General features: G+C 43.4%; 1 protein-coding gene across 1 annotated transcript; it reads left to right on the top strand.

The window, feature by feature from the left end:
* Nucleotides 1–1,564: 1,564 nt before the first annotated feature.
* On the top strand, nt 1,565–24,507 carry PSKH2 (protein serine kinase H2). The gene is given in 10 exon segments (XM_055432721.2): nt 1,565–1,629; nt 5,247–5,281; nt 5,284–5,391; nt 5,394–5,599; nt 5,601–5,799; nt 5,802–5,908; nt 14,474–14,631; nt 14,633–14,779; nt 19,426–19,549; nt 24,283–24,507. Coding segments are annotated over 10 exon segments (1,374 nt in total).
* Nucleotides 24,508–60,948: the final 36,441 nt, after the last annotated feature.

The following is a 60,948-nucleotide window of genomic DNA, read 5'->3' as shown; positions in this document are numbered from 1 at the left end:
GCCAGGACCCCAAGGTCTTCTGATAAAAGGCCCCTGACCTCCCTAAATCTCGGCCCCTTTGAGGTGTAAATGTTCTACAACCCAGGAATGTCTTTCTCCAGGACTTGGGCCATCCTTTCTTTTGAAATACAATCATCAAGAAAGACAGCGTTGAAGCGTGTGTATTATCATATGTGAAGCGGATCGAAGGAAGTTTCAATGCATGAGACAGGACACTCAAAGCCGGTGCACTGGGAAGACCCGGAGGGATGGGATGGGGAGGGAGGTGGGAGGGGGTTCAGGATGGGGGACACATGTGCACCCGTGGCAGATCCATGTCAATGTATGGCAAAAACCACCACAATATTGTAAAGTAATTAGCCTCCAATTAAAATAAATAAATAAAAAGTAGATCCTGGAAACAACAACAAAAAAAGAAAGATCCTGGCCTTATCAACCAGTCTTTATGGGAGTCGGGAATCTAACTCCCGGTTACCCTCCCCCGTGGCCTCTACTACTGATAATTTCCCACAAGCTCGCTCCAGCCTTACACTCTCCCGCCATGTGTTTCTGCAGTTGAATTCAGCCGTTCTTTCCCAGCACAGTAATTTTGACCCCTAGTCCATGGGGTCGCTAAGAGTCGGACATGACTGAACGACTTCACTTTCACTTTTCACTTTCATGCATTGGAGAAGGAAATGGTAACCCACTCCAGTGTTCTTGCCTGGAGAATCCCAGGGACGGGGGAGCCTGGTGGGTTGCCATCTATGGGGTCGCACAGAGTTGGACACGACTGAAGCGACTTAGCAGCAGCAGCAGCAGTAGTCTGGAGTAAAATTTTCTTTGCTCTTTCAGCCAGTGTCTCTTTGAAAAGAGTGGGGAGGGCGGAGGATAGGGAACGTTCTAGACTTAAAGGAAGGAGGAGCCACAAGGAGGAAAGGGAGACAATCCCTGATCACAGAGTCCAGGGGCAGGAGGCCGGTCTCCCGCCCACAGAGCGCCGGGTGGGGTGGGGCGTAGGGGGCTTTGATGGAGGGGGTGTTGTTGTTCAGTGGCACAGCCGTGTCCCACTCTTTGCGACCCCATGGACTGCAGCATGCCAGGCTTCCCTGTCCTTCACCATTGCCTGGAGCTTACCAAAACTCATGTCTGTTGAGTTGAGTCAGTGATGCCATCCAACCATCTCATCCTCTGTCGTCCCCTTCTCCTCCTGCCTTCAGTCTTTCCCAGCATCAGGGTCTTTTCAAATGAGTCAGGTGGTCAAAGTATTGGAGCTTCAGTGTTAATGAATGAATAGTCCTTCCAATGAATATTCAGGATTGATTTCCTTTAGGATTGATTGGTTTGATCTCCTTACAGTCCAAGGGACTCTCAAGAGTCTTCTCCAGTACCACAGTTCAAAAGCATCAATTGTTTAACGCTCAGCCTTCTTTATGGTCCAACTCTCACATCCATACATGACCACTGGAAAAACCATAGCTTTGACTAGATGGACCTTTGTTGGCTAAGTAATGTCTCTGCTTTTTAATATGCTGTCTAGGTTGGTCATAGCTTTTCTCCCAAGGAGCAAGAGTCTTTTAATTTCATGGGTGCACTCAGCATCTGCAGTGGCAGTGAGGAGGACCTCGCTTTGGATACGCTGGGGCTGAGGTGTGTGAAGGATCTTCTGTTATATTCTGTTAGTGTAATAGAAACAGGGCTTTGACTCAACCAGGCTTGAGAGCCACTCCTGTCTTTTCTGTTGTGTCTTCGGAATGTTCCTCAGCCTTTCTCCTTGTTCAGTTTCCACTCTGTGAAATGGGAATAATAACAAATACCTGCCTCATAAGAATGGACTGTAAAAAAGGCAGAACACCAAAGTATTGTTTCCTTTGAACTGTGGTGGTAGGGAAGACTCCTGAGAGTCCCTTGAACAGCAAAGACATCAAACCAGTCAATCTTAATGGAAATCAACTCTGAATACTTGTTGGAAGGACTGATTCTAAAGCTGAAGCTCCAGTGTTTTGGTCATCTGATGTGAACAGCCGACTCTTTGGAGAAGTCCCTGATGCTGGGAAAGATTGAGAGCAGAAGAAGGGGACGTCAGAGGATGAGATGGATGGATGGCATCACCGATGCAACGGACATGAACTTGGGCAAACTCGGGGAGATGGTGAGGGACAGGGAGGCCTGGTGTGCTGCCGTCCATGGGGTTGCAAAGAGTCAGACACGACTGGGTGACTGAACAACGACAGCATAAGAATGTTGTGAGGTCAATTAAGTGATATATGTAAATGACGGTGCACATCCTCGTGTAATATTATTGTCTTCTTAAGGTAAAGGAAATCAGCCCTGGGTGTTCATTGGAAGGAATGATGCTGAGGCTGAAACTCCAATACTTTGGCCACCTGATGTGAAGAGCTGACTCATTGGAAAAGACCCTGATGCTGGGAGGGACTGGGGGCAGGAGGAGAAGGGGACCGCAGAGGATGAGATAGTTGGATGGCATCCCCAACTCAATGGACATGAGTTTGAGTGAACTCCGGGAGTTGGTGATGGACAGGGAGGCCTGGCGTGCTGCGATTCATGGGGTCGCAGAGTTGGACACGACTGAGCGACTGAACTGAACTGAACTGATATTCACTTTCTTCTTGGGAATTCATTACAATTGTTTCTGTCAGATAGGTATTATTGTCTTTTCCTTTTTTTTTTTTAAATCATGTTCAGAAAATTCCCAGTTGTGGCAGCTGAGGTCAAAGTAATAATTTGTTTCCTATAATACCTGAGATGATGACCTACAAGATTGCCTTTGGGGCTGCTTCGTGGGAGGCTGGGGGTGGAGGAGGTGGACTGGCCCTGTAGATGTATTCTCCCACGCCTGACTCCATTCTTAATGTTTTCAAAATACAAGTGACAATTGGAAACAATAAGCATTCAGTGACTGGGTCTCTTATTCAACATTAATGCTGTCCCCTCTGTGCCAGGCACTGCACAAGAAATAGCCACCCAAGTCATAAAGATAGTCACCATCCTCATAAAAAGAGTCACCATCCATGGCTATCAGCGGCTCACAAGCAAGGCCACAGCTTCCAACGTGTTATGGGACGTTTGTTTTTGAAAACCATTTATTTCCACTACTCTAAATTTTGGCTTAAAGCTTGCTATTTCTTTCAATGCCAAATTGCTAATTTTTTTTTTTCCCTCAAATTGTTGGTATGTAAAAGTCTGTAACAGTGTTGAATAAAGCTTCCTTTATTTGAGTAAGAGTGTGGTTCCTCAGAAATGGTAATTTCTGATAGCTGATGATTAATCCCATAAGCAAATGAATTTTCCTGCAGTTTTGAGGGCAGAGTGATAAATTAGTATTTGCAAAATGCTTTCATCCACTTTAGAGGTAATGTGTGCATCTGCAAACCAACAGAATTTGAAATGCCTGTGATTATCTTCAAAATCACACTGGGAGTGCATGCGAATAAAAATAACAGAGTTGGCAAGAGAAGAAGGGGCAGAATCCATTTAAGATTGCTAAATTGCTATCTGTTTTGATAAGGTAATTGGCCAGAAAATTAAATGCACCGTATAGAACAAAGCTATTTCCTGTAAGCTGGTTACAGCCAAAGACCATTTTTATTCAGCAAGCACAGGAGTACAAGGAATAAGTAAGTGGATCAAACCAAAAAGAAATTAGAGGAAGAATAAATTCAACAAAAAGAAATAAGATTATTTAAAGTACAGGTTGATATCTGCATTTTAATCTTTGGTATTGAGTATGTGTCTAAAAAAATTATCTTTTCCCTGCACCCTCCTTGAGTACGTTTCATTTGTTGAAATCCTTACCTGGGAGAAATTTTAATAAAGTTGGAAAAGCACCGAATTATGATGCAGGTAAAGACACCTGGGTTCGAGTCCCCACCCCACAGCTTAACCAATCAGCTAATCTGATCTGCAAATGTTTTCATTGCTAAAATGAGAGATTGGATGAAATCATTCTCTAATAGTCTTTCCAGCTGTAAAATCATGATTCTAAGTCAAGTGCTTCCTCAACTTTTCTTAAATAAAGATAGAAAATTAACTTCTGATAGGATTCTTAAATTTACATAGACATCAACACAGATAATTCAAGGTGAAGAGACCTACTCTTTGAAATCCTGTTGACTTCCTGGTCTTTCTGAGAGATGATTACTTTACACCTTACTGACACACAAAATTCTGTTGGCTCCTTAAATTTTGCAAGTGCAGGGGTGTCAGGGAAACGATGACAGCTGCAGGCTGCAGGGAGGTCCTGTTACGACCCCCACCCCTCTTCTGAAAGCTGCCCTTTCAATAGCACAGTGCGTTGACTTTCTCAGTCGTCATCGACTAAGGAGCGTCTCTGGGCGAGAACTTGAGCGAGATACGAGACGTTCAAGCAACCTGAGGAAGGCTACTGTTTGTTCCCTGCCTCCTGATATGGTTTCCTCCCTCTTTGCTGCTGCTGCTGCTGCTAAGTCACTTCAGTCGTGTCCGGCTCTGTGTGATCTCATACACGGCCTCCTACCAGGCTCCTCTGTCCCTGGGATTCTCCAGGCAAGAACACTGGAGTGGGTTGCCATTTCCTTCTCCAATGCATGAAAGTGAAATGTGAAAGTGAAGTCACTCAGTCGTGTCCGACTCTTAGCGACCTCGTGGACTGCAGCCTACCAGGTTCCTCCCTCCGTCCATGGGATTTTCCAGGCAAGAGTACTGGAGTGGGGTGCCATTGCCTTCTCCTCCTCCCTCTTTGGAAAAGTTATAAATGGGACTAAGTTTCTTTTTTATTTTCTCCACCTGGTTTGCTGATTGCTGGTGCAGAATGATAAAAATGAGAGTTGGAGGGAGGAGAGAAAATGGTAGATGGAGGTCCCAAAATTCTTCAAGGAAAATTTGGAGCAATACATTTGAAAGAATTAGATTTAAATTCCATTTATTGCAACTGTATAGCCTTGGGTAATCACTTAACTTTTTAATATCACCCAGCGGGAATTTTATTGGATAAAATTTAGAAAAAGATCCTAGCACATAATAAATGCGTAATAAATGGTAGTTATTGTTATTAAGATTGTTTGTCTTTCTATCAACTAATTACTTTTTATCCCTTGCCTCCGTTTCAAAAGAGGATTTGGGGGGATTTTTAAAAATAATGAACACAAGTAAGGAAACTGGATGTAGGAATGCAAAGCTAGAAAAATTGATGTAAAACATCGAACTAAATCATTTTGAAAATAATCACTTGAGAGGATAGCAGATTTATTTGCCTTTTCTTCCGACAGATATGATATCACGACTCTCATTGGGACCGGCAGTTTCAGGAGGTGGTCAGGGTGGAGCTGAAGACCAAGAAACCTTTTGCAGCACAAGTGATGGAAACCAGAATGAGAGAAGGCAGAGGGGTGTGAGTCTCAGCCGTCCGTCCTGTTGGGGGGTTAGCCTCCGTTCCATCATCCGGCTCCTGGAGATCCTTGGGGCCCGAGATAGAGTTTACGTGGTGATGGGGTTGGCTCCAGAAAGGGAGTTCTTTGATCGACTCGTCTCTCACGGATCCTTTACAGAGCAGGATGCTGTCAGAATCCCCCACGTGGTTGCTGATGGCATGAGGTATGTGCTTGCATTGAGAATAACTCAGCAGGGACCTAAAGCCTGAAAATCTCTTATGTGATCACCCAGGAGTAGACTCAAACATTTTAACCACAGACTTTGATTTGGCACACTCTAGGGACAAAGGGGGTGACTGGACAGTGAGGACGCTCTGTGGGGCCCCGGAGTACATAGCTCCCGAAGTTTTGCTGAGAAAATCCTATACCAGCACAGTTGACACGTGGGCTTTTGCCTAATCGAGTATGTGTTACTCGGCAGATCCCTGTCTTTTGACGATGAAAGCCATGTGAGGCTTTACAGGAAGATTCCGAAAGGCAAAGATAGTTATATAGGAGAGGTAAGAGCTCAGTTTCTCTCCAGTGACTTGGTCTTGAATAGAGAAGTTAGTGTGTTTTATTTGGGTTGTACGGGGTCCTTGCTGCTGCATGCGGGCGTTCTCTGCGTGCCGCGCGCAGGCTCCTTGCTGAGGCGGCCGCTCGCGTTGCAGAGCACAGGCTGTAGGTGCGTGGGTTTCAGGGGCTGCAGTGCGCGGGCTCAGTCGTGTGGCTTGTGGGCTCCAGAGCTCGGGCTCAGTAGCTGTGGTGCGGGGGCTTCGCTACGTCGCGGCCTGTGGGATCTTCCAGAGCCAGGGTTTGAACCGGTGTCCCCTGCACTGGTAGACAGTTGAGCAGAGTTCCTCAATTTCAACTCTATTGGTATTTGCAGCAGGATGATTCTTTACTGGAGCGGGGTGGGGAGAGGTGTGGGGTATGGCTGTCCTGTGTGCAGTAGGATGCCAAGCCTACCAACTAGGTACCGGGAGACACACCACTAGCAGGCTCTGGTAGATACTGGCATCTAGCAGCTACACTAGATACACACCTTCCCCCAAGTTGTGACGGTTAAAATTGTCCTCAGACATTTTTAAATGGCCCCTATGGGGCAACAATCCCCCCTGATTGAGAGCCATGTCTCACGGCAGCAAAGCGCCTCAGTGACTAGGCTGGCTGTGGCCAGCGCGCAGCGTTGACAGTCCAGCAGGCGAGTGAGTTTGCCCCGTCTTCAGCCTTCACGCAGAGCCGGAGCCCCTGTGCAGACTGATGTGTGCCCAGAGGCTCAGGGTGAGTCTTGGAGTTTGGTGAGGCACTTTCCGCCTTGATTCTAGAGGATCCAAGCCGTCTGTGAGATGTAGTGTTTTCTCACTCGAATGTTTAACCTTATAGTTTGTGTAAAATATTTATCTATTGTTTAAACTCTGAACTCCCAGTGCTTATAAGTGTGTTAACGTTTCGTTGTTTTGTTTAGGGAAGGAAAGCTGCCAATGCCTCCGTGTGGGAAGCCTGACAAAACAGGAGATTTACTTCTTATTGTGCAAGTGACCAAATTTGTTTTATGTTTAATGATGAAAGGGCTTTTTTTTTTCTCATACGGAAAAGTATTGATAGCTTGATCATACTTAAAGTGTAACATCTCTATGTATAACATCTTAAGCAAATTAAAAGTTAAATAGCAAATTGAAAAATAATATTTTCTATCCTCTTCCAGATCTAATGTCTTATTGTACATGTATTTGAATACAAATTGGTAATTGAGAACTGAGATTTACACAGGGAGGCAGGAAAGGATGGAAAGAATTCACAGACAACACAAATCATGAGAAGGTTTGAGAAAAGTCTAGCTTCACTAATGCCCAAAGAAATGCAAATGAAGACAACCATATCTTTTCTTTTTCTTTCAAATTGATAAAAAATTTTTTAAAAAGGTCAATTTTACTCATTGCTGCTAAGAGTACTAAGAGATTAGCCCTCTTATCCACTGTTGGTAGGGGAAGAAATGTTACGGATTTCTTGAAAAGTAGTTTGAAAGCTACATCTAGAACAGAGACTGCAGCCATGAAATTAAAAGACACTTGCTCCTTAGAAAGAAAGCTATGACAAACCTAGACATAGTATTATAAATCAGAGACATCATTTTGCTGACAAAGGTCCATCTAGTCAAAGCTATGGTTTTTCCAGTAGTCATGTATGGATGTGAGAGTTGGACCATAAAGAAGGCTGAGCGCCAAGGAACTGATGCTTTTGAATTGTGATACTGAAGAAGACTCTTGAGAGTCCCTTGGATTAATTTGCAAATGTTGAAGAATCCTTGCATTCTTGGGGTAAATTCCACTTGATCATGTTGTGTGACCCTTTAAATATGTTCTTGTATTTTGTTTGCTAGTATCTTGGTGAGGATTTCTGTGTTTATGTTCATCAGCGATACTGGCCTGTAATTTTCATTTTTTGTGCCATCTTTGTCTGGATTTGGTATCAGGGTGATGGCTGCCTCATAGAAAAAATTTCAGAGTGTTCTTCCTTCTGCAGTTTTTGGAAGAGTTTGAGCATGATAGGTACTCTCTCTTCTGTAAACGTTTGATAGAATTCACCTGTGGTCCTGGACTTTTTGTTGGAAGATTTTAAATGACAGTTTCAGTTTCAGTGCTTGTGATCTGTCTGTATTTTCTAATTCTCTCTGGCTCAGTCTTAGAAGGCTGTCCATTTCCAAGAATTTGTCCGTTTCTTTCAGTTTGTCAACTTTATTGGCATATCATTGTTTGTAGTAGTCGCTTATGAGCCTTTGTATTTCCATGGTGTCAGCTATGATTTCTCCTTTTTCATTCCTAATTTTATTGAGTTCTCTCTCTTTTTTCTTGAAGAGTCTGGCTAAAGGTTTATCAGTTTTATCATCTCAAAACACTAACTTTTACTTTTACTGATCTTTGATATAGCTTTCTTCATTTCTATTTCATTTATTTTTGCTCTGACCTTTATGATTTCTTTCTTTCTACTGCCTTTCTTTGTTCTTCTTTCTCTGGTTGCATTAGGTATAAGGTTGGATTGTTTACTTGAGATTTTTCTTGTTTATTGAGGTGACAGTGAATTGATCTAAACTTCCCTCTTAGAACGGCTTTTGCACCCCATAGGTTTTGGGTCATCGTGTTTTCACTGGCATTTGTTTCTATGTAATTTTGTATTTCTTTAGTTCTTTAATTTCTGCAGTAATCACTTGGTTATTTAGCTATAAACTGTCTAGTCTCCATGTATTTGTGTTTTTTTAAAGATTGCTTTACTGTAATTGATTTCTAATTGCATAGCATTGTGGTCAGAAAAGACGCTTGATACAATTTCAATTTTCTTCAATTTTCCAAGGCTTGATTTGTGACCCAAAATGTGGACTATCCTGAAGAAATGAGAAGAAAGTTTATTCTGCTGCTTTTGGGTGAAATGTCTTATAAATATCAATTAAATCTCTCTGGTCTAATGTGCTATTTAAAGCTTGTGTTTCCTTGTTTATTTTCTGTCTAGATGATCTGTCTATTGGTGTAAGCGGGCTATTAAAGCCCCACACTACCACTGTGTTACTGTCAATTTCTTCTTTTATGTTTGATAGCATTTGCCTTATGTATGGAGAAGGAAATGGCAACCCACTCCAGTGTTCTTGCCTGGAGAATCCCAGGGACGGCGGAGCCTGGTCGGCGGAGCCTGGTTGGCTGCCGTCTATGGGGTTGCACAGAGTCGGACACGACTGAAGCGACTTAGCAGCAGCAGCAGCAGCAGCCTTATGGATACAGGGGTTCCTATGTTGGGTACATAAATGTGTCTAACTGTTATATCTTCTTGGATTTATCCCTGTTCAAAAATAATTTGATTTTTACATTTATTTCTGGTTGTGCTGAGTCTCTGCTGCTGCACAGGTTTTTCTCTACTTGCAGCGCATGGGCGCCTCACTTCAGCAGCTTCTCTTGTTGCAGAGCACAGGCTTCGGGGCACTTGGGTCTCTGGAGCTGCAGTGTGGGAGTTCAGTAGCTGCAGCTCCTGGGCTCTAGAGTGCAGGATTAGCGGTTGTGACCTGCAGGCCTAGTTGCTCCACGGCAAGTGAGCTCTTCCCAGATTTGGGATCTGCGTCTTCTGCACGGGCAGGCAGATCCTTTACCACCGAGCCATCAAGGAAGCCCTGCCAAACCCTTCTAGCTTCAGTGCTTTCTTTATAAGTGAAGAACTGAAAGCGTTCTTCCTCTCATGCCAAGAGCCTCTTAAACTTAGAAAAATATCCTCTCTATGAGCTCCATGTAGGATCAATTGGCTCTTTACTTTTTAATTAGATGTCACCTACAATTAGCTTCTGAATGTCTATTTGCTCTTTCTAGGGTTTACAAGTGTCCCAGCAGATAGAACATTCTGACTTAGTCAAAGCTTGACTTTGAGTAGTTTCAGTTTTGGCAAATGTAAGACGCAATTTGAAGTCTTCTTCGAATATTGGCAAGAGACAAACCTCAAATATCTATGATATAAAGATGATGTACAAAATCTCTTGCTTTTTGAAATGAGGAAGAACAAGTTTGCACAGTCTACTATTAACAATGTTATGGAGAGTTGGTCAGTACTTTGGGACACATTTACATAAAATTTAACTGCAAAGCTCAAGTGAAATCCTACCAAAACTGCAGGCTAATGTTCAAAGAAGGAAGGGAAATGCTGGTCAGAGGGTTATCATCAGTAGAAATTTTAATAAAAACTACTGTTTTTGAGGAAATTAACGCTACTTTGAGTGCTCCTAGTCCACGGATATGAATGACAGCTTAACCATCTACTTAAAAAAAATGAATGTCTGTAGTTTTATGAAAACTTATAGTTAAATCCACCAATAATTGCCCTATACTTCTATAAGCTCTTCTATTTATCGAGTTTCAACATCAATTATAATCCTTACATTTTTTTCTTCTTGTTTTATCAAGGTCTCATTGACATACAGCACTGTATGGGTTTAAGAAATCCAGCATAATTATCTGACTTACATGTATCATGAAATGATTATCACAATAAGTTTAGTGAACAGCCATCATCTCATATAGATACAAAGTAAAAATTTTTTCCTTGTGCTGAGGATTCTTAGGATTTACTCTTTTAAACAACTTTCACATGTAACATGCAGCAGTATTACTTATTTAATCTTGTTGTACATCCCCAGTACTTACTGATCTTGTAACTAGAATGTTCTGCCTTTTGACCACCTTCATCCAATTCCTCTTCTGCCCTCCCACCTGCCTCTGGTTTCCAGAAATCTCCTCTCTTTCTCTATGAGTTTGTTTCTAAAGTATAATTGTCCTACAACAGTGTGTTAGCTCCTAATGCACAATGTAGCAATTTGAGATTTCTGTGCATCATAAAATGATCACCCCTACAATCTTCTAAAGGAGATCAGTCCTGGGTGTTCATTGGAAGGACTGATGCTAAAGCTGAAACTCCAATACTTTGGCCACCTCATGCGAAGAGCTGACTCACTGGAAAAGACTCTGATGCTGGGAAGGATTGGGGACAGGAGGAGAAGGGGATGACAGAGAATGAGATGGCTGGATGGCATCACCGACTCGATGGACATGGGTTTGGGTGGACTCCGGGAGTTGGTGATGGATAGGGAGGCCTGGCGTGCTGTGATTCATGGGGTCGCAAGGAGTCAGACACGACTGAACCACTGAACTTACTGACTGACTGACAATCTTTAAAAGTTAAGATGCTTCGTCTAGAATTTTAGGTACTGTATCTATATCATATCCATGTATGCTTGTAATGTCTGGGTTTTTAATTATGATTTAAAATAATAATTCTCTGTGAGAATGCCTCAGAGGAACCAAACAATATGAAGGTTTTGACTAGTCATGGGACTATTATTCGTTTTATAAACTAGTTACTTAGTGTTTGGAAAGCAGCTATACTAACCACTGTGTGACCAATGCTTCAGTCAGATGTTGTGTATTTTTTAAGCTGCCGAGGTGGCTCAGTGCTAAAGAATCTGCCTGCCAGTGCTGGAGCCGCAGGAGATATGAGTTCGATGCCTGGGTCAGGAAGATCCCCTGGAGAAGGGAATGGCAACCCACTCCAGTACTCTTGCCTGGAGAATCCCATGGACGGAGGAGCCTGGAGGGCTACAATCCATGGGATCGCAACGAGTTGGACACGACTGAACGGTTGAGCATGCTCACCATCTTCTGCACAAGCGACTACTTCGGCTTTATTGACCGGTGTTCATTAAAAGGAGAGAAGGAATGTGGGAATCTGGAATGTCGAACTCTGTTGTCTCTCGCAGGGGAGGCTGGGAATCCCCATGGAGACTCCTGGGGCTCCAAGTCTGGGAGAACGAAAGAGACTGCAGGATACAAAGCTGTGGGTAAACCCTAGATGAGAGAACCTTGTACAAAGGATTTAATTTGGGAGCTGATGCAGAAAATCAGAGATGAAAGTAGGGCCTGTTTGTCAGAACAAGGAAGGAGGGCAGTAAAGGATGGGGTGGAGGACAGAGCACGCAGAGGGGGCAAGAGGGGAAGCTGGCCGACTCTGCAGGACAGCAAGCCTGCGAGGCGCTCTGCAGGGCAGGCTCCATGAGAGCCTGAATCACTCTGAAAGAGAATGATTCATCGGCAAATTGGAAAGCAGAAAACTACAGTCATTCTCTACCTCTCTGTTTAGAGGCAAAAGAGGAAAGACATGAATGGAATATGTGCCATTGCTCTTGTTCAGTCGCTCAGTCGTGTCCGACTCCATGAGACCGCATGGGCTGCAGCTCGCCAGGCCTCCCTGTCCTTCACTCTCTCCTGGAGCTCGCTCAGACTCCTGTCCATCGAGGCGGTGATGCCATCCAACCATCTCACCCTCTGTCGTCCCCTTCTTCTCATGCCCCCAGTCTTTCCCAGGAATCTTTCCCATTGCTCTCAACTTCTTTTTTTTCTCCAAAGCTAATAGTGCAATTTCTAAAAATTTCTCAAACCGAGTTTCAATTTTTTGCCTTCTTTGTTGTTGTTTTGTACAGTTTAGCTAGTTTCTCTTACAGAGGACAGAGAAATAGGCAAAGATAAGGAAAGGGACAAGAAAGGAGAAAAAGGCCCAGATTGTTCATGAATATTGCAATGTACTTATAACTAACTGGATGAGCTGGGATAAAAGCAAAGGCTGTCTTTGTCTTTACATGCTTCATTACCTCTTCACACAGAACACTGTGTTTATTTTTAGTTTTGAGGGCACATGTTTGTCACAGTAATAGTAAGTGGAGTAGGTCTGAGAACTTTTGGACTATTTTCATCTTCTAGTCCTCTAAACGTTGTTAGTGAAATGTATCTATAAAAGAGTCACATGGTGATTTAATAGTAACTAGAACAAGAGCAACAGCAATGTAGGTAATATTTTATACTTAGAAAATCAGTTTTCACATCCTTTATTAGTTTGGTCCTAACAGCAAATCTTTTATTTTTTTATGCATTTTTTTCTTATGTATTTGCCTGCCCTGGGTCTCAGTCGTGGCATGCGAGATCTCCCCTGCATCACGTGAGATCTTTTTGCAGCGCACAGACTCTCTCCTGGGGGCACCCGGGCTCCAGAGCGCTCGGCTCAGTAGTTGCGGGCGTGGGCTTAGTTGCTCTGCAGCAGGTGGGATCTTAGTTCCCAGACCAGGGATCGAACCTGCATTTCCTGTGTTGTAAGGCAGATTCTTAACCACTGGACCCCCAGGGAAGTCCCCTAAAGGCAATCTTATGAAAGAGAGTTGGTGATCCCGCTTTTCTGGTGCAGAACCCGAGACCTTGCGGTTCAGAGTTCAGTGTGGCCGCTCAGCCTCTCCGATCCAGACCCACTGGCCTCAGTCCCCAGCTCTCTCCGCGTTACGGTGGGTGGCAGGCCCGTTGATGGCACTGTCTTCCCGAGGCTGAGGAGAAACGCCAGATGGAATTTTCAGTCCGAAGAGTGGACCTGGCCAAATTTCAGAAGAGAAACGATGCAGACAGCCTCCGTGGCTGCCACGTGGGTGTGAAAGCTCCTCATGGGACTGAGTGACCTCGCCAGGTACAGTGCTCCAGAGGAGGAATCCGATTAAACCTGTGGTCCCACGAACTGTTTTGTGTCACACTACACTATTCAAGAAGTTTGAGCATGCATGCTATTTTTATGCATTTCTAAATATATACATGTATGTATATTAATCTGTTTTGTACTTTATGAAACATAGGCAAAAATAAAATTTAGATTAAGAAGATAAAATACAGTAAACATTCCGACATTTTTTTTCGTTGTACTTGTTTTCTAATATGCAACATTAAATTGTCTTCTATATACTCTCCAGCTGCTCTTTATGGCTCAGGGATTCTGTAATTTATAACCCGTGTTTGAATAATGAGCTTTGTCTGAAGAATTTTTGTCCAGGACACCAGTTATCTTCTTTTCTGCATTTTCAATGTATATTCATTTGTTCATCTTAATGAGCTCTCCGTAAGTCTCACTGCACTTATTTTGTATTCTTTCCAGTTTTCAGTGGCTTGTCTCATTATAATGTTCCACTGAAGACAAATGATTTAACTTTAGGTGGCCTTGAACCCAAATAAATATGTGTGGATCCAGGACCAAATAAACGTCTAGTCAGAATCAGAGGATGTGGCCTCGTGAGTCAGCCACTGACAGGTTTGGTCTAGACTTGCAAGGTTTATGTTTGATTTTCCCTGTGTTTGAGTATTTGGCAAACACATTCATTTATTTCAAGAATTTTATTTTGGGGAAAAATATTTCTCACAGGTCATCTATCTACTGAGGGTGGGGAAAAATAATCCCTTTACTGGTTTCTTTGATCCAAATTTTCAGAATGCTAAGAGATTGGAGGATGTAATGTTTATGTATGGAATTTGATTCTTTTTCCCCCAAAAGAACAAAGACAATAGTTTGTAGGGATTCCCTTATTTATCTTGAGATTTACAATTAAAAAAAAATGCACATCAACTAGAAATTGTTGTTTGAGATGTAGCAAATATATCTCTATATATATAGCAAATATTCTGTATATGTGTTTGTGAATATATGTGTTTGTTTTATTATTTTATTCTATTTTAATTGCTTACTTTTCTTCTCAGCCTTGGCCAGTTTTTTAACACTGGGTGAAGAACTTTATAGGCAAACTACTGATTTGGGGAGCTAATCATCACTTGTCAGCTGGGCAGGCCTGGAACCATTCCTGGGTCATCATCATGGCTGTAGGGTCTTCCATGAAGACTCTTCAAGGGTCATTTCCTGGAATCTCATCAGAGTGCATCTCCCCCCTCCCCCCCACAGAGTCCTGGATCTGCACAGTCTTTGAAGGCATATTCTTATCACAAATCAAGACATCCGTGGAGCAAGAGAAGCTGAAAGGTAGAAGAATCACCACTATCTGTATTTTAGTGAGTAGATGACCTTTAACTCACTTTATCCAATTTTAAGCCAGATGCATTGACTTCATAAGTAGCATTAGATCAATAGGGACCATTTCATCATGGTTAGGCACCCTAAGGTTCCAAAGATCTGAGAGCACGTGGTTATTATTGGATAATGGTGACCTTCATTTTTAACATTTTCATCTGCAATTGTTCCATATAAAAATATATAATTCTCCAAAATATACTACTGTAAAAGATGACTCATATACCTTCATATAATAGGAAATAGTAGATAAATCTGTTAATAATTGATGGATTAAGTAAAATATGAGATTATAGGCAAAAGGAATAAATATGTGAGGGAATGCTGAATCAGAGATGTAGCAGGCATGGTTAGATAAGAGGAATAAATGCACTTGTTCTGAAATTATTGATTTATAGTTAAGACCAGTATATGGGTAACACTCAGGATAGTCACAAGTGTCCATTAATTTCATATTTAGCTTGCAAGTATTCATTGAAGTTGTTAATTATGGTGAATATAAAGAAACTTAGCAGGCAATAGAATAAAAATAAACAGTGGTGTTACTTCAAACTAAAAAGCTTCTGCACAGCAAACTACAAAACAAAAGATAACCCACAAAATAGGAGAGAGTATTTGCAAGCCATATTTCTGATAAAAGGTTCATCTCTAATATAAAAGAGACTTCTGTAGGTCAATATTAAAAAACAAACAAAATAAAAAAACTAGCACAGTTTTAAAAATGGGCTAAGGACTTGAATAGACATCTCTCTGAGATGACATACAGATGGCTATTAAGCACATAGAAAGGTGCTCAACATCACCAATCATCAGTGAAATGCAAATCAAAACCACAACATCACCTCACACCTGCCACTAACGAAGCAAAAGATAAGTGTCTGTGAGGGTGTGGAGAAAAGGGAATTCTTGTTCAGTGTTGGTGGAAATGTACATGGGTGCAGCTACTGTGGCAAACAGTGTGGTGGCTTTCGGGTTTAGGAGAGGTAGGGTTGGCTGGGAAGATGGGCTGAGTCCCAGAGAAGAACAACAGAAGGGAGCATGGAATCCAGGGAGGCGGTCTGGGGCAGTGGGGACCAGACCAGAAGGATCGGGCACCCAGGCGGAGGGAGGCAATAAGGGCTCAGTGCCCAAGGGAGGAGCTTGACACCAGGCCCACGGTTTCCCAGGGGCAGAGCATTTGCTTCCACGGTGACTGCGGACCATTAGGTGAGAGAACCCACAGAACAGAAGGACCTAGAGGGATTGTGGCTCGTGCGATTCACGTCTCCTACACTTTTCTGAAGAGCAGGGACCAGACCTTATTTGCTTTGGAAACCCTAGAGCCTGGTAGTCTGCACTTAGCAGGCACGCGCTGTTTGAAAGTGAAGCTGGATTGGCCTCCCCCTGCCCTTGTCCCAAGGGTTTCCCTACTGAAAAAACAAAGTCCCCACTGACCTAAATCTCTTAATCATCTGTAGACACTGGGTGGATGAGACGGGAAGGGCTCGAGCTGTCTAGCAGGTTGGACACCAGGGGTTTTCATGAGCAGAAGAAACACCCTCCTCTCTCCTGCTGGCTACTCGTGGGCTCCCGCTCACTGTCCCTGACCCGATAAAGGATTCGAATGGAGGGCTTTGATTTGGGTAAGTCCCCTTCGTTTCAGCTTTTGTAAAGTTCCTACAGATCAACTTACTTTGTTTTCAGTTGTCTCTGAAACAGTCCATGGGGTGGCAAAGAGTCGGACACGACTGACAGACTCACGCTTTCACTGAGAAATTTATAGTTCTCAGGCTCGCTTCCTTGTTCCATTGGTTTGATGTGAGCAGGAGCTTGTGGGTCGTATTCTAAAGTCCGGGGTGTTCTTCCCACCTCCTGTCTCCTCCATGGAGAAACAGAGAAACAGATGAGCCAATCCACCAAAACCCTGGCAGGATCATCTTCCGAAATGCTAGCTTTGAATAAAACGATGTTTATTTATGGCAGCTCCGGGTCTTCCTTGCTGTGCTGGGCCAGCTTAGCTGTAATCATGGCTTGTGGGATCTTCCTGGACCAGGGATTGAACCCACGTCCCCTGCATGCCAGGCATGTTATTAATACCGCGGAACCACCAGGGAAGCCCTGAATAAAACGACTTTGGCAGTTCTACAAATCAGGGAACTTTGTTGTGAGCTCCTGAGAGAAAAATGCAAATGAGCTGTTTTTCATATGTTTCGACCCTCTCCTACCATCCTCTGGTGAAATGCGGTATTGCAAACCAGTTTCTAAATATTTGAATCTTCTTTATTTGAACGTGGTTAATATGAATTGAGTGAAAAGAACACAACTGACTTTATAAAAGATACGTTGTCTCATATTTCCTTTTATATTTCTTCTTTTATTACTTCTATGAAATCATTTTTATTTTTCTAACAGATAAAAATATTTATCTTGAATAATGATATTAATTTCCTCTTTCATCATATCAAAAAAAAAAAAAAAAGATTTCACTGGTGGCTCAGACGGTAAAAGCACCTGCCTACAAAGCGGAAGACCCAGGTTCGATCCCTGGATCAGGAAGATCCTCTGGAGAAGGAAATGGCAACCCATTCCAGTATTCTTGCCTGAAAAATCCCATGGACGGAGGAGCCTGGCAGGCTACAGTCCGTGGGGTTGCAAAGAGTCGGACACGACTAAGCAACCTCACAACCAACCAATATCCATTTACACTGTCTTGTATTATTATTTGTCCTGAGTTATTTTATATCTAAATATTTTCTCTCTTGCCCTTTCTCCTTGTATCCTGGTGGTTATGTGACTGTTTACATCTTTGTTTGCATATTTTAAAAATGTTTGTCAAAAAAGATCTACTTTCCATGATATAAGGTTGACAACTATATTTCAAGGAGTTCAATGTTTGATTGATATAATCTGAATCATAGAAATCATGCACATATGAGCTATATTTTTTCATTCTATTGCATATCATAGCATTATTTATTAAAATGCATCATATAAAAAGGTAATGGCGAATAGCCTTTAAGTGTACAAGCTTCTGGAAAGTTAAAACTTATGCTACAGTGAAAACATCTTCAACTGGATATGTGGAATAATTACTGATTTGTGTTTGAAATTTTTTTTTTAAGTGAAGAAGTTTCACTTTCAAAAAGGCACTTTAACCAACAGTTAAATTCATAGGGAAAGGTTCTGAAACCTGAAACCTGGATTGGTGTGCATTTGAATCTGGAGATGGTGCATCAGTTTCCAGGGGCTGCTGGAGCAAATGATCACAAACCGAGTGGCTCAAAATAACAGAAATGCGCTCTGGAGACCAGAGCCTGAAGTCTGGGTCCCGCGGGTTTGATTCCTCCTGGAGGTTCTCGGGGGAATCGGCTCCGCGCCGCTTTCCTGGCTCCCGGTGCTGCTGGCGACGCGGGGCGCTCCTTGGCCTGGGGCCGCCGGCTGCTGCCTCAGTCCTCACACGGCTTCTCTCTGTGTGTGTCTCTGTCTTTTATAAGGACGCCCATCGCCAGATTTACCGCCTTAATTTAGGATGATCTCATCTCTGGATCTTTACCTTGATTATATTTTAAAAGACTCTGAATCCAAACAGGATCACATTCTCAAGTTCTGCTTGGCCACGTGTTTTAGGGTCATCATTCAACCCACTATGGATGGAAATCGGCACCTGTGTCTGTGTCCCTGAGGTCACATGTGGGGTCCTCCGTTAGCTCTGCCTTCCTAAATCATCTTCCTCTTTCTGTTTGTTGCCAGTGGCCCTGGCCTTGGGGCTCCACTTCCAATCTTTCATGAAATGGTGCTCTGGGTATCATTAACTAGTGGATTTGTTTGAAGCAATGTTCTATGGAATTGTCCCAAGTCTATAAAACTGCATAATTCCATACTATTTCGTAGTATATCAATTCAGGGAAAGGGAACAGTTAAAATTTGCCTCTGAGAAATAAAGTACCAGATATTCCAATCTTTATTAATTTATCCATTTCCTGTTTCAAACGTTTTAAGGTATCTTACATAAGTAGATAAAAAATGAGGTAAAAATCAATTTGAATTAAGTAGGAGAAGAAAGCTGGAAAAAGGAAAATGGGAACAGAAGGGATAGGAAGAAGCTAAAAGGTAAGATTATTACATAAAATTTATTAGTAAAAATATTAAAAACCATAGATTGTAGAAGGTGATTTGCTAAGGATAAACTTCAAATTTGACTCTCAGCTTTCTAGGAGTCAGTTCAAAGAAGAAAACAGGTACATGCTTCAAAGTCCCCATAAAATTAAAGCAAATTAATTTTAATTAGTTGCTTGGAGGGAGCACATTCATTCCTGACTCAGGGACTCAAAATTTCTTGTGGGATCTCCCGGAGAGGATGCACGTGTAATTAGCAAGTGCAATATGATTAGCAGCATCTTTAGAGTAAACACAGTGAGAAGTTTCAACAAGTTTCTTGTTCATGATATCCCTTAATATAAACCAGTGGGTGATTTGGTGAAGATAGTCCTGGGAGCTCCAAAGCTCCAGGTACCGAGCTTAAACGTTTGTCCGGATTGCTGGAGAGACAGATTGTGAGAAAATCAGAAGGAAGGGATATTTCACATGTCTTCCAAGTGACACTGCAAATATATTGCTTCTCAGCGTGATTCTGGCTTGTGCTGTACAGCAGCGACAGCAGGCTGCTACAGAGCCTGGAGGGTGGCGTCCTGCAGGGTGGGCTGTGTGTGCTCCAGCCCGCAGTCAGAGGGGCAGGCCGACAGCCAGTCTGGCACCTGCCCCAGGGCAGGAGGGTGAGGTTACATACATCCTTAGGGGCCACACGATCTCCTCTAGAAGCCAGCGTGTGCTGCAGGGCCCAAAGGGGCTTCCCAGGTGGCTCAGTGGTAAAGCATCCGCTTGCCAATGCAGGAGACGCAGGAAGATTCCCTGGAGGAGGGCATGGCAACCCACTCCAGGATTCTGGCCTGGGGAATCCCACGGACAGAAGAGCCTAGTGGGCTACAGTCCATGGGGTTGCAAAGAGTCAGACTCCACTTAGCAACTGAGCACACACCCAGTGCCCCAAGGAAAGGGCATCCAGAACCACCGAAACTCCAAAAGCAAAACAATAGCGATGATTTTATATTTGAAAAATCTTTAGATGTCTATGGCGAAATACTTACTGCAGATGTGAAAACATTTCAGGAAAGTGTTACAGAAACTTTACTATTAAATATGTTTTGTTTTGTTTTTTCTTGGTGGAACTTCTGAATATTCATTGGAAGCACTGAAGCTGAAGCTGAAGCTCCAATACTTTGGCCACCTGATGTGAAGAGCTGACTCATTGGAAAAGGCCCTGATGCTGGGGAAGATTGAAGGCGGGAGGAGAAGGGGACGACAGAGGATGAGATAGTTGGATGGAATCACCAACTCAATGAAGATGAGTTTGAGCAAGCTCCGGGAGTTGGTGATGGACAGGGAGGCCTGGTGTGCTGCAGTCCATGGGGCTGCAAAGAGTCGGACACGACTGAGCCACTGAACTGAACTTCTGAAATAAACAAACATAATAAAACTACTTCTAGGGACTCCCCTGGTGGTCCAGTGGTTTCAGATTCGAAACCCCAGGCAGAGGTTTCAGACTCGATCCCTGGTCAGGGAAGTAAGATCCCTTACACCGTGGGGCAAGTAAACCCATGCACAGCAACTTGAGAAACCCCAAAGGGCCCCAACGACTGAGCCCTCAGACTGTAGAGCCTGTGAGCCTCAGTCAGGAGTCCAGGGGCCGCAACACAGACCCAGCAGAGTCAAAACTTAAAATATATATCTCTATCTATCGAAACAAACAAATAAAGCACGTCATTAATTCTGCCTTATGGCATTTGTTCAAGAAATATTTTAAAAAGCTATTTCTAGAGTGATAGTAAATTAACATACCGTGTAGACAAATAACTTTATGCTGGTTAAAAGCTGGGAATCATCTGACCAAAACAATGACTTTGATTCTAAAAGATCCCTAGCCTTTCTTTCCAATAGATAGCAGACAGCAGTCTCATCTGTCTATTGAAATCATACCTTCTGTAGCTCGTGGCAACAGAGCCTTCTATTCTGCATTAAAAAAAAAAAAGGCTATCTGTGGTTTTATTTTATATGGGATTCCTTACCAGTTATTAACACATTTTCTTGATAAAATAAATGATCTAGCTACAGATAGAAGGTAAACTCCTCTCAGTGGCAAGGAAAAAAATTCTTTGTTTTAGCAAAAGAGCAAGCACATTTTTGTTTTGGCCACCTCATGCCATAGCAGGACCAGAGAAAAGCCAGTTTCACTTGCTTGCCATCACTGCAAAGGTTTGAGGTGCGTGAGAAGGGTTGTCACTTTTAGGCTGGATACTTCACCACACACATCTTGTGTGTGCATGCCAAGTCACTTCAGACATGTCCAACTCTTTGCGACCCCATGGACTGTAGCCCGCCAGGCTCCTCTGTCCATGGGATTCTCCAGGCAAGAATACTTGAGTGGGTTGCCATGCCTCCTCCAGGGTATCTTCTTGACCTAGGGATCGAAACCTTGATTCTTATGTGTCCTGTGTTGGCAGGCGGGTTCTTTACCACTAGTACCATCTAGGAAGCCCACACCTCTCATCCCCTTAAACACCAGTACCTCCAGCATTTAAAAATTGGGGCAGAGAGCCTGGAGCAGGAGGGCACTGCTCAGGGTCTGTGGGGCCATCCAGGGGGTTAACTTGCGGGGTTCAGTTGGATGGTTCTCCTGTGAATCCAGAGGCAGAGTTCTGCTTGTTCTTCAGTTCAGTTCAGTTGGGTCGCTCAGTCATGTTCGGCTCTTTGTGACCCCATGGACTGCAGCACGCCAGGCCTCCCTGTCCATCACCAACTCCTGGAGCTTGCTCAAACTCACGTCCATTGAGTTGGTGATGCCATCCAACCATCTCATCCTCTGTCATCCCCTTTTCCTCATGCCTTCACAGCCTCGGAGTCTTTTCTAAGGAGTCAGTTCTTCGTATCAGGTCCATCCAAAGTTAGATTCATGCCCCTGGCAATGCTCCTGCTACTAACTCAGTATGGCTGCTCTGGCTGCAGTTTAGAGCAACTTCAGAAGAGCCCTGTGCCAGGGCTGACTTTGGATTGAAAGTAATCAGTGTCGTGCAGTCCTAGGTGCTGTGAGTTTGCAGGACTTCTGTGTTAAGGACATTTATGACACAGTAAATGCGACCTACTCACTGTGGGTTAGGGACAAGCCAGATAGTGACAAGGGGTGGGTGGTGTGGGAGACAGCATTTTATGGCCTTTTAGGAAAAATCTGTGCTCAAGACAGAAGCACAAAACCAAAGGGAAGGGAGTCAAGGACAGGTCACTTCTCCGCACACATCCCGGTGTCCTTGAGGAAACCAAAGGACTCTCTTTCCCCAGCCAGAGCGAGTCTGAAGCAAAGCTGCGCTCTGGAGTGGAGAAGGCGCCCCAGGGTGAGTGGTGAATCCTAGCTTGGGTTGAGGTTTTCATTAGTCTAGGCTCCTGCCAAGACAGGGGCCCTGGACTGGTACTCTTCCAAGGACTGGCTGGTCTCTACTGGGTCCCCGACAAAGCAGGAGACTTCGCCAGCTAGGGGAAGCGTGCTTACTGCTGCCTGGCGGGAAAGCCGGGGAGGCAGCCGCCACTGTGGAGACGTGACTGTGTGCAGAAGCCACTGTGACTTCCCTGGGCGAAGTCTTCTGAGTGGGCCCTGAGTTGCTCCTGGTGGGAACTATTCTCCATGGAAGAGCAGCATCACGGCAGCAACTGCTTTCTATGTCCAGATAAGGGTGTTTCTGAAAATGGGTCTTTCTTTAAAGTCTTAAATAAAGAAAAACAAACAAAAACCCAAAACTCTGTAGCTGCTGGATGGAAAAAGAAAAAGAGGCAAAAGTTAATCCAGAAGGATCCTCAAAATTCCTACCTAGTCAAACCTTCAAGAAGGAAAAAACCTATGAAAAAAACTTTATCAGAAGCCTTTATGTAACTGATAGATTGAAATATGTTTCAGACTTTAGAAAATCAGCCTTTGATATATTACCTCTACTGGAACGTACACATCTATGTGAGAAAACTTTCACAACTGTGATAGCCATTCAAAACAGGTAGAGGAATACATTTCATTTAGAAGCAAGTGTCTAATTACAATGTTGTAAAGTGTAGACAAGGTTGCCAGCAATAATAAAGCATAATTGACTATATGATCTTTAATACATATTTTAATAAAAGTAAAATTTATTTTTTTTAACCAATGACATTTTACTATCAGTAAATAAAACTTAGATTTCTTAAAAAATTTTATTTTATCTTTAGTCTTCCCCTTTGAAATCACTGTGCATTTACCCTAAAGTCTCTATCAATAGAATATTGGTTGGCCAAAAGTTCCTTTGAGTTTTTCTGTAATGGTATGAACTTTTTGGCCAACCCAATAGTATTTGCAAACAATTTTAAAGTATATAAAAACACAAATACATTTACTGATTAAAAACTAGATAAGAAAGTTTGGGGACCATTCATTTATGCTATCAAAAGAGTATTTCCAACGATTAGCACACTCAGATTTAACTTTTCAATATTACTGACTGTTCTAAGTTCTGCTTTGAATTCAGGAATGCAAGCTTAGAGAGTCAAATTCAGAAGAAAAGCCAATAAAATCCACAAATAATTTTGCTATTCCTGACAAATTTTCCCCTGAAAGTCTAAAAATAAATAATTGTGGTCAATAGCCTAGTCCAGAATTAATTCATCAAGAAGAAAAACGGGGGACTTCCCTGGTACTGGCAGTGCAGGGGACACAGGTTCGATCCCTGGTCCGGGAAGATCCCACGTGCCGTGGTGCAGCTACTGAGCCATGCGCCCTGGAATAAGAGAAGCCCCTGCAGAGAGAAGCTCTCAAACAGCAAGGGAGACCCAGCACAGCCATCAGTAAATGAAAGGACAGAGAAATGGTATTTCTTTGCAATGTCCAACAAGTTAATAGTTTAGACTCAGGAAGAGAATTGCTCCTTTAAAAATGGGAAAGATGACCAATGGCCACAGGATAACCTTGTCGATATTACAGTCAAAGAGGCCAGAGTGGAAGCTCAAGAGTCACGATTGCTACATAGTTTTGAAGGCAGAATATCACCTTGTTGGTTAATTAACACCATTTTTTTTCAGCCTTCTCTCTATATAAAACGTTATTTAAAAACTTTTTCTTGAAAAAGCTGGGTCATATGGCGACTCTATTTTTAGGTTTTTGGGGCACGTCCATCCTGTGCTCCACAGTGCCTGAACGAATTTGCACTGCTACCAACAATGCCGGAGGGTCCCTTTTCTCCAAACTGTCTCCAGCATGTTCTATTTGTAGACTTTTTGATAAGGACCATTATTTTTATTTTCTAAATTCTGCACTACCGTAGTAGCTTCCCCACTGGAAGCTCTGCCTGTGGTTTCTTTTCTTTCATCTTCCACATTACACACACACACACACACACACCCTGTATTTCTGAAACACAGATCTTAACTGTGGCATCAGGGTGCTGAAAATGCTTGGAAAAAGTCCTCCAATGACCCACTGAACACGTTCAAGCTCCAGGTAGAGTCTTCGTGCCATCTTTCTAAGACGCTTAAAGCCATTCTTCCGGCCCTGTTCCCTGATGGCTCTGACTGTGGTCACGAGGCGCCTCCCCGCAGGCTGCAGCTCTCCCGAGCACGCTGTGCAGCCTCGGTGCGGGCCTCCTCCTCCCCTGACTCAGTATGAACCTGGCACAGGTGCGTTGCCCCGTCTAGTCCTGCTGCGGGACATGCACATAAGTTATTATGAGAACAAAAGCTGAAGGAGTTTCATGTCGTCTCACCCCTTGGATCCTAAACAGCAATGACTCTTGGCTGGCCCCTGTACGTCTGCGGAGCTGCCCGCACACGGTCACGAGTATCTCAGGAGAACAGTGGACGCTTCTGTTTCTTCCTTCAGCTCATGACTCGATCCAACACATGATGCTTCCTCCCTTTCCTTTCTTATATGCAATTTTACTATTTATTTTCCAGATTACAATGGACACACATGCTCATTGTGCAAATCTATAAACTGCAAAGAGAGTCAAATTACTTATAGTACAATAACCAGAGATATCTACAGTTCAAATTGCCGTTTTTCATAAATACGTACACTCTGTTTTACAGTATTTTTTTCTCTATTTTTAGATTGTGAAAATTTTCTTTTTTAACATTCTTCCACACACTTTTTAAATGACTACATGGTGCTTTCAGTTCAGTTCAGTCGCTCACTCGTGTCTGACTCTTCGAGACCCCATGAATCACAGCACGCCAGGCCCCCCTGTCTATCACCAACTCCCGGAGTTCACTCAAACTCATGTCCATCGAGTCGGTGATGCCATCCAGCCATCTCATTCTCTGTCGTCCCCTTCTCCTCCCGCCCCCAATCCTTCCCAGCATCAGACTCTTTTCCAGTGAGTCAGCTCGTCGCATGAGGCGGCCAAAGTATTGGAGTTTCAGCTTTAGCATCGGTGCTTTATCATGTGGATAAGATCATAACTTATTTAGCCATTATAGACTCTACTTGTGAGTGTTTAGGTTGTTTCCAAAACTTTGTTATTATAAATAAAAGTAGAGTGAAAGTATTTGTAGCACCCTTCTTTCCACATTTGTCCTTGGGATAAATCTTCAGGATAGAATTGAGGTATCAAAGGGCGTGCACTTTTATTCTCTAGACATTCTGTACAAACCGATACCTCCCACACCCTTGCCAAAATATTGGGTACTGGCAGTTTAAAAAGAATCTACTCAAATAGGTTAAAAAAAAAAGTACCTTGGACTGCTTTTTTCCTTTTCAGCTTCAGGTGATTCCAAAGGTGAACTGGAGGCTAGAGAACAGAACTAAACATATGTGTGCAAGGATAGTGTGTTATGTTATTTGGCAAGACTTCAAAATTCAAACCCCTCCTCCCTCTCTTGCTTTACCTATCAAGAATAAGGCAAACAAACCCAGAGGAGAAATAGTCTGTAATTCATCGCCAAATTGCACGAAGCAGCTTATTTTAGTGAGATATTCTTGGTGACTCTGCTGCCCACCTCAGCGCCTAGAAAGGGCTGTCTGGCTTCCCCAGCTGGTGTGAGCCCGAGACGGCCTGCCCTGAAGGACCGCAGTCTGACCGTTTCTGACCTTCCGCTTGGGCAGAGGCAGGGATGGACTTCACTGGCTCCCCCGTTTCCGTGAGCCGACATTCGGACAACAGAGAGGACGCCACCTTTCCGCTACTGTGAGGGGCAGCTCTCAGCGGAGTCTGCGGGTCTCATCGTTCCTGTTTTCAAGGAGCCTGCAGTCAAGGGGCTTTGCTCAAACTTGGGAAGCTGTGGAGTCTCAGAGGTACTTTCTTATGCAAAAAGGGCAAAATGTAAAGACTCGTTCAGGATAGCTAATGGGCAGTGGGCGCACCGGGTGGGGATGGGCGTGGGGGTGGGGAGGGCATAATAGCTAACGGCTTCTCACAAGCAATGAAAATACCAATCGTTTGCTTTTTGATTTTACCTTATTCTTTAATTTTATTGACCGTTGTTGTGGTCATCAATATTTTCTTTTTAAAAGACAGTGTGATTATGCCACTGTATTTCCATCCTTATCCACTCAATTTGCTTAGCTTACCTTGTTCCAGGTACTATGAACAGCGTGGCAGTCGCAGAGAGGACTCGCCCTGCCCTTTGCTGCGTTCCTACCTGTCCAGGCAGGAAATGGGCATGACTGGGGGTAAAAACCACATGGATTCAGTGGGCAGTAGGTAGAGTGATTGCTAAGTCGCTCAGTCGTGTCCGACTCTTTGTGACCCCATGGACTGCAGGACGGCAGGCCTCCATCACCAACTCCTGGAGTTCACCCAAACTCATGTCCCTTGAGTTGGTGATGCCATCCAACCATCTCATCCTCTGTCATCCCCTTCTCCTCCTGCCTTCAATCTTTCCCAACACCAGGGTCTTTTCAAATGAGTCAGCTCTTTGCATCAGGTGGCCAAAGTATTGGACAGGGATGCCTAGTCCTAGAAGAGCTGCTGCTGCTAAGACACATTACAGTAATAACTCGACACTAGATGGCGCCACAAGGCACTCATATGTTAGTCTTCTGGCAGTCGAGTTCAAACTGAAGCTTGAGGTTGAAAAAATTCATTAAAGAAAAGGCACAGTTTCTAAAGCCTACATTTTTTCACGTTTATAAAAATCTTCATATCTTCTTCAAAACAAATGGATGCCAGACAAGCATTTCCTGAGATAGGTAAGGAAGGCATCTGGTGTGGATATGAGAATTTATGCTTGCTGAGCATGAAGAGCAGAGAGGCACGCTGCAGAGGGCAGCTGACACGCGGAACATCCAACTGTGATCACCGCCCTCCGTTGCTGGACTTACAACAGTGCCAAAATTTAGTGACAAGCTTGTGGGACAAGAGACAACTGAACAGACAGATAAAATAAGAGCAATACCTGTGGTATTAATAGAAATACATGATAGTACAGTGTGTGTGCACTCAGTCGTGTCCAATTCTGCGGCTTCATGGTTTGTATTAAGAAGAGGTGGCAAGAATACACAGAACTGTACAAAAAACATCTTCATGACCCAGATAACCACGATGGTGTGATCACTCACCTAGAGCCAGACATCTTGGAATGTGAAGTCAAGTGGGCCTTAAGAAGCATCACTATGAACAAAGCCAGTGGAGGGGATGGAATTCCAGTTGCGCTATTTCAAATCCTGAAAGATGATGCTGTGAAAGTGCTGCACTCAATATGCCAGCAAATCTGGAAAACTCAGCAGTGGCCACAGGGCTGGAAAAGGTCAGATTTCATTCCAATCACAAAGAAAGGCAATGCCAAAGAATGCTCAAACTACCGCACAATTGCACTCATCTCACACGCTAGTAAAGTCATGCTCAAAATTCTCCAAGCCAGGCTTCAATAGTACATGAACCATGAACTTCCAGATGTTCAAGCTGGTTTTAGAAAAGGCAGAGGAACCAGAGATCAAATTGCCAACATCTGTTGGATCATCCAGAAAAGCATCTACTTCTGCTTATATTGTCACCCTGCTTATTTAATTTATATGCAGAGTACATCATGCAAAATGCCAGTTTGGATTAAGCACAAGTTGGAATCAAGATTGCAGGGAGAAATATCAATAACCTCAGATACACAGATGACACCACCCTTATGGCAGAAAGTGAAAAAGAACTAAAGTATCTCTTGATAAAGTGAAAGAGGAGAATGAAAAAGTTGGCTTAAAAGTCAACATTCAGAAAACTAAGATCATGGCATCTGGTCCCGTCACTTCATGGCAAATAGATGGGGAAACAATGGAAACAGTGAGAGACTATTTTTTGGCCTCCAAAATCACTGCAGATGGTGACTGCAGCCATGAAATGAAAAGACGCTTGCTCCTTGCAAGAAAAGTTATGACCGACCTAGACAGCATATTAAAAAGCAGAGACATTACTTTGCCAACAAAGGTCCGTCTAGTCAAAGCTATGGTTTTTCCAGTAGTCATGTTCCGATGTGAGAGTTTGACTATAAACAAAGCTGAACGCCAAAGAATTGATGCTTTTGAACTGTGGTGCTGGAGAAGACTCTGGAGAGTCCTTGGGCTGCAAGGAGATCAAAACAGTCCATCCTAAAGGAAATCAGTCCTGATATTCATTGGAAGGACTGATGTTGAAGCTGAAACTCCGAAGAGCTGACTCATTTGAAAAGCCCTGATGCTGGGAAAGATTGAAGGCAGGAGGAGAAGGGGATGACAGAGGATGAGATGGTTGGATGGCATCACTGAATTAATGGACATGAGTTTGAGTAAACTCTGGGAGTTGGTGATGGACAGGGAGGCCTGGCATGCTGCAGTCTATGGGATCATAAAGAGTTAGACAAGATGGAGTGACTGAAGTGAATTGAACTGATGAATTGTAGCCCATCAGGCTTCTCTGTCCATGGAATCTTCCAGGCAAGAATACTGGAGTGGGTTGCCATTTCTTTCTCCAGGGGATCTTTCCAACCCAGGGACTGAAGCTGTTTATCTTTTGTCTCCTGCATTGGCACGTGTATTCTTTACCACTAGCACCACCTGCGAAGCCCATGATACTTCAAAGGATAGATTAATTCTGCCTTGGAGTGTCTGTAGGAAGGCTGTTCAGAGGAGGTGACCACAAACGAAAGATGAGTAGGGGCTTGTATCATGCTTATGTGCTGCTTAGTCACGCAGTCATATCAGACTTTTTCCCCCCCTTTGGACTGTAAGCCTCCAGGCTCCTGTGTCCATGGATTCTCCAGGCAAACGCTGGAGAGGGTTGCCATTTCCTCCTCCAGGGCATCTTCCCGACTCAGGGATGGAACTCGCATCTCCTGCAATGCAAGTGGATTCTTTACCCACCGAGCCATCAGGGAAGCTGAGTAGGGGCTTGCAACCTATCAAACAGACGGAAGGAGACTCCAGGAAGAAGAAATACATATGTAACAGCACGAAGGTATCAGAGATCAAAGCGAGCCAGGGTGGAAATGGGGAGGAGGCAGGCGGCGGGTCGTGAGGGGAGGTCGGCCAGGAGGCCCAGCTGCGGCTGGGACGTGAGGAACCATACACCATACTGAAAAATGCGTGCGGTAATTTTTGGCGTTGGCAATAGGAAAACAGTGTACTTTGTCCATTTAAAACAGCACAGCAATTAGCGACTTCTTGGGATGAACAGTTTTTGTCTGGCTTCTGGTGGAATCGGCCCTTCTGGGGGTCTCACAGCAGACGCTACCGTCAGAGAGTTCTTCAGAAGGTATGCTACTGCCCCAAATACTGTGGCAGTTAGGAGGGCTGCAAAGGCAAGAGCAGATCTCCTGACTCCTCAGTGGAGTTGTTCCAGAAGGAGACAGACAGACGGATGGTACGGCCGGTTCAGAGCAACATTTTGGCTTCAGAGTGCCTGGGTTTGCATCCTGACTGCACCATACGTAAGCTGCTGCTGCCGCTGCTGCGTCGCTTCAGTCGTGTCCGACCCTGTGCGACCCCACAGACGGCAGCCCACCAGGCTCCCCCGTCCCTGGGACTCTCCAGGCAAGAACACTGGAGCAGGTTGCCATTTCCTTCTCCAATAAGTAAGCTAGTAGTCCCTTAGAAACGCCCAGCCTCTTCATCTGTGAGACAATGTGAAAATAACGCTAGTCGCCTCACGGGGCTGTGCAGCGACTGTGACCACGCCTGTGGAGCGTTTAACTCAGTGCCCCCAGCACAGGGGAAGCTCGTGAATGTTAGCTAACGAGAGGCCCAACCATGTATTATCCAAGATGCACCTAGCGCACTCCAGAATCCAGTCCCCTGTCCGTGGAGCCCGAGTCTGTCATGGTTCCACTTGAGAGCTGCCTCAGTCGAAATTCACTGAAGTTAGAAGCGAGTTTCGCTTCCTGAGGCCTTATTAAATGTTCCTTCCCAGCTTTATACGATGGGAGCTCAGAGACGGATGAGCAACAGCTATCTGTGCATCTGCCACTCTGAGACCCTGAAGTCATTAAGACCATAAATCTGAACACAAGTGGTTTTCTCTCAATTATTTTTGTGACAATTACGATCTTTGAAACTCACAGTTTTGGTTATTGTGAAGCAGAAAGATCAGAGGAACTTTGAAGAGGCCATTACGCTTGTCATCATGAAAATGAAAGAATGAAACGAGCTAAACCATGGACATTAGTGGAGAGAAAAGTATACATCCTTACACAGCGTGGCTCAGAAGAGGCAGAGAAGTGGTTCTCAGGCAAGTGGAAGGCGGCAAGGCAAAAGGCCCCAAGAGAAGAGCTTTGGAAGAAATGACCAGTAAGAACAGCTGTTAACATCTGCTTCTCCTCTCCCAGCGGGACTGGAGGATGAGACGGTGTCTAGTTTAGCAGACCCACGACATCGACCACTTCTAGAGACCAGTCCTACACACTGAATTGAATGTTTAACAAAGGAAACACAGCAGAATATGCAGAAAAGATGTTTGTTAAAAGGGGTGAGAGGCACCTCTTCTCATTTTACCCAGAAGGGAAAGAGCTTTTTCATTGAGCTCATCTCTACTCACCGCAGAGTGACCACAGACAACAGGAGGGAGGCAATGACGTGCGGAAGCCACAGAGAATTGAGAAACTTCACGAAAAAACAATGATGCTGACTTAGAAAATCACCGCACCCCAAACGGTTGATTTGACTCTGGGGACTGGAAATGAATTCTTCTCGTATGTGACGCTTATATGGAGGGAGGACCTGGCAGGCTTGCACTTGAATTTCTTAGGTCTGCTGCGGATAGTGTCGGTACAATACTCTTTCTGTCTCTCTTTCTCTGTCTCTCTTTCGGTCCCTTTATTATTTCAGTAGTATTTCAAGGAGAACAATACAACATTGGAAACAAAACTAATGAATGACTAAATTAACACGCATATATTTCAACTTTTATCTACTAGGTTTTAAAGACCTTAAGGGCAAAAAATGTCATGGTGTTCCCACAACATCTTATAGCTGCTCCTAATGGACAGGGAGGCCTGGTGTGCTGCAGTCCATGGGGTCACAAAGAATCTATCATGTAGCCATAACTCTGCAGTACACCTTAGCTAAAATATTCTAAAACACGTCTCAGGGGCAGCGGAAGTGCTGGTGGCTCTGAGTCACACCTTAGAGTGCTGGGGGCTGTTCTTGAGGAAGCTCCCGTTTGCAGACGTCAGCTCTACTGTGGACCATGCTGGCTTGTCTATATCGCTGCATTTTCTAGCTGCTTACATACAGAAACGTGCCAAGAAAATGTACACAGACTATTTGAGAAAAGCAAAAATTTATGAAAAAAAATTGATGCTTTTCAGGTTTTTTCCGTGTGCCTGAGTGCTTTCTTTGGAAAGTAATTCTTATACTGAGTGATAGCACAGAACATCAAAGGTCTCACGATCACAATTCATCCCTCAGTCAGCATTTCTGTTGAGTTCTAAATATTGCCTGCACATTCCCAAACCATTTTTGTCTTTCTGGCATTTGCTTGAAACAGTAAGCTCCGTTGCTCATTTCAATCATCTCTCTCTTTGACGTATTATCATCCAGATCTTCCTTTACATTGAATGATGAGCAGTCCCTCCTGTGAGGAGCTGGTCAGTGCTGCTTCTGAGGTTGCAGGAAGCTGATAGCATGCAGAGATGAAGTGTGTGAGCTCTCAGCTCTGCCTCTTACTCAAAATTGCTCAGCCTCTTTAGCCTCAGTGTCACGATCAGTTAAATAGAGATCATAGCAATTGTACCTGTTCTTAGGGGTTTGGAAAAGATTATAGGTGAAGGGACACACAAAGAAAATCTAGAAAACATATTAGCTCAAATTATTTTCCCAATCACTCCTATCAGTTCAGAAGCCAGAGGACTTTCACACATGCATATGTCTTGAGAAATCTTTTTATTTTTTTAATTTAATTTTATTACTTTTGGCTGCGCTGGGTTTTTGTTGCCTTTTTTTTTTTTTTTGGAGGGGGGATACTTTTTCTAGTTGCGGGGGAGGCTGGGCCACTCTTCACTGAGGTGTGGGGCTTCCCGTTGCGGGGACTTTGTGTGCTGCGGCGCACAGGCTCTAGGCACCGGGCTCCAGCAGTCGCCCCAGGCGGATTCCGCGGTTGCGTCTCGTGGGTTCTGGAGCTCAGCACTTGTGGTGAACAGTCTTAGCTGCTCCCGGGCAGGTGGAATCTTCCCAGACGGGGGATGGAACAATTGTCCCTCGCATTGGCATGCGTGCTAAATCCCTTCAGTCGTGTCTGATTCTTTGCAACCAAATGGACTGTAGCCCCTCCCAGGCGACTCCGTCCATGTGGATTCTCCAGGCAAGAACACTGGAGTGGGTTACTGTTTCCTCCTGTAGGTGATCTTCCCAGCCCAGGCTTCAACGGGCTTCTCTGACCTCCCCTCCACTGGCAGGGGTGGGTTTTTCACCACTAGCGCCACCTGGGGGCGGACTCTTATCCACTGTGCCACTCGGGGAAGTCCTTCAGTTCACTTCAGTTCAGTCGCTCAGTCGTGTCCGACTCTCCGCGACCCCATGAATCACAGCACGCCAGGCCTCCCTGTCCATCACCAACTCCCGGAGTTCACTCAAACTCATGTCCATCGAGTCGGTGATGCCATCCAGCCATCTCATTCTCTGTCGTTCCCGTCTCCTCCTGCTCCCAATCCCTCCCAGCATCAGAGTCTTTTCCAGTGAGTCAACTCTTCGCATGATGTGGCCAAAGTATTGCAGTTTCAGCTTTAGCATCAGTCCTTCCAATGAACACCCAGGATTGATCTCCTTTAGAATGGACTGGCTGGATCTCCTTGCAGTCCAAGGGACTCTCAAGAGTCTTCTCCAGCATCACAGTTCAAAAGCATCAATTCTTTGGCGCTCAGCTTTCTTCACAGTCCAACTCTCACATCCATACATGACCACGGGAAAAACCATAGCCTTGACTAGACGGACCTTTGTTGGCAAAGTAATGTCTCTGTTTTTTAATATATTATCAAGGTTGGTCATAACTTTCCTTCCAAGGAGTAAGCGTCTTTTAATTTCAGGGCTGCAATCAGCATCTGCAGTGATTTTGGAGCCCCCCAAAATAAAGTCTGACACTGTTTCTACTGTTTTTCCATCTATTTCCCATGAAGTGATGGGACCAGATGCCATGATCTTTGTTTTCTGAATGTTGAGCTTCAAGCCAACCTTTTCACTCTCCTCTTTCACTTTCATCAAGAGGCTTTTGAGTTCCTCTTCACTTTCTGCCATAAGGGTGGTGTCATCTGCATATCTGAGGTTATTGATGTTTCTCCTGGCAATCTTGATTCCAGCTTGTGCTTCTTCCAGCCCAGCGTTCCTCATGATGTACTCTGCATATAAGTTAAATAAGCAGGGTGACAATATACATCCTTGATGTACTCCTTTTCCTCTTTGGAACCAGTCTGTTGTTCCATGTCCAGTTCTAACTCTTGCTTCCTGACCTGCATACAGGTTTCTCAAGAGGCAGGTCAGGAGGTCTGGTATTCCCGTCTCTTGAAGAATTTTCCACAGTTTATTGTGATCCACACAGTCAAAGGCTTTGGGACACCTTAAATCAGTTTTATGAATTAATGTCTAATCAGTCAGTGAAGCCTTGTGCAGCAGGACACTAGGCTGGGTGCTGAGGGTGCAGGGGTGGCTAAGCATGAACCCCGTTTGCAGGAAGCTCACAGCCCAACGGGGAAGTTGTTCTAGAGACGCGGGGCTGCACAGCGCACGTGCAATGACACGCGGGCGGGGAAGGTGTGGGGGGGCCCCGGCAGGGAGCCTGAGTGGAGGACTCCCACAGTGAGGACGCCCAGGCAGCAGGTGGCTCTCTGTGCCCTCCCTGGTCCAGAGCATCGTCAGTGCCTAGAAAGTTACCCTGGCAAAAGGTTCCTGCCGCGCCAGACCGCTGCAGACGCCCATCAACTCTGGCCTGGACGACTGCAGCGGTTCCATGTGGTCTCCAGACTTGCTGCTGCTCTGTTGGAAGGAAAAAAAAAATATTTTTGGTTGTGTGTGTGTGGGGATTTTCTGTTGGAATCTGTTGGGGAAACAAAAAACAAAAAACCACAACAGGTCCAGACTTTGTGAGGAAAGACTTTATATTCCAAAGGATGATTGAGAAGAGATGAAGGAAGAGTGTGAGATGAACTATAGCAATAGGGAGAATGTTCTGACCGTGAATTCTGCAAGGGCTTCTCTGTGTGGAGGAGTAAACAAGGCTAGAAAGAACCGGGTTGTGGGCTTGGGTGGAATGGGCGTGGCCTATTGGTCAGCAGAAAGTGTTCTCAGGAGGGGTGGCTTGCTGGTTCAGATTGATGGGGCCAAAGTTCATCTCATCCCAAATCTGAAGAACAAACCCTTTGTTCTGACTGAGCAGTGGGGACAAAGCAGTTCTTTTTATAAGCAGAAATGGAGATCTGGAGGGTCTGTATCTGGCCTTGTCAGAGGTAAACACAAGGGGTCCTCATGTCTTATCTAAGTCATATGGGCTCTTACTTCTTTGCTAAGGGCTTCCAGAACACACAAGAGATTTCTGAAGCTTTACCATTCTGCAGCCATAAAATTAATAGATGCTCCTTGGAAGGAAAGCTTTGACAAACCTAGGTAGTGTATTAAAAAGCAAAGACATCATTTTTCTGACAAAGGTCAAAAGTCAAAGCTATGGGTTTTCCAGTAGTCATGTATGGGTGTGAGAGTTGGACCATAAAGAAAGCTGAGCACTGAAGAACTGATGCTTTCGAACTGTGGTGTTGGAGAAGACTCTTGAGAGTCCCTTGGATTGCAAGGAGATCCAACCAGTCCATCCTAAAGGAGATCAGTCCTGAATATTCATTGGAAGGACTAATGCTGAAGCTGAAACTCCAATATTTTGGCCACCTGATGTGAAGAGCTGACTCACTGGAAAAGATCCTGATGCTGGGAAAGACTGAGGAAAGAGGAAAAGGGGTAGCTGAGGATAAGATGGTTAGATGGCATCACCTACTCAATGGACATGAATCTGAGCAAACTCTGGGAGATGGTGAAGCCAGGGAAGCCTGGTATGTTGCAGTCCATGGGGTTGCAAAGAGTCAGATATGACTCAGTGACTGAATAGCAATGACAAAGGGTGGGGCCCTGACTTGACAGAACTGGTGACCTTATAAGATGAAGAGGAGACAGAGAGATGTCTGTCTTTCTGTGTGTGATGAGAGGAAGGGCCATGTGACGCCATAGTGAGGAGGTGGCCAGTCACAAGTCAGGAAGAGAATTCCCACCAGAAACCAAACCCTGCCTCCTGGGCTTCACTCTGGAACTCCCAGCCTCCAGAACCATGAAAAACAAATTTCTAAGTCACCCAGTCAGTGCTAGTTTTATTATGGCAGCTTGAGAAGACTAATGCAGAAGAAAAGGGAGATGAAAGAAGGAAAAGTACACAGTTTTCTGCAGATTCAGTTCCCATATAAAGACAAAATAGAGATTAAGTGGGCTTAGTTTGATATGTGCAACTAAAAGCTTGCCTTGAAAATATCACCGCATGCACTGGAATACTCAGCAGTCAGAACAGAATTTGGGAAGGGGATGACTTTTTTTATATTACCAAACCAGGTTCATTTTGCCCCATGATCATGAAGCCAAAAGTCTGAGATGCTAACATTTGCAATACAGAGAGAGTTATTTGCAAGACATCTGAGAGAGGAAAGAACACTTCTTAGATCTGCCTCCCAAAAGGCAAGGGGCTCAGGGTATTTATGGAGTGAAGAGTAAAGAATCAGGGCAATCTGAGGAATGGGGAGCGTGGGGAAAAGTGAATGGGAAAAGGTCCAATTCTGCCCAGAGGTAACTAAGCCACAGGCCTGTGCCTGTTAAAAACTGGAGATGCTCAGCATGATCTGAAGGTGGAGTTCTTGTCCTCTGATATCAAAAGGTCACCAAGCGGACCTTTGCTCATGCGCAGTCAGAGGGTCAGTAGTCCTATCCAGTCTTCATAGCTCAGCCTGGACTAGACACCGCTGACTCCAAGTTCCTGGAAAACAGCTGGGGCAGACGTACTGCTGAGGTGCTACTTGGAGTAAGTTTGTCATCGGCAGCCTTGAGTAGTGAAGGCAGGGGCAGTGGGTGTGACTGATGCGTCCTGTTCCAGTTCTCTCATCTTTGATCCCTTCTCAGTCTTGGAGGAAGAGGGGCGATGACTTCCCTGGCCACTTCCTGCTGATAGAGGGCTCCGGAAATGAAAGGCTTTAGCACTCCTTTGAAAGTGTTCTCTGGTTCTCAGCTCTCAGTTAATGTTTTGATCCCAATAAACAAATACCACCTTTTTGTCAGTTGTTAAGGCATTTATATACTCAAGATAGATAAACCACCGACACAGATGCCCCCTGAGGGGACACACAGAAATGCCAGCTATATGGAGCAGATTTAGGCTCTTGTTTATAGGGATTCTATCTAGGCTGCAGTCAAGGCTGTGGTCAACGTCTTACTGTTTACGTATTGTAGGGTCTTCATCATTATCAGTTTGGAATAAGCAACGTTGGTGTCTGCTGCTTCTAACCCTCATGCTGCAAGACTCATCAGAAAGCTGCCACTACACGCCCAGGGGCCCTACAGTCAGGGCCACTGTGTGCTTTCTCTGAAGCCAATAACTTCACCAGAGTCTTGGGGGATGGCCTGGAAAGGATCTTGTTCTGTTATCACTTTCTCTTCTAGAGGAAGCGAAAGCTGAAATGATCTCTGAAAAGAGGTCAAGAGTAAACTGGAGAAAAGTGCCATCTTGTCAACAGAAGTAGGTCTTGTGTATCCTGGTAGAAGGCAAACTTGGTTCTTCCTAAGGGGATTTATGTGGCAAGAACCTGATTCAACTCCACAGTAATTCAATCTACAGATATTTTTGATTGCCATGTATAAAGGAATACCCTGACTGCTCATTTTAAAAGCTTCCATTAAAATCTGTCTACCTCCATTTTCTTGCTTAGATGGCAGGATAGCTTTGAAAAATTTACTATGGTTTTTAATGTACATAATTCTGGTTCTAAACTCCATGAAATATCACTTCTTCCCATACTCCAAATATTTAAAGAGCATTTTAATAAACATGCTGGCAAGAGCTGAGCTTATTTATATTCAAGATGGTTTCCAAGTATTGTCTGTGTAATAATAGACTTCATAATCACATGGAAATACAGTGGCTGACCCAATCAGCAGGACCTTTTCCTGAGACTTGCCAGCGAAGAAGAGTTTACGCTGAGTCATTCATATTCGTATATCCAGTTTCTGTTTTACACATTTTGCTAGAGACCTGGGCCAGCAGCCAGGGTGTGAGGGGTGGGGGCGCAGTGAGGGAGCGATTCCTCTTGAGAAAAGCCAAGTAATCTGAAATGGATAGAATTTCTACTTCAGTAGCTCCAGACTGTTCTCAATAGAACTATCTAGGTTGACCCTTGTCCTGCTGAACTGGCTTGTGTATGAAGAGTTACATCTGGCTCTGTTGAATGGGAAACTTGATTGGCCACAATGTACCACTTTCTAAGTCACGAGGTGATGGCTCTTCTGTTTCAATTAAATCAGACTTTCACATGCTCCTATAGTTGCCTGTTTTTACCCTCTTGTAACGTTCAGTAGTCCCATGATTACCTACTTAATATGCTTTCCACTATGAACTGTGACTTCCAAGAAAGCAAAGACTCCCACGCTTGCATCACAATCCCAGCATTCGGCACAAGCACTCAATAAAATTATATGGAATACATTTTAGTTTTTTTATAGAAATGGATGATTCAAAATGATCAATAATAACAATTTAAATACTCTGAGCTTATTCCATCATTGCATATTTATAAAAATTGGTTTAGGTCATCAAGATTTTAACTGTTACGCAGAAAATTAAGAGAAGAATTGTCTATGGAGTATCCTCAGAAACGAGCCTTTTATATAAATTCTTGATATAAAGGCAAATTATCTTTTCGATGGAGATGTGTTCTTACACAAAAAGAGATCAGTTCCGTTTTCAGAGGTGACCTGAGGACATCTCTGCTGGTGGCCTCCTGTTTTCTATTAGCACTAGCTGCAGAACACAGACTGCCTCGTGACAGCCTGTGACACTGATCACGCCCTTCAAGATGAAAAATCAAGAGTTTACGAGTCTCAAATGATTATCTTATTATTTCATATAAAGAGAAGGTAGCAAGTGATAGTTAGGCTTTCAGATTCAGATTTTCAGTGTCACACAGAGGGAAAACCATAATCCTCACTTCTGTGTTGAGTTACCTATAAACAAACCTGCATATTTACCCATTAATACATGGTCTGTAAAACATGAGAATATATGTAATATATTACTTTGGCTGCTTAATATCATTTCCAAAATGGAAATGATTTAGCAACAAAAGAGACTGTGTTCTGAAGTACATAAAAACCTTGAGGATTTTCCAGAGAACTTTTCCTAAGGCCATCGACATTACATCAGCTTTTCACTTGTGCTCATTACTTCAGCGGTGATTAAAATGAGTCAAATATGTTCCAAGAGAGTTTTAACATAACTGTATTAATGCAATTGCCGGCAAGTTAATTAAAATTCTGAATGTTATAGTCCTAGCTGCTAATGACAATATTCATTTTGATGCTGGATTGTGTACACACAGCGTTACTTAAGTTCCTCGTCCATTGGGTTTACAATCTAAACGTGACACAGGCAAGTTGCAGAGAAAGGACAGGGATCACTCAAGGGGAAGGAGATCTTCATGCATCAGAAAGCAAGAACAGTCGGCATTGTTCAGTGGACCCTGGAAATCTTACAGCGACTCAAGCTGGCTTCAAGGAAAGATGGGGTTTGAGAAGGGATTAGTATGAAGGAAGAAAAGGAGACAAGCCACTGAGCTCATTTATTTTGTTCATATGCATACAAAGAAGAAAAGAAAGTCCAGCTATGAGGAAAAATAAAGAACCTAATTTGTTGTTGTTCAGTCACTAAGTCATGTCTGTTTGCGACCCCATGGACTGCAACTTGCCAGGCTTCCCCGTCCTTCACTATCTCCTGGAGTTTGCTGAAATTCATGTCCATTGAGTCAGTGATGCGATCTAACCATCTCATCCTCTGCCGCCCCCTTCTCCTTTTGCCTTCAATCTTTCCCAGCATCAGGGTCTTTTCCAGTGAGTCGGCTCTTCACATCAGGTGGCCAAGTTTTGGAGCTTCAGCTTCAGCATCAGTCCTTCCAATAAATATTCAAGGTTAATATCCTTTAGGATTGACTGGTTTGCTCTCCTTACTGTCCAAGGGACTTTCAAGAGTCTTCTCCAACAACACAGTTCGAAAGGATCAATTCTTTGGCACTCAGCCTTCTTTATAGTCCAACTCTCACATCCATACATGACTACTGGAAAAACTATAGCTTTGACTCGATGGGCCTTTGTTGACAAAGTGATGTATGAATATGCAGTATGAAAAGGCAAAAATTGGAAAGAACCTATTAAGAAGTTACATTTATCCAGATCAAAGAAAATGTATGGAGTTAAACAAAGAAACTAAGTGGGCCAGAGAAGAGGTGAACGGTCTTAAAAGCAGAAGGGCTGCTCACATCTGATCAAAATGTAACAGGAAGATAAGCATGGTTCCTGTAATAGTGATCACAGTAGTGTGATCACAGACTGTGCAATTACAGACACATTTTTGTTGTAGATAAACGAGTCAGGAGAATTGTGTCCTAGTTATGCTTTTTTGGGACAAATTACGCAACAGTGGCTGACTTTATTTTTTGGGGGGGGCTCTAAAATCACTGATGCTAAAGCTGAAACTCCAATACTTTGGACACATCATGTGAAGAGTTGACTCACTGGAAAAGACTCTGATGCTGGAAGGGATTGGGGGCAGGAGGAGAAGGGGACGACAGAGAATGAGATGGCTGGATGGCATCACCGACTCAATGGACATGAGTTTGAGTGAACTCCGGGAGTTGGTGATGGACAGGAAGGCCTGGCATGCTAAGGTTTATGGGGTCGCAAAGAGTCAGACACAACTGAGCAACTGAACTGAACTGAACTGAACTGATGCAACTTTTATTTCAGTTGAACAATCTTTTTGATCATCAACCATTTGGCTTGCCCTTTACAAGTACCAGAAACTCAGAGGTGAATATCTGTCCTAGAGGAACTGGGGGTGTTGGGGAGGGGAGAGGCTGTCTCATATATGAACTAAATCTCAAATTTCCTCAGCTGTAAAATGAAGATAATATCTGTAATTCTGGCTCAAATGAGTTTTCTGGAAGGTTAAATATAATGTTTTGCTTCAGTAAAAATAATGGCCCAGTAAAAATTAATATTTGAGATTAGCTTGAAGTGTATCTTATTTGTACAGTAATTCCAATTTACTGGTTTTGGTTTCATTTATTGAAAGTCATGAAAGAGTAGTCTGAGAATGCTCCCCAGTTATCACCTACAATTTTTTTTTTTACAATTAATACAATTTAAAAATTGAAGTATAGCTGAGTTACCATATTGTGTTACTTTCAGGTAACCAGTCAATCCTAAAGGAAATCAACCCTGAATATTCACTGGAAGGACTGATGCTGAAGTTGAAACTGCAATGCGTTGGCTACCTGATGTGAAGAGCCAACTCACTGAAAAAGACACTGATGCTGGGAAAGACTGACGGCAAAGGAAAAGGGGGCGGCAAGGATGAGATGGTTAGATCGCATCAGTGACTCAACAGACATCAATCTCAGCAAACTCCAGGAAACAGTGAAGGACAGGGAAGCCTGGCATGCTGCAATCCATCAGAGGGCAGACAGACTGAAAACCACAATCACAGAAAACTAACCAATCTAATCACATGCCTCGTCTAACTCAGTGAAACAGTGAGCCGTGCCGTGTGGGGCCAACTAAGACGGATGGGTCATGGAGGAGAGGTCTGACAGAATGTGGTCCACTGGAGAAGGGAATGCAAACCACTTCAGTATTCCTGCCTTGAGAACCCCATGAACAGTATCAAAAGGCAAAAGGATAGGACACTGAAAGATGAACTCCCCAGGTCAGTAGGTGCCCAATACGCTACTGGAGATCAGTGGAGAAATAGCTCCAGAAAGAATGACGAGATGGAGCCAAAGCAAAAAAACACCCAGCTGTGGATGTGACTGGTGATGGAAGTAAAGCCTGATGTTGTAAAGAGTAACAGTGCATAGGAACCTGGAATGTTAGGTCCATGAATCAAGGCAAATTGGAAGTGGTCAAACAGGAGATGGCAAGAGTGAACGTCGACATTTTAGGAATCAGTCAACTAAAATGGACTGTAAAGGGTGAATTTAACTCAGATGACCATTATAACTACTATTGTGGGCAAGAATCCCTTAGAAGAAATGGAGTAGCCCTCATAGTCAACAAAAGAGTCCAAAATGCAGTATTTGGATGTAATCTCAAAAATAACAGAATGATCTCTGTTCGTTTCCAAGGCAAATCATTCAATATCACTGTAATCCAATTCTATGCCCCGGCCAGTAATGCTGAAGAAGCTGAAGTTGAACAGTGCTATGAAGACCTACAAGACCTTGTAGAACTAACACCCAAAAAGATGTCCTTTTCATTATAGGGGACTGGAATGCAAAAGTAGGAAGTCAAGACATATCTATTGGCCTTGGAGCACAGAACGAAGCAGGGCAAAGGCTAACAGAGTTTTGTCAAGAGAACACACTGGTCACAGCAAACACTCTCTTCCAACAACACAAGAGAGGACTCTACACATGGACATCACCAGATGGTCAACACCGAAATCAGATTGATTATACTCTTTGCAGCAAAAGATGGAGAAGCTCTATACAGCTAGCAAAAACAAGACTGGGAGCTGACTGTGGCTCCGATCATGAACTCCTTATTGGCAAATTCAGACTGAAATTGAAGAAAGTAGAGAAAACCACTAGACCATTCAGGTATGACCTAAGTCAAATCCCTTACAATTATACAGTGGAAGTGACAAATAGATTCAAGGGATTAGATCTGACAGACAGAGTGCTTGAAGAACTATGGAAGGAGGTTTGTGACACTGTACAGGAGACAGGGATCAAGACCATCCCCAAGGAAAAGAAATGCAAAAAGGCAAAATGGTTGTCTAAGGAGCCCTTACAAATAGCTGAGAAAAGAAGAGAAGCTAAAGGCAAAGGAGAAAAGGAAAGATATACCATTTGAATGCAGAGTTTCAAAGAATAGCAAGGAGAGATAAGAAAGCCTTCCTCAGTGATCAATGAAAAGAAATAGAGGAAAACAACAGAATAGGAAAGACTAGAGATCTCTTCAAGAAAATGAGAGATACCAAGGGAACACTTCATGCAAAGATGGGCTCAATAAAGGACAGAAATGGTATGGACCTAACAGAAGCAGAAGATATTAAGAAGAGGTGGCAAGAATACACAGAAGAACTGTACAAAAAAGATCTTCATGACCCAGATAATCACGATGGTATGATCACTCACCTAGACCCAGACATCCTGGAATGTGAAATCAATTGGGCCTTAGGAAGTATCACTATGAACAAAGCTAGTAGAGGTGATGGAATTCCAGTTGCGCTATTTCAAATCCTAAAAGATGATGCTGTGAAAGTGCTGCACTCAATATGCCAGCAAATTTGGAAAACTCAGTAGTGGCCACAGGACTGGAAAATGTCAGTTTTCATTCCAATATAAAAGAGGGGCCATGCCAAAGAATGTTCAAACTACTGCACAATTGCACTCATCTCACATGCTAGCAAAGTAATGCTCAAAATTCTCCAAGCCAGGCTTCAACACTATGTTAACTGTGAACTTCCAGATGTTCAAGCTGGATTTAGAAAAGGCAGAGGAACCAGAGATCAAATTGCCAACATTCACTGGATCATCAAAAAAGCAATAGAGTTCCAGAAAAACATCTACTTCTGCTTTATTGACCATATCAAAGCCTTTGACTGTGTGGATCACAATAAATTGTGGAAAATTCTGAAAGAGATGGGAATACCAGACCACCTGACCCGTCTCTTCAGAAATTTGTATGCAGGCCAGGGAGCAACAGTTAGAACAGGACATGGAACAACAGACTAGTTCCAAATCGGGAAAGGCGTGTGTCAAGGCTGCACATTGTCACCTTGCTTTTTTAACTTATATGCAGAGTACATCATGAGAAATGCTGGGCTGAATGATCCACAAGCTGAAATCAAGATTGCTGGGAGAAATATTAATAACCTCAGATATGCAGATGATACCACCCTTATGGCAGAAAGTGAAGAACTAAAGAGCCTCTTGATGAAAGTGAAAGAGGAGAGTGAAAAAGCTGGCTTAAAACTCAACATTCAAGAAACTAAGATCATGACATTGGATCCCATCACTTCATGCCAAACATATTGGTAAACAGTGGAAACAGTGACAGACTTTATTTTTGGGGGCTCCAAAATCACTGCAGATGGTGATTGCAGCCATGAAATTAAAAGACGCTTGCTCCTTGGAAGAAAAGCTATGAACAACTTATACAGCATATTAAAAAGCAGAGACATTACTTTGCCAACAAAGTTCCATCTAGTCAAAGCTATGGTTTTTCCAGTAGTTATGTATGGATGTGAAAATTGGACTATAAAGAAACCTGAGCGCTGATGAATTGATGCTTTTGAACTGTGGAGTTAGAGAAGACGCTTGAGAGTCCCTTGGACTGCAAGGGGATTCAACCAGTCCATCCTAAAGGAAATCAATCATGAATATTTATTGGAAGGACTGATGCTGAAGCTGAAACTCCAATACTTTGGCCATCATTATAGAAGGTTTTTACAAGTTGATACTTTTAAAAAAAACAAAAACACCTATTCTAAAACTCATGGAATTACTCACTATGAGGAACTCTGTCAGACTGAGTTTAGAGTAGCCTAAAGCATTTGCCCAGGTCCAGGAGAGGTTTGAGTCAGGTGCAGGGTGTCTGTTTTTCAGGGCTGGTCCTAGGTCTGCTTTGTGTTTCCAATCAATGGCTCCCTTGTAGTCAAGGCTACAGTGACGCATTCAGAGGCCAGGGAGAGATGCAATCCCAGCCCTGAAGTTGGAGAAAAGAATACACACTGTTAGAGCTCAAATTAGTCTCTCGGATGTTTTAGTGATAATCAGGTCATTTGTTTTTACAAATAGTTTTTAAGATACTGCAAGTATTGACCCAAAGCAAAATTACCCTATTGTTTTCAAGCCTAAGAGTAAGAACAGGTCTCTAAATATTCACTCAGACTTTATGTTTTGGGGGTAAAGTGAGAGGAAAACTTATGGTTTCGAGAATGTAAAAAGGTACTGATACATTGCTGCCATCATACATCTCACCATGAAGTTATTTCTTTAATGGGCTGCCAAATGGGTAGAGATGAGGCAAGGAAGAATAATAGCTGGTTGACCTTTAAGTATTTTGTTTCTTTTGACTGAACAGTAGAATGGTAAGGGATATTCCTATAGGAATATCTAACTTAGAGCTAGAAAATGCTCCTTTTCATTGGCTGAGATATATCACCCTAACGTGACTTAGTGAACACTGCTTGTCTTCGCATATCAGTTAGAAACTTACTATACTTAAAAGTACGATTATTTCTCTCAGAGAGATCCTTAGAAAAGAACTATTCCAGACCATGTTATTCCTTATCTTTTTTTTTTTCTCTTAAACACACACACCCACATGAAAAAAATATGTTGGCAATGAATTGACCCTAGTCATCTTATTTGGGGTTTGGGGGAAGTGGAAGATGTTTAAACTGGAGGAGAATCAAGCAGCATGAATCTGGGGAAAGAGGAATGACAAATAAGCACTGCTCATAAAGCATGGAAACAAATTAGCTAATTAGCAAATTTGCAGTTTCTACCCAAGAGAAAAGGTCTTTGCCTACTAACACATGAGCAGGCTGAAGAGCTTCTGGAGACACAGATGTGAATAAAAACTCCAAAGACGGTTCAGCTTTACCAGTAAACAATCTGATTTGTGAGGATGATTGATCAGTTTCCACTGATGGGGTGGGTGTTTGACTTTTTTTGTAAGCGTCAAGTGCTTCAGGATAAAAAAAACACAATATATCCCTTTAATAAAATATTTTTACCTAAGAAGTGTCTACCTAGGAAGAGAAAGGTGAAGAAGGTTGAATGGGGCTGGGAAAAATGCTTCAAGGGTTCTGTTGATACTGGACAAGGCTGTTGTTGCACCCACCTTACTGTCGTTTACGTGCCATGATATCCTTCAGTTCAGTTCAGTCGCTCAGTCGTGTCCGACTCTCCGCGACCCCATGAACCACAGCACGCCAGGCCTCCCTGTCCATCACCAACTCCCGGAGTTCACTCAAACTCATGTCCATCGAGTCGGTGATGCCATCCAGCCATCTCATTCTCCGTCGTCCCCTTCTCCTCCTGCCCCCAACCTTTCCCAGCATCAGAGTCTTTTCCAGTGAGTCAACTCGTCGCATGAGGTGGCCAAAGTATTGGAGTTTCAGCTTTAGCATCAGTCCCTCCAATGAACATCCAGGATTGATCTCCTTCAGAATGGACTGGTTGGATCTCCTTGCAGTCCAGGGGACTCTCAAGAGTCTTCTCCAGCACCACAGTTCAAAAGCATCGATTCTTCGGCGCTCAGCTTTCTTCACAGTCCAACTCTCACATCCATACATGACCACGGGAAAAACCATTGCCTTGACTAGACGGACCTTGGTTACCGGCAAAGTAATGTCTCTGCTTTTTAATATGATATCCTTATAATGCATAATTTGAGAAGATGAGTAAGATGATTCTAGTTACAATAATACTGGAGGAAATGATTTCCCCAGACGTCAACAGAGAAAAATAGAAGTCGAGTCTCTGTCCTCTCAACTGCTTCTCTGCAGGGAAAGAACAGTTGGCCGAGATGGCGGCGGCCACGCTCTCTCGCCCGTTGGCCTGTGGATACGTGGATACGTGGTTACGTAACGCTGAGCTCGCGCATGCACTGCGCGTGCCCATTGTGAGGTACCTGTTTGGCCACGGGCCGAGTAAACACAAGCAAGCTCCGCCTGAGAAGCCCTTGTGGCTGCATTAGGCCGCATCCACGGGTCAATCAAGACGGAATGCGGCGTGTCTGCTGCCATGGCTGCCGTGCCGGTCAGCAGAGGATAAGCGTGCCTGCAGCTCCTACGGCTCCTCGAGGTTTCTTCCAGCTTCCCCGTTCCTGCCTTACCTACCTTGGGTTCAGCGGAACAGTGGGCTACAGCATTTTCCAAACTCCATTTCTTATAGAAGTCAGTTTAATAAAATTCAGTGCACTTTCTTTTTTAATTTATGTACAGAAGACTTCACATTTTGGGATGTACTGTTCTAAGATTTTTGACGAGTGTGTAAAGTCTTGTGACTACCGCTGAAATCGAGGTATAGAGAAGACTGCTGCACACCCTCCACCACCCCTTCCTTGTCACCCTTCTCTCCACACTTAATCCCTGCCAACCACTCATCTTTTTGTTCCTATAGTTTTGTCTTTTTCATATCATGTAAATGCAATCGTTTACATGCTTTTTTTTTCTGATTTCTTCAGAAACTCAAGAAGATCTAGGCTTTTTTTTTTTTTTTTAAGGAAAAAGATAGGAGGGAAGGATAAATTAGGAATCTGGGATTAAAATAGTCACATGCTGCTGCTACTGCTGCTGCTAAGTCGCTTCAGTCGTGTCTGACTCTGTGCGACCCCATAGACGGCAACCCACCAGGCTCTGCTGTCCTTGGGATTCTCCAAGCAAGAACACTGGAGTCGGTTACCATTTCCTGCTCCAGTGCATGAAAGTGAAAAGTGAAAGGGAAGTCGCTCAGTCGTGTCTGACTCTTCAGGACCCCATGGACTGCAGCCCACCAGGCTCCTCCGTTCATGGGATTTCCCAGGCAAGAGTACTGGAGTGGGGTGCCATTGCCTTCTCCTAATAGTCACATTGCTATACATAAAATAGATAACCAACAAGGACCTACTATATAGCACAGGAGCTATGCTCAGTATCTTGTAATAAACTGTAATGGAAGAGAATATAAAAAAGTTATATGTGTATAACTGAATCACTTTTCTGTACAATTGAAACTAGTGCAACATTGTAAATCAACTATATTTCAATAAAATTTTTTAAAAAGGAAAAAATAAAGATGTCATAGTTGCCAAGTGTACTAAATTGTTACATTGGCAATTAATTATTAAAAAAATAAATACATGGGGGTATCAGTTATGATTCCTAGGTTATGAATCTCCTTTTGGCCCCTGACAGATAAGAAAAGTTCATGTACATCAAATGAAAGCAAAGGACTCTTGCCTCTAAAACGATATTGAGCTGAGTACTTTTGAGACAAGAAATGATGGTTATTCAGTGAAAGGCAAGATCCATTTCCTGCTGGCTTGTGGTTGAGCTGATTGTAGAGGCAGCACTTGATGGATGAATTGTCTTTGAAACCTTCAAATGTACTTGTGAGGCTATATTTCTAGGTGAAATTGCCACTCACCTGAACCCTCTGATCAAATCTGCTGGCATGGCTTTTTTGATGGTTTCCAGGACAAGCAGACCTTTGCCTGTGTGGTCTCAGGGAAGCGTCAGATCCCATGTGCTGGTGGAGGGAAGCCCTTCACTCGTCAAGAACACGCAAGACCTGCACTGCCTTCTGAAAACTTTGAAACAAGTTTGGCTGTAAGTTTCACAATTTTTCTTTAACTACAAGCTCTTTCTTTATACCAGAGAAGGCAATGGCAAGCCACTCCAGTACTCTTGCCTAGAAAATCCCATGGACGGAGGAGCCTGGTAGGCTGCAGTCCATGGGATCGCTATGAGTCAGACACGACTGAGCGACTTCACTTTCACTTTTCACTTTCACACGTTGGAGAAGGAAATGGCAACCCACTCCAGTGTTCTTGCCTGGAGAATCCCAGGGACAGGGGAGCCTGGTAGGCTGCCATCTATGGGGTCGCACAGAGTCGGACATGACTGAAGTGACTTAGCAGCAGCAGCAGCAGCAAGGAGTCTGTCCGGAGAAGGCAATGGCACCCCACTCCAGTACTCTTGCCTGGGAAATCCCATGGATGGAAGAGCCTGGTGGGCTACAGTCCATGGGGTCGCTAAGAGTCGGACACGACTGAAGCGACTTAGCAGCAGCAGCAAGGAGGTTGTCTGGGGTCAAAAAGCATATCTTGGACAGGTAGATTTTACTGTTATATTGTAGGTATTTCTAAGACTTGGAGATATTTTACTAAATTCTGTTTAAAATGTTTCTAAGTACATTAATATTAAGGGATTGCAAGTACATGTAAATTATTTAAATACATGTGGTAAGATAGTATCTTGAAATATTCATGTTTGTATTTTACTTTTTCCTACTTATTTATGCATGACCTTTCTTCCACATTAATCCAAGAAGATTGTTTTCCTAGGACCAAAAGATGAATAGTTTGTCCACCTTTATTATTTAAAAAACAATGACCCAAGTCACACTCATGTTAATCACCAGGAAGAAATATGTGAAGTAAACAAGCCCTGGATGGTGTGAATTAACAGTAGATTTGGAAAGACATGGAAGAACCAAGCACTCTACACCGACACTGTCCTCCAATCCCTTGAGATCAGAAGCAGAGATTTTAGAAAGAAGCAGAAGTGATGGAGGGGGAGCAGGAGGTAGGAACTTCACTTCCAGGAGACTGGACAGAGGGGAGAGGGGAGGATGCGAGCTGGCCAGACCCCAGGTGTGGAGCTGGGGTGTGAAACTGCTGAGGACCACACGGGCTGAGCGGTGCTGGCCGTCTCTCGAGGGAAGCAGAAGTCCTTGCTTTGGGGAAACTGCCAAGCATCTCTCCACTGTCAGAGACTCAGATGATCCCAACTGATGCCCGAGACTGTGAACTCTCAGCAGTCCAGGACATGTTTAAGCTCCTAGCAACAGAATAGTTATCTTCAATACTCAAAAGGGGATGGAAATGTGTGAGAGAAAACCCCAGCCCTGGAGCTTGAATGAGGTTGGCTGGCAGTGAAACTAAGAAATAAGGAAAGATAATTATTCAGTTACTGAAAATAGGGAACGTAATTCAAGCAGCCATAGGAGATAGGCTGAGTGTGGACATCACTGGAGCAGCGAAAATTCAACGTTTCTCTCTGGTGAGTCCTGCTGCCGTCATCCCTGTTTCTATTCTTCCCTGGGAGCTCTTCTCCTTCTTGCATCAAATTCACAGCTGGCTGCCACCAGACTTTCAACGAAGTTGCCAACTGATACATTTTGGGTAGAGGTTTGCCTTTTTAAGTGTGGCAAGTTAAACACGAAAAATTTTTCTTGACCCAAAGAGGAGTTTCATGGTGGGATTAAAAGTTTTAGGAGGTTATGTAGGAAAACTTAACTGAGTAATAAAAAGGATTGAGCTACTGATACATGTAACAGTATGAATGACTAAAAAAAAATTTATGCCGAGTGAAAGGAGTTAGACCAAAAGGGTATATATCATATGACACTATTTATGTAAAACTTTAGAAAATATAAAGCAAATCTGAAGGAAAGGGAAGGGACAGGAGGGAGGGCTTACAAAATGGCACAAGGAGACTGTTGGGGATGATGGACGTGTTTGGCGTCTTGACTGTGATGACAGTTTCATGACTGTACACATATGCCAAAACATATCAAAGTGTACATTTTAACTATGTACAGTTTACTGTATATAATATACTTCAATAAAGCTATTTGAAAAAGAAACAAATGAATAAAACTTGATGGGAGTAAGGAACCTTGAACCAGAGCAGACAGCTGCCTACAGCACCTACTTATAAAGTTGTTACCTGAAAACGTCTTCTTGGTAGGTGCTGAGCCAAAAGGCTGAACCAAGCCAAAGAGCAGGAGAAGGAAGGATTTAGCACTTGAGGCAAGTAAGGAGGATACCGGGGTCTTTACCAAAGCAGTATCTTATGAAGGAGCTTGGACTGTTGACGGAGCCCAGGTTTCAGTTGATTGAAGTGATGAGCGTCAGAAAAGGGCAACATAGTCATCCCTTCAGTTCAGTCACTCAGTCGTGTCCAGCTCTTTGTGACCCCATGGACTGCAGCACACCAGGCCTCCACCAACTCCTGGAGCTTTCTCAGACTCACGTCCATCGAGTCAGTGATGCCATCCAACCACCTCATCCTCTGTCGTCCCCTTCTTCTCCCGGCCTCAATCTTTCTCAGCATCAGGGTCTTTTCCAATGAGTCAGCTCTTCCCGTGAGGTGGCCAAAGTATTGGAGTTTCAGCTTCAGCATCAGTCCTTCCAATGAATATTCAGGACTGATCTCCTTTAGAATGGACTGGTTGGATCTCCTTGCAATCCAAGGGACTCTCAAGAGTCTTCTCCAAACCACAGTTCAAAAACATCAATTCTTTAGTGCTCAGCTTTCTTTATAGTCCAACTCTCACATCCATACACGACCACTGGAAAAACCATAGCCTTGACTAGACAGACGTTTGTTGGCAAAGCAATGTTTCTGCTTTTAACATGCTGTCTAGGTTGGTCATAGCTTTTCTTCCAGGAGCAAGCATCTTTTAATTTCATGGCTGCAGTAGGTTTCAGTTAATCTAGTGATTGAGAGCTTCAGGCTAACTTTACCATGGAAACAGAACTGGGAGTCTTGCCAACTGATGTATTATTGTTGCTGTGGTCACTTTTCTTGCCTGATAACAGTTGTTTGTTTCTGCATTCTTCTGTTGCCTTAAGATTATTAATTATTGAGACCTGTTCAAGGATGAGCATTGTGGCCAAACTTAGATCACAAAATGGCTCAGATCAAAAGTGGTTTCTCTTATGTCAAGAAAGCCATGCCTGGTTCTCTTTCTCCAGGGATTTCCGTACATTACCTGCTTGCAAAGTCACTTTGCAAGTAACTTTGCATATTACTTCTCCTTGCAGGATACGAAGCCACTGGGCAAGATACGTGACTCACAGGAGAACACACGGTTTGAGTGTCTTCCATTGTATCCCTCATAAAGTCACAGTGCTGAGAAATGCTTAGGGGTGAATGGTCTCTGAGGAGCAGGGGGTACCAACCTGCCCTTCCTGTGACCATAGAAGTATCACTTAACAGTAGTTAAGTAGCCAGTGGTGTTTCTGACTGAGAGTGTCAAGGGAAAATACACTGTCATTTAAATTAGGGCATTAGACTGAGCCCCTGTAGCTGAATTAGTGAGTCCATGTGATCTGTCATTCACTTTCCTTCTCTTTGTATTCTTTGTCTGAATTGCTGAATAAGCATTCCTAATTTAGCCTTGACAGAAAAGAGAATTTCCTACCCATCTTTGGGTGTGTGTATTTAGGACCTTGTTTAAAACTCTGAGTTCCTGCACAGATAGGAACCTTCTTTTAAGGTGTTTGGGGTTGTGGTGATACACTTAGTTTTAAAGTGTTTGGATGAAGCCCGTTCGCCACCCCAGCTCCTCTGGCTTCTCACTCTGCCTCCCTCTTCCCCCTGCACCTCTAGAAACGGAGCCAGTCCCTGTGGTGAAGGTCACAGCTGGCTGGAGAAGGTCCAGGCCCAGGAGAAGACCTTCGGCCGCCCGGCCTCTGCCCAGAGCCCTTCCTCAGAGCTGGCTTTCCTGAATGATCCTGATAGTGCCCTCCACCATGACCCCCAAACTTTAGCCCAGCCCCTTGCAGCTTAGAGTTTATCTTATTCATAAGCAAATTCCCATTTCTATTATTCAAAGTATCTTCCCCTAATTGAACAGTCTCTCATTCCATGTATAAATTGTAAAACTGGGAGGCTTGGAATATTTTTCATTAGCAATGTCTCAAGTAAACATCCAGTGGTTAAGCATTCTATTATCTCTAAGGGATTAATTATTGAGTTCCTGAGCTGAAGTCACACCGAATATCAGCCTCTCCCTAACAATGAGCTTAAAAGGTACAGTCTGTGTAAAGAGTATTTTATGGAAAGAGGATTTAAATTATTAAAATAAACCCCTATAGTCTTTCCTTCCCAGAAGAGATAATGAGTCATTTTTCTGCTTATCTTTGTAGATCTGTCAAAAAAGACAAAAAAACCCAAAAAACAATGTGAAATGTCAAACTTCATCAGCATCTGAGACACCCCCATGGGTTTAAGCCCTTAAACAATCCCTTCCTCCCTCCCAGAGAATTGAATTAATCCATGCCTGGAAGCATAGCCCTGTTTCCTTTGCTTATTTTTGTCCCGGAGCATGTCTGATCTCTCTCTGCCTGTGCCACTCTAATCCTGCTTAGAGACCTTAACTCCCCGAGGTCAGGCAAGGATGCAGCTCAGAAACTAATTTCAGTGTCCTGAGATAAAGCAACTCCCTAAGTTCTTAATGTATTTTCAATATATTTTGAGGTATCTCCTCACCTTTGTTGATATATATATGTATATATATATGATAAATGTCTTCTGGGAAGAGAGCAAAACCAACCATCAAGAAATCAATGATTAACTGCCCAGAAGCCAAAGAGTTCCAGGGCTTGGGGAAGAGGGGGAAGATCTCCAAGTGGAGGGCACAGTGGCTTGTCTGGCTCGGCCATGTCGGGGAGCCTGGGTGCTGGTGAAGGATCATGCAGTCACGCTCCTAAAATGGGAGAAAAGGCAATATCTCGGTTTTGTGTGAGGGCAGCTAAGTTATCTTTGCTGCAGCCTCCAGAGAGAAGGAGGTGAAGAGGAGGATTAGGTCTGACAGTGAGGGGAGGAGTGTGGGATAGGAGATGATTTAGCTGACACTTTCTATGAGCCTGGTCATCAGAGAGACTTTCAAGTCCTTTTTCTTGCCGTTTTCGTTGAGATCGGTATGCTGGTTTGATATTCTCAGAGTAAATAGATCATTTTTCATCCGCTCAGAGATGCAAAGTTATGCTTACTATTTATACTAAATATATATTTCATGGATAAAGCAACTATCCTCTCTACGTTGTCTGACAAAGGAAACAATATTCTGATTGAGCAGTCAGCTGAGCAGATTGCCTTTTACAGAGCTGATGACCAGCAACTTCACTGTAGTGGTTCGAAAGCATAATGAACTTCACACCTCACCATCGATATCCAAAGCAGTTCTAAATCTAGCATATTTCTATGTTTGGTAACATGGGCCCTTACAAAAGAGTTACTTTACTGAGTATCCTAAAGAATAATAAAAAATCAGTTGAGAGTCAGAACAGCACAGAAAGCATTTCATAAATGATGTTATTATTTTAAAAGGCAAGCACAAGAGAAGAAAAGTAAAGTTTCTCACTGTTCACAAAGTTATTTATAATAGTTTTATTTTAGATTTTAGCAGATTTTACAACTAAAATTTCGCTGTATGAAAGAATTTCTATGATATAAACTTCATTTCACTTCAGTTCAGTCACTCAGTTGTGTCCGACTCTTTGAGACCCCATGTATCACAACACGCGAGGCCTCCCTGTCCATCACCAACTCCCAGAGTTCACTCAAACTCATGTCCATCGAGTCGGTGATGCCATCCGGCCATCTCATTCTCTGTTGTCCCCTTCTCCTCCCGCCCCCAATCCTTCCCAGCATCAGACTCTTTTCCAGTGAGTCAACTCGTCGCATGAGGTGGCCAAAGTATTGGAGTTTCAGCTTTAGCATCAGTCCTTCCAGTGTACACTCAGGGTTGATCTCCTTTAGAATGGACTGGTTGGATCTCCTTGCAGTCCAAGGGACTCTCAAGAGTCTTCTCCAGCACCTCAGTTCAAAAGCATCAATTCTTCGGTGATCAGCTTTCTTCACAGTCCAACTCTCACATCCATACATGATCACTGGAAAAACCATAGCCTTGACTAGACAGACCTTGGTTGGCAAAATTATGTCTCTGCTTTTTAATATGCTATCTATGTTGGTCATAACTTTCCTTCCAAGGAGTAAGCGTCTTTTAATTTCATGGCTGCAATCAGCATCCGCAGTGATTTTGGAGCCCAAAAAAATAAAGTCTGACACTGTTTCCACTGTTTCCCCATCTATTTCCCATGAAGTGATGGGACCAGATGCCATGATCTTTGTTTTCTGAATGTTGAGTTTCAAGCCAACTTTTTCACTCTCCTCTTTCATCAAGAGGCTTTTTAGTTCCTTCACTTTCTGCCATAAGGGTGGTTTCATCTGCATATCTGAGGTTATTGATATTTCTCCTGGCAATCTTGATTCCAGTTTGTGCTTCTTCCAGCCCAGCATTCCTCATGATGGACTCTGCATATAAGTTAAATAAGCAAGGTGACAATATACAGCCTTGACGTACTCCTTTTCCTCTTTGGAACCAGTCTGTTGTTCCACGACCAGTTCTAACTGTTGCTTCCTGACCTGCATACAGGTTTCTCAAGAGGCAGGTCAGGTGGTCTGGGATTCCCATCTCTTTCAGAATGTTCCACAGTTTATTGTGATCCACACAGTCAAAGGCTTTGGCATAGTCAATGAAGCAGAAATAGATGTTTTTCTGGAACTCTCCTGCTTTCTCAATGATCCAGCGGATGTTGGCAATTTGATCTCTGGTGCCTCTGCCTTTTCTAAAACTTGCTTGAACATCTGGAAGTTCACGGTTCACATATGGCTGAAGCCTGGCTTGGAGAATTTTGAGCATGACTTTACTAGCATGGGCAAAACTGTTAAATACATGAAGGTGGATTATAGGATTTCTTAACTCCACTTTTGATAATAAGTCTTTAAAAATTTTTATTTCAATGACATACTCAGCATTCTATAAGTAGACTTTCCCTAACATATATGTGAAAATTATTTACCTAGGAGGTTTTGTGGTATTAGACCTAGGAAGCTAGAACATTTTTTTAATATCCAGAGGAATAAGTGCTAAAGCTTCAGCAGTCTTGTGAAGTTTGGCACCAAGGGCCATCCCACGGTCTGTCACATAGGCATGAACTAGGTGGACGTGCTGGCCCCAATTTGATGGTCTTTTTATAGATACTGTGCAAGAGACAAAACAAAAGGCAGTGACAAGACCATCCAGATCCATTGAGGAAGGGAGGCCTGGACTAACAGCCAGGAAAGGTGCGTAAATATGAAAGGGAGACTTGAAATTTAGACTTTTCTCCAAACGAAGGTGACAGACACTACTTTCAGAACTGGACTGCATTTTGAATGGAAGCTTAACCAATTAGCTTAGAATTCAGCCTCTCGGCATCACAGAGATGAGTGAAAACAGAAGTCCAGACCTGGATTTGCATCTAACTCATGTTGTTTGATGACTACAGAGCTCCAGGCACCCTCCTGAACCCTGCCTCACCCCGGTCTCCCGGACGGGGATGTTTCCATCAGCTTTGCTGAAGGAGAACCCGAGGCTGAGAGGGCTTGCAGAAAAATAAAAAGAATTCAGCCTCTCATCTAACCAGGGCCCGTGTGTTGTGTGTGTTAGCCCCTCAGGTGTGTCCCACTCTTTGTGACCCCATGGACTGTAACCCACCAGGCTCCTCCGTCCATGAGATTCTCCAGGCAAGAATACTGGAGTGGGTTGCCATTCCCTTCTCCAGGGGATCTTCCCTACCCAGGGATTGAACCCTGGTCTCCCACATTGTAGGCAGATTCTTTACCTTCTGAGCCACCACGGAATCCACCCAGGTCCCATGTTCTTAGTTGCTTAGTTGTGTCCAACTCTTTGTGACACCATGGACTGCAGCCCACCAGGCTTCTCTGTCCATGGGGATTTTCTAAGCTAATACTGGAGTGGGTTGCCATGCCTTCCTCCAGGGGAACCTTCCCAACCCAGGGATCGAACCTAGGTCTCCCACATTGCAGGTGGATTCTTTAGTGTCTGAGCCACCAGGGAAGCCCAGGTCCCATAGACAGCTTTTAATTGCTAATGTAATCATGACTTTGTCAATAATAATCAACATGCGGGCCTATATTTTCATGTTTGAAAATGTGGATGCAATGCAAGTTGACCTCTAAATGCTTTTTTCAGATCCTACTTATCAGTCTGGAAGACATGAGCTGTCAGAACAAGCTGTGCGCTAGAGCTGACGGCAGAGCTCTGGGCAGTCATGACCACTCCTCTTTCCAACTTCACACTCACTAGAATCACTCTGGTAGCCTGACATCCTCCAGGGTGGGAAGAACAGAAATTGGAAGACCGTACAAATCAGTGCTTCAACCACCTTTTCCACTCAGAGGGGCTTGTTTAACATTTACCAGCCTTCATGGAATAAGTTTATTGTCTTTCAGTAGCTCAGTCATGTCCAACTCTTTATGACTCCAGGGACTGCAGCACGCCGGTCTTCCCTGTCCTTTACTATCTACCAGACTTTGCTCAAACTTATGTCCACTGGATCAATGATGCCATCTAACCAACTCATCCTCTGTCATCCACTTCTCTGCCTGTCCTCAACCAGCACCAGGGTCTTGTCCAATGAGTAACCTCCTCTTTGTATCAGGTGACCAAAGTATTGGAGGTTTAGATTTAGCATCAGTTCTTCCAGTGACAATTTAGGGTTGATTTCCTTTAGGTTTGACTGGTTTGATCTCCTCACTGTCCAAAGGACTCTCAAGTCTTCTCCAGCATTACAATTCAAAAGAGTCAATTATTGGGCACTTAGCCTTCTTTATGGTCCAACTGTCACATCTGAACATGACTATCAGAAAGACCATAGCCTTGACTCTATGGACATTTGTTGGCAAAGTGATGTCTCTGCTTTTTAATACACTGTCTAGGCTCATCGTAGCTTTTCTTCCAAGGAGCAAGCTTTAATTTCATGGCTGTAATCATAGAGCCCAACAAAATAAAGTCTGTCACTGTTTTCATTGTTTTCCCATCTATTTGGCATGAAGTGATGGAACCAGATGCCATGATCTTAGTTTTCTGAATGTTAAGTTTGAAGCCAACTTTTTCACTCTCCTCTTTCACCTTTACCAAGAGGCTCTTTAGTTCCTCTTCCCTTTCTGCTATAAGGGTGGTGTCATCTGCATATCTGAGGTTATTGATATTTCTGCTGGCAATCTTGGTTCCAGCTTGTGCTTCCTCCAGCCCAATGTTTCTCATAATGTACTCTGCATATAAGCTAAATAAGCAGGGTGACAATATGTAGCCTTGATGTACTCCTTTCCCAATTTTGAACCAGTCCATTGTTCCATGTCTGGTTCTAACTGTTGTTTCTTGACCTGCATACAGGTTTCTCATTGATTAAGTTGATACATATGTATTTAGGACAGTCCTGGTACACTGTAACTTCAACACAACAGTTTATTTTTTAAATATACTTTCATGGGAAGTTATTACTTTCAATAATTAAAAGGTACTTATCAAAATTATAGAATGGGAAGATAAAAAATAGTGGAATCCCATTTTAACATAAAATAACTATTAGAAGCCTCTCGCAAAGCAGTCATTTCTGTGTCCATGGCTCTATGGAGAGCACTGAGATAGTCCCGTTTTCTGGAGCCACAAGCTCACTGTTGTGCTTTCGCTGTTCACCGTGGAGATTATGTTCTTAAAAACACCCAAGGTCGTAGGGTTATCACAAGACCCTGGGTTAACTGAACCCACAGCCCCAGCAGTGCCAGGGGACTGTTATGTGTCATGTGACTTCCACAATACCTGCAGCCCCCTTCTCTACACTGTGTGAGGCCGTTGAGGTCAAAGGAATTTAAAGAGTGATAGTTGGACAGTCCTAGGAGAACTGGGCTTTGGTGGGATGGTTGGTTTGTGGCATTGATGTGCTTATTCATTCCTTTCTTCGTCAATTCACTAAACATTTACTTAGCATCCTGTATTTCCCTAGGCACTATATCAGTAGGCACTTGGAATAACCAGGGCTAATATTTAATCAGCAGAAAACTCTGACCACATTGGTGGTTTACAGTCAGCACTTGTTCTGATTGGTCAAAGTCTCTCCTTTACTGGTTGTAAAATACACTGACCAGCATCCCTGAATATGAAGGTAGGTAAGATATAGTTTTTGCTCTCAAGAAGCTTATAGTTTGGTAGAAGGGACAGAAACATAAATGAAAGCAACATGATACAGTGATAGCTATTCTTTGCCTGATAATTTACTTGTTAGTTTGGTCTGTTTCAAGTTTCTGGACTAATCTTTTATTTTCATTGTAAAAATTAAATCCACCCAGAAACAAAAGTATACTACATTAACAGTCAAGACATTGCTGCAAGGCTCTGTTTTCTTTCAAGGCAAAGTTTCTCTCACTCTAATAAATTCTTGGACGTGATTTATTTTCCCAGGGCTTGTATGATCACACAGGCATAACTAATTGTGTAGTGAGAGATCAAGGCAAAATATAGCAAATGAGCAACTGTATTCTTCCTCTTTTCCAGTTATTGACTATAGCAGATTTTCCTAAACCCTAAAAAAACAATATCTACTGAGAACCTACTAAGTGCCAGGCAATAGATGTGGGGACTGAAAATATATTTAACAGAGGTGGTCCCTTCAAGAAATTGAAAATAACTTAGTAGGACTAAATTCTGACTATGTGTTCTGTGAAATCTGAGTCCTCAGTTCAGTTCAGTTCAGTCGCTTAGTCATGTCCGACTTTTTGCGACCCCATGGACCGCAGCACTCCAGGCCTCCCTGTCCATCAGCAACTCCCAGAGTTTACTCAAACTCATGTCCACTGAGTCGGTGATGCCATCCAACCATCTCATCCTCTGTCGTCCCCTTCTCCTCCTGCCTTCAATCTTTCCCAACATCAGGATCTTTTCCAATGAATCAGTTCTCTGCATCAGGTAGCGAAAGTATTGGAGTTTCAGCTTCAGCATCAGTCCTTCCAGTGAATATTCAGGACTGATTTCCTTTAGGATGGACTGGTTGGATCGCCTTGCTGTCCTAGAGAAATTAAATAATTTCCCAAGGTTTGCTGACTCTCTACTTCTTCAATTAATCATTTAGTAATGGTGACTGCAGCTGTGAAATTAAAAGACGCTTGCTCCTTGGAAGAAGAGTTATGACCAACCTAGGCAGCATATTAAAAAGAAGAGACATTACTTTGCCAACAAAGTCTATCTAGTCAAAGCTCTGATTTTTCTAGTGGTCATGTATGGATGTGAGAGTTGGACTATAAAGAAAACTGAGTGCTTAAGAATTGATGCTTTTGACCTGTGGTGTTGGAGAATACTCTTGAGAATCCCTTGGACTGCAAGGAGATCCAACCAGTCCATCCTAAAGGAGATTAGTCCTGAATATTCATTGGAAGGACTGATGCTGAAGTTGAAACTCCAATACTTTCTCTACCTGATGCAAAGAACTGATTCATTGGAAAAGACCCTGATGTTGGGAAAGACTGAAGGCAGGAGAAGAAGGGGACAACAGAGGATGAGATGGTTGGATGGCATCACCCACTCGATGGACTTGAGTTTGAGTAAACTCTAGGAGTTGGTGATGGACAGGGAGGCCTGGCGTACTATAGTCCATGGGTCACAAAGAGTTGGACACAACTGAGTGACTGAACTGAACTGAACTGAATGAATTTTTAGAGTGCTATGAGTAAAACATAGTCAAGACAAGCCAGTGTCTTTATTTTTTTTCCTGCATTTAATTTTGTTGGAACCCTTGTCACTCTGGATTTATTTGTGAGGGGGCGAGGTAAGGATGGGTTAAGTGTTATCCCATGCAAACCAGTGTCTTTCAATGTGACCTTAGTTCAGACAACAAGTGAATGAAAAGGAAGAAAATGTCTGCAGCATCTTTTTAACTGGCTTTGTTAGAATGAGATGGTCATCAGGATTTTGGCTTCTTATCTTTCCCTTTTTACTTGGAGTCTGTATCATCCTACCAGCACGCGTGCTTGCTTGTATTCTGCTGTTTAATTTTGTCTGTTTATTTTATAGATTACTGGAGCCCATGGCCTCTGGGGGATGCCTCATGTGTATATGACACACATTTTAAAGGAGCTGCTGGTACAGTGAGAATGCGCTAATACACCGTGAGCAGACAGAAGATACTCCTCTCTGTCCCAGTAGCAACATGATAATGTGAAGGTCTACGCGGTGGTGTCTGCAAAGGAGACTGAAAAGTGCACAATATGCGTCTCATACACTCATCTGAAAGCTTCTTTGGGAGCAAGAGATTTCCAATATTTTTAGCAGGTTGGTTGGTGAGAGGTAACGAGATGTTTGCAAATAAAATTCAAGTTAATATGTTAGATTTCAAATCCCTTGAGAATAAATTACTTCAGAATGCTTCCTTCTGTTTCATATCTCAGCCTTAACGTGAAATGGATATCTTCATCCCTACATACGAAGACAACCGGTGAGCTGTTACTTGCTATGAAAAAACAATGAGGATGATTGAAAGCACGCGTAGTTAATATTATTGAAGCTCCACTTTCTCTTAAACATGGCAACTGATATTTAGTTAAATAAATTATTAAGTAGAAATATTACGTCTTAAATGAGAAAAAAGCCTTTTAATGTCTTTTAAAGTTACCCCCATGTTTGTTACTGGAAGCTTTCTGGTCCTGTCTGTGTTTGATGCTGACCGCTGGGTAGGATGTTGGAGAGGAACAGCCGGAGGGAGGGGAGAAGAGAACTGGAGCAGCAGAGCAGGAGGCTGCGGCCCCCGTTCTAGGTTCAGGCTTTCCCAGTTCAGATTCCAGCTCGGCCACCTTTCAGCTGTGTGATCCTGAAGCAGTTTTTCAATTTTCCTGTGCGCTCTGATATAAAACTGATTAATAATAATAATAATAATAATTTCACAGTGTCTTTGAATAATCAGTAAGTTAATATTTACCGAGCACTATGGTAGTGCCTTGTACCGCAAGGAGATACAACCAGTCCATTC

Source organism: Moschus berezovskii, chromosome 16 (genome assembly GCF_049115385.1).
Source record: "Moschus berezovskii isolate FMDL1 chromosome 16, NW_MosBer_1.0, whole genome shotgun sequence".
Classification (NCBI taxonomy): Eukaryota; Metazoa; Chordata; class Mammalia; order Artiodactyla; family Moschidae; genus Moschus; species Moschus berezovskii.
The sequence above is the reverse complement of the archived record's forward strand: the minus strand, read 5'-3'. Positions and strand labels throughout refer to the sequence as shown.